Below are 72,089 nucleotides of genomic sequence, written 5' to 3' on the forward strand. Positions count from 1 at the left end.
ACTTTTGTCTAGCCATCAGTTTAAGGATGACTAGTGCTGCTGTAATTCAAGGAAGTGTCAAAATGCTTCCACAAGGTCTGCCAAAAATGACTGATGAACTTGGTATCAGGGTCAAAGGTGATGGACTCTGGCATTTCATGCAAATGCACAACTTCTTTAAAGAACAGATTGGCCACTCGAGTAGCATCTGAAGTCTTCTTGCATGCTATAAAATGGAACATCTTCGAGTACCTGTTAACCACAACAAAAACAGAATCCATACTTCGCTGGGTTCGAGGAAGACCTAATATAAAATCCATATACAAATCCTCCCAAGGTGCTTGTGAAACTGGCAAAGGCATGTATAAACCAGTATTCTGAGATTGACCCTTGGTAGTTTGGTAGATTGGACACTTCCTCACATGATTGCCAACATCCCTCTTGAATTGTGGCTAATAATACCTTTCCTCCACCAGTGCTATAGTCTTATCTCTGCCCATATGTCCGTCAAAACCTCCACCATGCAGCTCCTTAATAATCTGGTCCCTCAACAAACTTTTAGGGATGCATAATTGATTACCCCGAAAGCAGAAACCATCCTAGATGTACATACTATTGACAACAGCATGAGTTTGTTGACACTTACCCCAAATATCACCAAAATCCTCATCATTCTCGTACATCTCCTTGAGGAAATCAAACCCTACAACTTCAGTATGTAGGGTGGTCAACAAAGATGCTCGCCTGCTGAGTGCATCAGCCACCTTATTAGTGACGTCAGACTTATGCTTCAGTGTGAAATGGAAACGTTGTATATAAGCTACCCACCTAGCACGCATCCTGTTAATGCTAACTTAACTGTTGATGTGCTTCAATGCCTGATGATCTATATATAATACAAACTCCCTCTGAATCAAGTAGTGCTCCTAATGCTTAAGTGTCCATACTACAGCAAAGAACTCCAGTTCATAGGCCGACCATTTACTTCAAGCTTCACAAACTTTCTCACTAAATAATGCTACTAGTCTGTTGTCTGGTGAAAGAATAGCGCCTATCCCGATCACAAATGCATCACACTCCACCTAAAACACCTTATCAAAGTTGGGCAATGTCGAAACTGGAGCTGTGCTCAACTTCTCCTTGATTAGGGCAAAGCTATGTTCTGCCTCCTTTTCCCATGAGAACCTCCCCTTCTTCAGACACTCAATGATATGGGCTACTACGCTACTAATGTTAGGATTAGTGCCCTTAAATCCTATTATATGATGCTATGTATGACATTATATATAACTTAATGTTGTGTTTAATAAAGTTGTTTTATTATTATCTAAAAATAATAGTAACATGAATATTAGGACATTATCATATAGTCCATGAGATGCATAGTATGTGATTTATGTGATTTAGTCACAGAAGATATAAATCACAAGTTCTTTGTAAACTCAGAATTTTAGTTCGTAGTCGGTGATGAAATTGGGCATTTCATCTGCAAAGACTATAACATATCAACTAAGATGATTTGTCTTGATCATGGAAATGGAGATTTCTAGTTGCTATATTGATATCTCTTAAGAGTTAAGACATATTGAACTGAACCGCTGTGAGATTTCTTATTCTTCTAACGACTGTCAAATGAATAATAAATCTCACGATTTCTATTTACATGAACTCTTAATCTTGAGAGGATAATGGACCTGATCATGAAGTGTAGGCTGCTTTGATATATCAAGAATGAGATCTAAAGTAATAGTCAAAACCTCAGTATGTTGGGCAATCACACTTAGTGTTGATGGAACATATATTCTTAAGATGGAATTCATAGTCTCTTAACAGAGATACAAAATATTCCCTTGAGATAAGTTTAATGAGTTTGTTATTCAGAGAGTTAGGCCTAATCACTTTGGTAAGAAGTTACTAAAGTATATTTATGAAATTGGATTCATAAATACATGATGAATAACTTTAAAGGATTAAACTGGGTACTCAAGGATAAGATGTAGTAATTTACAAAGTGGTAGTCTACATTCATAATTTTGTGTTACTACGAATATTTTATGAAGGGGTTGCATGTACAATAAAGTCTTGGGATATAATTTATTAATAAGGCCTAGAGTGCAATTATATTTATATAGTGGTATAAAATATAATTAATGGTAACTTTGAACTTGTCAAGAGTTGATAGAAAAGCCTAAGGCCCATTGGAGCTAGTGTCTTATTGGTCTCTTTTGGTCCCACTCCAAACCACACACTTAAGCCCAATTGGAAAGGCCTAAAAGGCTAGCCCAATTAGATACAAAGGGAGAAATATACAAAATTTTTAGGATGAAGAGATAATAACACTATTGTGAAATCGTGTGTATGTGAGTGTTATACACTTTGACATTCTCCCTTTGAAAACTGATTAAGAAACCACACATCTTGGGTGTTAGTGGAAGTGGAGTGAAGATTGAAAGTGTTCCCAAGTGCTTCTAATCTTCAGTTTTGAAATTCACCGCTCTAAGGTACACTCTCTTGTTCTCAAATTCTGAAACTTACATAGTACATGTTAACTTTTATGAATGAAATAGATCCGTTATTTTTCTACTACGTAAGTTTTGTATGCGATACAAACAGGTTATTTATCCATCAAATCAATCTCGAACAAACCTTTGATAGAAGGTTGCTAGCCCATGGAAGCTTCGCACATCACTCACTGTCTTTGGAGTTGGCCATTCTTTGATTGCACGAACCTTCTCCTCATCAACATGAATCCCATCCACGGTAACCACATACTCTAACAACAGCAACTTATTGGTCAAGAAACTGCACTTCTTCAAGTTGATATACAACCCATTGGCCTACAACACCGCTAATACTTATCGCACATGATTATAGTGGATTTCCTCTGTCTTACTATAAATCAGGATATTGTCAAAATAAACCCCCCGAAATTCACGAGGGGTTTCCTTGAATCCACAAGGAGAAGAAAACTGAAATCCTCTAGAGAAATAATTTGACAAAAGTCTGTGTTTATTGATAATAGTTTCATTTTGCCTCCAATAGCTACAAAACATATAAATACTGAGAAGAAAATGTCTAAAACCCTAATTCGCACTACTAACCTTAAGGGTCATCCCAAAACAGACAGGATCTTGGAAAAACAAATATTACCATATATAGAAAAAACACTGTTTTCAGGGCCTTAATTAAGGAATTCGCCTAAATTTTGGCGACAATCATGGTATCATGAATCTGGATCAAAGTGTCATTTCCCTTCAATCTATCAAATTTCATGCAATTCGGACACTGTCACCCCAATAGCCTTTATTGACACCCCCCTTTGATCTTGCGTTATGACTTCCTGCGCCCCTGTTGCTCCAAGAAGGCATGTATTTTCTGTTCTACATCATATATTTATGGTTTGCAATCATAAGGTTGAAATGCAAATAGTCTCTGGATCATCTTCATTTTAGGACTAGATTTAATTTTTATCAATTTAACAGAAATTATGTTTCAAGAAATAATGAATCCTAATTGATTTTAAATAAAATCATTATTCAAGTTTTGGATTTATTAACTACCGAACCCTTGTAATATTGATCCATTTAAAAACAAATGAAGATCATCATGTTCTATTTGGAGAGTAGTATCTTGACATTATTGTATTATAATGTTAAAAACAAACAAACATGGATATCATATGCTAACAAGTAAGAATATCATATGGTCATAATAACAATGAACATATCTCATAGTATCATTTGATGATGCTTATTTTGGGGAAAACAAGTATCAGCAAAAGATTTCATGCTTCTATCTCTAATATTTGTCATAGTTGACAAAGATGATTTATTATTATTATTATTATTATTATTATTATTATTATTATTTATGGAAAAGCAACTAACTTTATTGAGAATGAAAGGCAATAAGTACATCATGGAGAAAATCTTGTTCTAAAAAATAAAGATTTTCTTCAATTCAAATAGAGAAATCAACAATGTTGAAGGTATGTTTTAGCTAACAAATGAGTAGAGCAATTGCCTTGTCTACATACATGGAAGATCTCTAACTGCTGGAATTCATACATAAAGGATAATATACCATAAACAATTGATGCAACTGAAGAAGGAGATGGAGATTATTCACGCAAATCCATGGAAATAATGAGAAAGCTACCTTCTAAGATAAAATAAAGAATACCCATATTCTTAGCAAATTGGAAGCCGGCTTTTGCTTCCATATCAAGAGCCCCAAGCGGTGACTTCATTTCTTTTGCTAAGAGCACCTATTACTCTTCCTTCCTCATCTCGAATAATAACACCCATCCCAGCTCCCTTGTCGTTTGGAAAGATGATTTAATTATTGGATAGAACACACATGGTAACTATAAGTATGGCATGGCATCTCCAAAGTACATCACACAATGTCCAATTTAATTTGCTACTAGACACGAGCCAATATTTCCTTGATAACTGCTGAAATCACTTGCCAATCCCCCAAGCGATCTAGACACCAAAAAAGAAAAAACCTATGAGTATGCTAATACTTTTACAAATATACTGAATCATTTTTTTTTTTTTTTTTTTGCCCAAAAGCTGCAAATATATTGCTTGGCAAGGAAAAAAAATATAAGGAAAAATCATTTTTCTTACATGCAAGATATGTGTGTGCTAGTAATATTAATTAAGCATGTTGTATTAGATATGAATTATTACAAGTAGAATTGTTGGGTTCCAAAAGTTTAGGTTTAAATATATTAGACCTTCAATTTGTAATGTTGGCAAACCATGATCAAAACATTTACTCTTGTTTTAGACTTGCTCAAAGTATGTTTAAGTTGTAAAGTTGGAATCGAGTGTTTTGTAAGATTTACTGTGTAAATCTGCCTAGCTTGATCGAACGAAAATTAGAATCGATCGATTGAAGCTCGTGCAAATTGTTTTTCTACAGAATTTTCCAACTCAGCCCAAGCCCATTTTACGTGTAGGGTTTTATGTTTTGCCCTAGGTATAAAATGGAAAACCCTAGCCATGTTTTAAGGTGGCGCTTTATGTTGTGTGTGTGAATCTTTTGTGAGATCTAAAGGTGTTTGCCTTCACATACACTCAAGGTTATCAAGATCTAGATTGATGTCAAGCGCTTGGTGATCAATTCAGTTGCAGATTTAAGAGCTTAAAGATATATAAGTGGGAGTGCTTGTGCTTGCTGAGAATCCAAGAATGAAGTAGTCTGTGAACTCGGAGCTGTCACGTGGTTGTGGTAGTAAGTTTCCTACTCGAGGTAGCAATAGGATGTTAGTGGTCTAAGTCGCTATTATGTAAACTTCAATTCTTTCATAGTGAATTCAGTTTACCTTGAGGATAGCTAGGTTAAATCCTCCCCAGGTTTTTTACCGACTTGGTTTTCCTAGGTTATCATATTATTGTGTTCTTTATTTTCCGCACTTTATAATGATATGATTTATATGTGTTAACCTAAATCTGCATAATTTACCTAAGTTAATCACTTGGCTAATTAACTAGGTTAATCTGGTTGTGTTTTAAGGGGTCTAAAAACCGTACAAGAATTTTGCAAGGTCAAAGGTAGAGATCGAGATACCGGTCAAAAGTTGAAGGATATAAGATGCTAGTGATCAACAGTGTGAGTCCTATTCAGCAAAAAAAAAATGAGTCCAACCTGGCGATCAAAGGCTTATTGGAGAATTTTTTGTCACCAATGTTCTGGCAATCAAGCGTCTGCTATAGCTAGCAGTCAGCCATGCCTATTGTAAAAAATTTCAAAGGTAATGGAACTTTTTTTTTCTTGATAAAAAAGATGTAACTTTATTAAGACAAAAATAAAAATAATACATCTTGAGCCAGAGCTGACTCAATTATACTAGGACATTTCTCTATCCAAATTACATAGCTAACAACATTCTTAGCATATAGAGCCAAGATGTGTGCTAACCAGCTGCTTTGTCTTTTGACATATGATATTAATTTCTACTCGTCTAAACTCCTGAAACTTCTGGCAAATCCCCTCAATAATATTACTTATTGCAATTGGTGGCTCACTTACACCATTCAAAGCATCAGCCACAATCTGGGAGTCACACTTTACAATTTCTTCCTGTATACTTACATCCTAGTAAAAAATAACACCTTCTCTCATTAATGTTGATGGAGCAATCTTTTCTAGCTCTTAGTTGGCTGGTGTGGAGGCTGTTATTTGAGATAATGAGAGAAGAGTAACGATAGCCAACTAAGAGCTAGAAAAGATTGCTTAATCAACATTAAGCTTATACCATGGAGATCGTGGAGCTTCCCATTGGGCACAGACCAAATCCACCGACGAAGTGACACTAAAGTTGGCTATCTGAAATTCATCGAGTAGAAATCTAGCCTTGTGAAGAATTGCCCCATTGACCTGACTCAATTTACCTTGACAAACTTCATTCTGATCATACCATATACTCCATGCCACCATGATAACAAGCTCCAAAATTTCTTCCCCCAGTTATTGCTCAAATTTTAAGTGCCACAAGAGATTGATAAATTAGGGGAATATCCTCCCATGAGTATCAAATGGAATTCCAGTGAGTTTCACACTTCTCAATCTTTTTTGCAATCCTAGAGGATATGGTCACTACTTTTCAGCTCACAACCAAACACTACACATTGGGGAACCTCATAATCATCCTACGATATAAGTTATCCATTGTCAGTAGTATGTTTTTACTAGCTCTCCAATCAAATGACATGACCTTGTTTGGAATATAAAGCTGCCACAAATTTTTCCAAAATTTTTTCTGATTTTGCACCGATGAACCCCCAGCAAATCCAAAACTCCCTAATGCCACCACCAATCTGTATGCACTCTTGATCGTGAAATTCCCCTATAATGAGTACACCCATACCATCCGGTCAGCAGACAATCTCGTACTTAAGGGAATACTCAATGTACATGCAAGTTAGATTTGTAAAACTCATGTGGGAAGTGTGTGAGCTATCTAACAGTACATTTTGATGAAAAAGCTTAAAACAATAAAAATGGAAGCTTTAATACCATGGTGTCGAGAGAAAAATAAAGTAACGTAAGGAAAGTAAAGATGACAATGGTATGTACATGGAAAACCCTTTGAAAGGGAGAAAAACCACGAGTGAGCAAGGATCAATACCCCTTGCTCTGTCAAGCTTTGTACTATGTAACAATGGAGGTTTTCCTTGTATATTGGTGTCGTTCTCACTAAAGGAAGGACCTTTTCCTTATCTTGCTTCCTTACAAACTTTCTACCATTTTCTCTATTATTCCCTCTTGGTTCTTTTCCTAATAGTCCAGCAACATGTTCCTCTTAGAGTCCAAGAAATGTTGTTGGGTACAGGACAGATGTCACATTATGATTCCCCCATTTGAACCCTAATATAGTTGATGTACTATGTAGTGACTCGAGGAGAGAGAATGAGCACGATGAGGTCAGTATAGCAATGTGAAAGGTGACCCTTCCACTACGTGGGGAGCAAACTTTGGACAAGGAAAGGGACATCAGGAGGATTGAGAGCAATGCACGTGTCCCCAACAGTGGTCCAGCACAAGCATAACCAATGGGAGGGAAGGATCCCATGCCTCTGACCAAAGGGAGTTACTATCTCCCTTTTGTGAGTGCTGGGTGTCCATGTCAAGTGCAAATCTCACTTTCTCCAAGATGATCACACCATTGGCATGGATCAGAGATCCCTTATCCCAACCAACCTTTCTTTTCCTTGCTTACAGCCATTCCATGTGTAGGGTCCAGATCCAGCCATGTCAACATTCTCCCATGCTTTGGATAGTGTACAATACACTCAATATGGCCGAAGCATCATCTGGTGAAAAAAAAATTTAATCATTGCTGAATTCTAGGCTCAAGTATAAGGGTTAATGAGAAGTGATACCATCACATCCAATGGAACATCCACAGGTCTAGAGGTAGCAGTAAAGGTAGATGGTTATGTAACCATTTATCCTTCAAGATATTAAGAGAAAGCTCGTTACCCACATGCCATCTATACCCCTTTTGAACAATGACTGTGCTGCCATGATACTTCTCCATGCATAGGAGGGGTGGCTTCCCATCTCTACAAATAAAAAATCACCAATGAGCTTTGAAGACTATAAACCAGTGAATTTGTAGCAGTTTGTAGGCACCAGCCTTGTTTAGCCAACAACGCTAAATTGAAGGCCTTTAAATCGCAAAAACCCAAACCACCTTCCTCCTTCAACATACACATCTTCTCCCAACTAAGCCACGCCATTTTATTCTTGTCAATAGCTCGTCCCCACCAAAATGTATGCACCATGCTAATCATCTCATCACAAAGATTGTTAGGAAGCTTAAACACACTCATGGTATATGTTGGCACTGCCTAAGCAACAGTCTTAATCAAAATTTCCTTCCCAACATTGGAAGGAAATTTTTCTAAGTGCCAACATTGTGTACAGAGAAAGAATTAAAGAAAAAGATCTTTCTACCTTCATTTTTCTAGTTTTTTTCTCCAACTTTTTCTTTTAATCCTCATTTAGGTTTGTTTATGCTTATTAAGCATAAATTGGTAGAATAATATTTTTCTATAATACTTTCTAAGGTGTAGTTGGTACTTGCAATGGTGGACCCAGGATTTTAGGTCAGGGACCAAGATTAAAAAACAATATTGAAAATCAAATTAATTAAGAAAATATGAATTGATATTAATAATAAAAAAAAACAAATAAATAAGCAACTATGTGCTAGTGTAATTGTCATACACAATTTATTATAAAATGTAAACTTTAATTTATTTTTTCACATCTAGTCCATTTTGCTCAACTACCCGCAACATTTTTTAATATTTCAAAACGAATGCATGATTTCTTCATCATTAAAATAAAGAAAAATAATAATCAATCCATAGTTGATAATAGTCAAGTCAATAGATTAACCTAATTACACAAAATTTAAACATTTAATTGAGAAATTAAATCACAAATGCCTTGAATGCTTTTTAAACATTATGCAAAATTCATCCTTTTTTTCATCTTCGAAGTAGTTAAAATCATATATATTGTATTAAAGTGAGAGAAAGTTCAATCAAGAATCAAATTAAATTCTAATCACACTACAATTTGGCACCAAGTGTCCTTCTAATTGCCCCACTAATTTGATACCAAAGTGTCTTTTGATTTTAAATGAAATTCAATTGTGCCAACTTTCATTCTATCTATTTTGTGGCAAGTGTATTTACCAGCAGTAGATTCATGAATTTAAACACCTTGTTTTAAAATATCATGAATCTAAACTTAAAAAATCTATAAAAACAATCAATTAAAAATATATTACACCTCTATGTAAAACTTTTGAATGTATATACTTTTTAAACTATTTTAAATTCGTCTTAATTTACTTCTAATCCATTATATTTAAATTAAATCTCATTTGAAGTCACCTCTAATCCATTTGAATCTAATTTAAAGTTTCTTACAAAATCTAATTATTAATTTAAGTGTATATTTCAATAAAAAAGTATACCATATTTTAAAAAAATTTTGTTTATATATTATTTGAGAAATGTATGCAAATAATAAATTTAGACGAAGACACTATTTTAGCTTCTATATTTTAGAGTCACGGTCAATTTAGTCCATATATTTTGTTAACAATCAATTTGATCCTTCTTATTTTCTACTTGCAATCAATTTAGTTCAAACTGTTAACTCGCTAACAGAAAATACTTACATAACTAATGGTGTGCACAGTTAGCACACATGTGACTAATAAAATGATTAAAAAAATTAATTGCTATCAAAACTGCCATGTTAGAAATTTAAAAAACAAAAAAAAAAATTTGAAAGTTTGAATTTAAGAAAAAATTTCCAGCTATTCTTGCACTTTCTTAGCCATCAAACACAGCCTAAAAACACAAAATCAAACTCTTTTCCTTAAATTCAAACTTTCATATTTTTTTGAGTTGACAGCAACCTTGGTTTTGGGGGAAAAAATGTTTTATAGGAGGCAAAGGCCCTAAAATAAGTACATAGAAGTGATAGAACTATAGAAGTAGAAATTTTTTTTTTTTTTTTTTTAAGTACTATAGAAGCAGTAGTTGAGAAGTATACTAGACTAGCTAGTACAAGTTTTTTTATTATGATTAGGTGATAGATGGGCCCCACGACCGGCGAATGCTTGTTAGTCTTGTCAGTTGTCATTTTTTTTATGAATGAACCAATTCCACATTCCTACAGCAACGCTTAAAATAAAAAATAATTGGTTTGGTGTGACGTTTTTTTTTTCAATTTTTTTTTTATATGTGTGACAACTGACAAGCTAACGTAGCGTCACAAGTAAGATTTTTTTTTCAATTTTTTTTTTTTTTTTTTATGTGTGACAACTGACCAGCTAACGTAGCGTCACAAGTCAGAGTTAGTTTGTCCTTTGTTTCAGGAGGAAAATAGCAGTTTAATGTAATATAATAATAATTATTAGATTTTGTTGAGGTGTGTCCTAAGGTCACACAATAATAAATTATTTTTAAAAATATTTTTTCAAAAATTAAAAACATATTTACAATTTTTTCAATTCTCGAAAAAATGTTTTTAAAAATAAAAAGCTTAATGTGTGTTTTTAAGACACACATTAACCGGACCAATAATTATTTTAAAAAGTTGACTTTTTTGTATTAGAACTAAAAAATGGTAAACAAGAACCAACATACTCTCCAAATTAGTTAGTAAAAAAAAATTTAATTTTTTTTTATTAGATATGAATTTTAAAAATTTAACCATTAATTTTAATATTCTTTATGTTTTTAATATCCTTATCAAATTTTATTCAAATTCAATATTATTTAGTACTATACTATTCAATCAATAATCTTTTTTTTTATGTCACAAAATTTGAATTTAAATATTTGATTAATGACATAAAAATTAAATTTTGATTTTTTTGAAATTTTGTAAATATAAAAAATAGAATAAAAACATATAATTTACCGATTAAATTTGTTAAATTTAAATACAATAAAAACATAAACAAAAATAGTTTTAAGTGATTTCTATCCAAACTTTTCTTAAGGTCTGTTTGGGATCACCTTATTTTGTTAAAATTGAAAACTTTTTTTTTTCAAAGTACTATAGATAAATGTAAAAGTTAGCTAAAATAGTACAATAAAACTTATGAATAGTACCAAAAAATACAATATAATTTATAAATAATAACAAAAATAAACTAAATAATAAAATAAGTTGGCAAAAATAATTTTGCCAAACAAACATTTATTAAAGTCATTTATTCAAGATATAAAAGACTTTACCCACCCGCATAACAAGGCTGACTTGTTCAGTGTTCACATGCGGTAGTCGGTTCTTTGCACACGGTGTGTGTGTGTGTGTGTGTGTGGCACTTTATAAATGATAACTTTCTCTCCGCGAAACATTAAACGTGCAACTATAATATTACGATATATTAAATGTGGTTTCCTTCCTTTCTCAACCGTGGGTATTCTAAGAATCTAAAGTCTAAACTACCAGTTTCTTCTAACAAGACTTCCCAACTCACATCTATCTACCTTCCAATCAAATATTAATACTACTCAACAAACCAGCAATACAAAAATTCAGTTGCACCTGACCAGTCACTTGGTGATCCGTATTACTCTTAATCACGTGTACAAGTACTCAGTGCATTAGACCCAAGACTCTTCAGTGTTCACATGTACGTACATATATATCGTATGTCTACAGCGTTGTGTCGGTAGGTAGAAAAGAATCACGTGACGCATGTGCTTGGAGTTAAAACACCACCCTTCACATATATAAGGCCCATTCCTAATAAGGACTACTGTTTTTGAATGAAGTCAGGCTTCGTATGTGTATAGCTAGCCCTCAAAGCACAGCGTGAATATCACACTGAAGAGAGTGAGATATGAGTTTCAAGAACAAAGAATCGTTGATACACCTTCTTGGCTTTGCGTTTCTTGTTGCGCAGTGTCTTTGCATGGTTGAAGGCAAGGTCCATTTCTATGAGTTTGTTGTAAGTACTTACTATATTATAGTCCGATCTTGACTTTTAGTATTTTTTAACTTCAAAATCACCGGTCTCTTCATTCAGCAAAAAAACAAAAAAACTTGAAAATCCCCACTGCAATAAAGTCCATATATAGTAGTAAATGTGTTTGATTCTAGGCAAAGGCGGAGCTGGGGAGCCAAGGGGGGCAATGGCCCCCCTAGCTTTTGAATTTTTCTCTTCCTTTATTTATTTTTTTATTTTTTTTATAATAAGATATGTTATTGCCCCCCTAGCTTTTGAATTTTTCTCTTCCTTTATTTATTTTTTTATTTTTTTTATAATAAGATATGTTAGTTTTGTTCTGTTGATATAATGCTCTTTACACAGTACATTACTAATAATAATAATAATAATAATAATAAATATATAATAGTGTGGTTTACATTAGAATACTAGATTATCTATTTATTATCTGATAATAGTAGGCGGACAAATAATTGTTTAATTGTCTGATTTGATCTAATTGCACTTAAATAGTAATTTTCACTTAACTGTTCACACTTTTTTTTTTAACAAAAATTATTATATAAATCTTCAAAATTCCGAACCTACTAATCAACCTTTTGTCCTAAATGCTGAAATATTAGATGCAACTCCTTAGAAAAGCTCTAAAATGTAAAAAGGTTAGTCCGAACCTTAGAACATATAATTTAGTACAGTTAAAAAAATGTAGGCACAAGTTTAATTACTTACATTTAGTTTATGAAATTAAGTATTTTATTTTTGGTCACAATTTGGGCCAAATTAACTTGAGTCTTCTGCATTTTAAACCAGTGTAGGCTGAACTAACGTAGGCTTAACCCATTGACACAATGTAGGCATAACTAACTTGGCCCCTTAGGAAAATTCCCTGCCTCCACCACTGATTCTAAGGATGTTACAAAATTTATTATAATATAAACTTTACAAATTGATGCAACACTACTATGAAAAATAAAAATTTAAGACTTATTTATTGTCTTTTTTTTTTTTTTTTTTGAAAAACACACACACACACACAAGGGAGAGGGAAAGAAGTTCTAACACAAAGACACACAACTACACTCAAAAGTCATGGTCATTCATTGTGTTGTTGAAACCCACAAATTATATTCATTGTCATATTAGTTTGTAATTTATTATAAAATATGGGAGAAATTTCAATTTAAACTCTATAGTTTAGGAACAGTTTAAGTTAAATCTTATAGTTTCAAAAAGAAGTATCAAATTAAACCTTGAATATTTGAAAGCTAACAAATTAAACTCTAAAGTCAAAATTTGGTAACACCATTAACACACACACAGGCCGGAAACTGAATTCCAGTAGCATATTGAATATATTGACATGTCACAAGTTTCAAGTTAGTTGGTTGCTCCAACATGCTCCTAAATCCCAGTAGCAAATTGAAGAGATTTACAGGTTGTTGAATTGCACAAAACTGATTGGGATGAAGGGGATGTAGAAGGTCTGAAGAGAGGTTCTTGTTGATTATAACATAACTTGCAAGGCTGACATTGAACGTTTTTCAGATAGCTTCCAGTGTCCATGAACACTCATATTTCGGCTTCCCAGCTCCACACTGCCAATGTAGTTTGGAAATCCAAGTTTTAGATTAGAAGTTAATAGGAATTGAGTTTTTGAAGCATGTCGATATTCATATGGGATGCCATGCTTTTCATCCAAGATTGCAACATATGAGTAGACATGAAAAAATCAAAGGTCTGTTTGGCAAGTATGTTATAACATATTTTTACACATTTTAAACAATATTACACACTTTTTCATACACTTTTTCACCCACACGTACTTTCAAAACACCCAAATAACATAACTCAAACTACTCTACCAAACATCCCCCAAGTGTTTTGTTGCTTCTATCGTAGTTACCTAATTTTAACTACAGGGTTTAATTTATTACCTTGCAAAAGTTTGAGAGTTTAATTTTGTACTTTTGAAACTATATGTCTTAATTTGGACTATCCCAAAACTATTGGGTTTAAATTGAAATTTTCCCAAAATCGTACTTTTAACATTTTCCTTTCTAATATCGTAGATTTGAATTTTTGAATAGATGAGTTTGTCACCTAGATTGGAGAATAGTAGCATCGTTTTTTTGTCCTTAGATTAATTTATCAATATATATGCTTCTTATTATGCAGCTTACAGAGAGAAATTTCACAAAGCTGTGTAACACATCGAGAATGTTAGTTGTAAATGGCAGTATTCCAGGGCCAGTAATACGGGTTCACAAAGGGGACACAATGTATGTCACTGTTCACAATCATGGTTATTATGGGGTGACTATACACTGGTAAGCTTATTCACTTTCTTCATAAATATATGCATGTGTGTATTCAAATTGCTTTTGATTGAGTTTTGTTGGTTGCTTTATATCAAGAATCAAGAGTGTTTGGACAGAAGGAAAAGTAGAACGAAAGAGAAAAGTGTAACTAATTGTAATTATGATTAGCTTAGTACAAAATACATAGCTCTGTTTTTTATAGACAGAATCAGAGATGTGGGAAAGAAAACTAACAGCTAACAACCTATACATGTGGATAACAAACTAACTTCCACCTTATAAGCTTAAGCCTATAGACATACAACACATGTCGTTTAGCCTATAAAAGAAAAACTACTTGTAGCTTAGACAAATGATGGCTTTAGCAAGTGTCACTTTTTCAAATTTTCTGTATTTGTACCATCTTAAAACTCCCCCTCAAGATGGAGCAAAGATGTTAAGAACGCCTTTCTTGTTAAAAAAGGAAGTAAACTGATATGAACTGAGAGGCATGGTAAATAAGTAAGCTAGCTGATGTTTGGCAGGTAGATGAAATGTTTTGATTAGCTTGGCTTGTATCTTTTCTCTCACAAGATGCCAATCTATTTCTATTTGTTTTGTTCTCTCATGAAACACAGGGTTCGCAGCTATATGCAAAGCTGCTTGACTAACATAGTAAAGTGAGACAACTCTAGGATGACTTATAGTTAAGTCTTTAAGTAATGTCAGCAGCCACATAATTTCACAAGTGGCAACAGTCATTGCTCTATTATCAGCTTTGGCTGAAGACCTGGAAATTGTTGACTAATTATTAGTTCTCCAAGAGATTAATAAGTCTCCCAAGAACACACAATAACCTAGGTCATATTTTCTAATATCTGGACAAGAAGCCCAATCTGAATTTGTGTATGCCTTTAAATGCAGCTGAGAATTAGCCCCAAAGAATAAACCTTTACCTAGTGTACCTTTGAGATATTGCAGTACTTTCAGTGCATCTTGAAAATGAGGCATTCTGGGTTTATCCATAAACTGACTCAACTGATGGTGATGTCTGGTCTAGTGAGGACCAAGAATGGAAGCTTCACAACCAACCTTCTATAATTTGTAACATCTTGTAATAGTTCACCACTGTATTTTGACAGCCTGCAATTCTGATCCATAGGAAATTGAGCTAGTTTAGAGGCCAAGATCCCAGCTTCTTCCAACAATTCCAAGTATACTTCCTCTGACATAGGTGCATGCATTTAGTAGACTTAGCTATCTCAAGGCCTAGAAAGAATTTCAAAGGTACCCAATCCTAGAAGCTTTAATTGATCATGCAAATATGTCTTAAAACTATTAGCATCTTCAAGCTTGTTGATAGTAACCAATATGTCATCTACATATACACAAATAATGAGAACTGTGCCTTCTATCACTCTTGTAAATAGTGAGTAATCTGATTTGGGTTGCTCAAAACTTGTTCAAGAATAGCATTGGTCAATTTATCAAACCATACAAAGATTTGTTTAATCTGCAAACTTTAACCTTCCCACTTGCTAGCAACATCAAGTACATCATCCAGAGGCAAATGCATATACGATTCTTCATGAAATCCCCATGAAGAAATGCATTGTTAATATCAAGTTTAATAATATGCCAATCTTGAATTGTAGCTACAGCTAAGAGAGTCCTCACAGTAACAAATTTGGATACAAGTGAGAATGTTGTTGGGTGACACATGTGAGTGAAGTCTCACATTGAAAAATAATGAGAAGAATGAGTGGTGAATATAACATAGTTAAGCTCATACCCATTGGCTTAGTCGTTTTGGATTAAGTGTGTCTCTATATATTATATTAACTACTCAATGAGTCTCTCCAAAATGTTTATCTCCCCATTAAGTAGTATCAGAGCCCATAGAGGTGTGCGGCGAAGGTGGCTAGATGTTCAGGGTTCCTACCCAACGGGGACAGAGCAAGCCTAAATGGCCCACACAATGATCTTGGAGAAAAGCCCAACAAAAGAGTGTTGCTAATAGTGCTAAATAATGATGTCGCACAAGGTTCTCACGGACATGGACATGTGGGGTTCCCATGGATGTGCATGCAGAGTTGACATGTAGTTCCCATGGATGGCATATGAGAGGCCCATCAATGACGCCTTGATGAAGGAAAAAGCCCATAAGGCAACGGGGAGCAAGTAGGACTTGTTCATAACCCACAAAGAGGTCTTGAAGCCCACAAAGAGGCAGAGACTCACACATGAGGGGAAGATTGTTAGGTTATACGTAAGTTACATTGAATAATGATGAGAAGAATGAGCATTACTATAACATAGTTGAGGTCATACCCATTGGACTTAGGCCTTTTGGGTTAAGTGTGTCTCTATATGTTATATTAATTACCCAAGGAGTCTTCCCAAGATGTGTAATCTCCCCAACAAATGTTTCAAAGTAATCAAGTCCCTCATGCTGTGTGAACCCATGGCAACCAACCTAGCCTTATATCTTTCTATACTCCCATTAGCCTTGAGTTTAATTTTGTAAACTCATTTGCAACCAATAGCTTGCTTGATTTGAGGCAAAGAAGTGACTTTCCATGTTTCATTGGCAACAAAAGCAGTTAATTCAGCTTGCACAGTCTCTTTACATTCAGGAAATAGCACAAGTTGGTGATAATAGGTGGGTTTAACATTGGTAAGTAGTGGAATACTAAAGGCTCTACTCAGAGATAGGATATGTTGGAGTAGAAAGGGACAAAGGCAAACCTGAAGCTAAATGACAGTGATACAACATGAAAATTTGATATTGTTTTATGAGGTCTGATAGATCTACGCAAGGGTAGAGTGTCAAGTTGAGGAGAAGTAGCTAAGATAGGATTTGAAGCTATATCTGCAAGTTTGAGTTGCAGAAACTCTACAGAATCAACAAGATATGTTCTAAGGTAGGATTACAGAGAGTACAAATAATTATCAGGAATTGTGGATTGAAAGTTTTGAAAAGGAAAAATCTGTTCATGGAACTGAACGTCTGGAGAACAAAAGATAGACCTAGTAGCTAGATCAAGAACTTTGTAACCTTTAATGCTAGTTAGATATCCAATGAACACACAAGGCTTGACTCTAGGATAAAAAAAAGACCTGTTCTGTGTGAGTGTAGAGACAAAACACAAAGAACCAAAGGTTCTAAGATGATCATAATAGAATGGAGGGTGATGAAACAACTGCTCATAAGGACTTTTGTTATGCAATAGAGGACAATGCAGCCTATTGATTAAGTACACAACAATTAACACACAATCACCAGAAATGACTAGGTATATTAGATTGAAATTTTAATGCACTAACCATTTCTAAAATATGTTGATGTTTTCTTTCAACAACTGAGTTTTGTTGAGGTGTAGCAACAAATGAAAATTTATGACCCTTATTTTTGAAAAACTCTAGAATTTGAGATCAGAAGCATTGTCTGATTTGATACACTTTATCTTATCATGAAATTGAGTGTCAATCATAGAAAAGAAAGTTGGAATATTTATAGAAGATTCAAACTTTAAACTCATGAGATAAAGCCATGTAGTTCTAATACAGTCATCCACCAAGGTTAGGAAATATCTAAAGCCTTCTAATGTAGGAATTGAAAAAGGGCCCATGTGTCACAATGAACAAGATCAAAAGGATGCTGAGACATGTGGTTAGCACTTGGAAAGGGTAGTCTTTTACGCTTTGCCAAAGGACAAATTGTCTTAAGTAAATTGCTCATTATTATTAGCAATAATTTGAGGATTACAATGAGAAAAGAGCAATTGCCTAGACATGGAAGGATGGCCCAATCTGGCATGCCATAGATGTACACTTTGGCTTTTATCTTTTATAAAAGTAAGGGAACTAAAACTTGCAAGCATAGCTGCTGAAAAATTATTCATACAAGAAACATTGGAAACAATGGATGGAAAAGAAAATGAAGGGTATGCAGTAAGAGTAGTGTCCAAAAGGTATGGATTCCCCTTTGCTCTACCTAATCCAATCGTCTGTCATGGTTGTAGGCCCTAAACAAAGAAAAGGGTATCCAAGAAAATTAAACAGCAAGAATGATTTTTGGTTAACTATATTACAAATAAAGTTGAAAGAGAAAGTAAGTACACAAAGAACATTATGCAAGGTGAGAGTGGATGTTAACTTCATTGTTCCTACATGTGTAACAACTGCCTTGTGACCATTTGGAAGATTAACAAGAAGGTTGACAACAGAAGTGATATAAGTAAACAAATAAATGAATTGAACCATGTGGTATGTGGCTCCTATATCTAGAATCCAGTCTTAGAAAGATACTAAGGAAGAAGCAGTGAAATTAGCTGAGAAGACTGAATGTTCAAGAAAGGATTTAAGAAATTTACCTGCCATGTCCTCAAAGGCTGCAAAGGTTGAAGGCTGTGAGTATGAACCTAAAGTCTGTATCATCACATGAGCAGCTTGTGGTTCTGGAAATTTAACCATTGATTGTGATTCTTGAGGGTTTGTGCTTGCAGTACCCATTTCAGTAAATTGAGAACTTAAAATAGCTACATGTTATTTAGCTCTTGACACTATGATTGTGCCTGTGAAAAGTGGGCTTAGGGGCTTCAGATGCAAGTGTTGGCCTAGGAACCATAAAAACTGCAGCTTGATGCATTTGACCTTCCCTTCCTCCATTCCTATATCAAGGAGGAAATCCATGAACCCTATAGCACTAGTCAATAGTGTGACCCTTCAAACCACAATGAGAACAGATTGGTCAATCTTTATTATTGGAATTAGAACAATGAACAAGAGAGCTTTCAGTTCTAGTAGCTAACACAGCAGATTCAACCACATAATTGTTCTTAAGCCTATAGATTTCTGCCTTTTCTCTTGCTAAACTAGTAAGAAAACCTTTATAATTGATGACATAGGTTAAAGCAAAAGAATTTGCCCTCAACATTGGAATAACTCTAATTCAGACCCATGAGGAATTCAAGAACATACTCTTCTTGAAATATATCATGCACCTTCAACATAGCACCACATGGACAAGCTGACAAAATTCTATAACTGACCAATTCTTCCCACAAACACTTCAGCTTGGTGAAATACTCTCCAACAGTAAGTGAACCTTGAGTGTGACAAGCTAAACGTTTCTTCAATTCAAGAAATCTTGGACCATTTCTTTGAATATACAGTACCTTCAAATCCATCCAATCATGAGCTCAATCTGAATAGATCTCACTACCAACTATGTCTTTGGAAAGAGAATTGATGATCCATGAGAAAACCATGTCATGATATATATATATATATATATATAGTGTTTGTCAAAAGCACATGTAATGACATTATCTTCCATTTTTTACAATGGTTACAACCTTTTGGGATTGAGGCACTGAGTGACCCAGGATGCATATTTTAACGTGGTATTTAGTTTGGGAAATTTAATGCACTCTTTGGTGTTCATATTTCTATAAATAATGCTAGAGAATACGTAAATTACACTATTTGGTGTTCATATTTCTATAAATATAATGCCAGAGAATACGTAAATTTAAGTTGAGCGTTCTATTGAGTGACAATCTATTGTATTATTGAATTAAAAACAAAAAACAAAAATGTAGACCTAGGAATGTAATGATGCTCATTTTTTTATAATATTAAAATATTTTACACATTTTAATTTTATTAAAAAAATACTAATAACTTTATCTAAAAGAAATTAAAAATAAGAGCTAAAAAATAAAAACCATGTACTGATTATATTTATAAATGTGTATTGATTAGTTTTGTATACCATAAAAAAAAAAAATTTTTTAAAAACAAACAAAAAAAAAAACAAAACAAAGGCATAGCATAAACTATTATTAATTACAAGTCTAATGCAGTAACACTTTGTACTGACATAACATAAAATCATTTACATTCTAGTGCTTTGTTGGTCTAAGTGTAGATTGATTAGGTATGTGGTTTGATTTACGAGATGACTCTAAACCAAACATCAATAAATCTAATATATATCTCAAAAAAATTTGTTAACACGAGTTCTATGAATTCATATTCTAAAAATAAAGACGAAATAAATCTAGCAAACACATTTTCATCACTCCATCTGTTACATAAGTATTCCTCAACAAGATTTACATCCTTGGATAATTTTATGGTTCTTATAGGCATGGTGTAAAGCAACCAAGAAATCCATGGTCAGACGGCCCAGAATACATCACACAATGTCCTATTGAACCAGGATCAAACTTCACTTATGAAGTAATATTTTCTACCGAGGAGGGAACTCTCTGGTGGCATGCACATAGCGAATGGACACGAGCCTATGTTCATGGTGCCATTGTCATCTTGCCTGCTATTGGAACAACTTATCCATTTCCCAAACCAGATGATGAAGATATCATTGTTCTTGGTATGCTAATATTTTTTAAATATCTCAATCCCACTAGATGTAAACCAAAAAAAAAATTCACATCTATTTTGCATTGAATAAACATTCGATATCGTTTAGTATCACCCACGACATCATTTAGTATCACCCACAACATCAACTCCATGCATGGGAGTTAATGAGTATTGAAAAAATAAATATGACTAATGCTACCTATTGTTGATGGTCATTTTCATGACAAATTTTCTACTGTTTCAGCCGAGCCTGACTTCCTTGTAGGCTCGATCCATATATTTTCTTTTTTTATTTCTTTTTGCATGGCCTAAGCCTACGTCACCCGTTGGCAAAATTGATAGAGTGATTTGGAAAGTATAGGTCAGTTTCTCTTGAACCATTTGCATTATTAGCCCAGCCTATGCATGCTACCAAATGGGCTAGGGAAGCTGGTAGCACCTTAAGTCTATGAAGAAAATTTTCACCCCAAATGAGGTCTCATGCTCTCGATGTCTGTGGCCAAATTTATTGAATGAACCCTTTTTAGCTTTTAAGACATGGCTAATTCCCATTGGCCAATCCCGGCTATTAGCAACCACTAAATGTAGCCTTCAAGAATCTGAAATAGTTGAAACAGGGGACACAATGGGTGCTTAGTCAAATTATTTCCTAAACCATGCTAAAAGGCCCTTGCTTTACCTAAACAAAAGCTGTAAAGTTTTAGATCCCTGGTAATCGCAGTGTTTAACCTAATTTATTAGTCAAGTTCTTACTTAGGTTAATTATTCAGATCTAGGTTAAACATTCGTCACGCATAACATGCATAGCAGAAAACTAAATAACACAAGATGAGATGTGATGACCTAGGAAAACCAATGAAACAACTCGTTTCAAGATAAAAACCTGAGGGGAACTATTCCAAGAGAACAATCCACTATATCAAATTGAGATTTACAGTCAAGAATACCAATTCATAGTAAATCTAACACAATTACCAAACTAGGCTCTGAACTCCTCAGACTTCTTTGAGGACATGTTCTCACATGAACCTCCAGTTCATGTCTCGATATTTAGTACACCTGATAGCTGAAGCTTGACTGCAACTTTAATCCACCAAAACTAGCAATATGAGTTTGATCTTCGGTAGGTGCTTAATGAAATTAGAAGGTACAATACCTCACAGATTTCACAAAAGTAACTCTCAAGACTTGAAAAACATATATTAGGATTTTCTTTTTATACCTAGCAGTGTTGGACTCAAACCCTAAACATTTAGGGAGCTATTAGGCCTTGTTTCAAATTCTGCAAAATTGCAGTTTGATCAATCGAAGCTCTCTCCTGATCGATCAAGCTTGAAGGATTTTTAATTCTTCTTTCTACAGCTACTATGTTCTTGAATCTTAACTTGTATCAACTTGAGCAATGTCTAAAACACTTTATAAACCCTATGATCTATTCCTAGACAAGTTTTTGTTCTTGGTTTGCCAACATACAAAGTATTTAGAACCTAAACATTTATGTCAAAATACTTAGAACCTAACAAAAGCCAACTTAAAATTACCTTTATTCAATATCTTGGTGGTTCAAAGCCTCAACCATTAGCAAAACGCCAATCCTTAAACACACCCAAGACTCAATATATAACCCCCTTCATTAGCTGAAAACGCTAACCATGCTTTACTTTTAGAGCTAAAACTTTAGAACAAAAGCTCATTCAGTCAACAAAGGGTCTCATTATTCTGATGTTTAGGGGTAGAAATATTGGTACAAAAAAGCCTTCCCACTCTTTCTTACAATCTCTTTCAATTTCCTCTTCTTGCTAATTGTAGGGGAAAGTTTCAAACCTGAAGTTCTATGTGTATTTTTTGCATTTTTGTCATTGTAATTTTGATTTCTCTCTTGTTAAATCACCATTTAACTTTGTTCCTCACACATTTAGAATTTTAGGCTCCACTCTCCACAAATATTCACTTTTAAAGAGCCCGAGAGGAGATTTGGGCCTATTCTTATATTTTGGCCTTTGTCCCAAAAAGGTTCTCAATATTTTGGCTACTCCATTGTGGAGTCAAGTGGCTAAAACAAGAGAAATCGTGCCTCCAAAGAAGCAAAAGCAATGAAGAGATGGTGTTTTTAACACCAACTTGTTCCAAAAGGAGTTGTATGAAACTTTGCCTCGAAAAATGAGAATCGTGAAGTTGAGCTAAAAAGGTCTGTCCTTAGCTGGTCGAGCTACTGAAGATGTTCCAAGGAAACTGTAAAGTTTTTAATAGTTACGTCCAACCAAATGTGAGGGCCTTCTATAGATAAGGAGTAGAGACGATTTATTTTATCCACATATTATGTTTCATAATCCTCACGATAATATAGTGGGGTCCTATAGATGGGAAAAAAGAAAAATTAACCACAAAAAAAAAAATTACACTTTATGTGCAGCCCAATATTTTTGTATGTAACCAAAGAAAGTTTGTTAACAATAAAAATTCCAAAATTTGGTGGAAAAAGTGTACTTACATTATTTCTAAATGTTAAGTTTCATGTTTGATGTACGGCATCTATAGTAATGAAGTGATAATTAAACATAGACAAGTTTTACTGAGTATTAACTGCATATTTACTAAATTGTAATTAATTTGATGGTGAAAATTCATTTTCGGCCTCATCCTGTGCATTTGCAATTTTGCACAGGTTAACAGCTAGTTTGTGTCAGTGAATAATATTATGCTATTGTATTTCTAATTCAGTTTTGTTTTGCTAAGGATGCAGGTTCATGGTATAGTGGAAACTTAAAAGCCTTAGTGGATGATAGCCTATATTATGGAAGTGACTTACCACACTCTGTTGCTTTCACCATAAACGGCGAACCAGGAGACTTGTGTCCATGCTCCAAAGGTTCGATAGCAGATTTTACATTTTACATTTTAGTAATACCCTGAATCAAGATCTTATAAAGTTTTTAATAGAGTAATGCTCAAAATATTACAAATTTTACTACATAAAGTTAACAGATCGATATGTGTCACTAATTACAAAAAATTAATTCAAACATTCATTTATTAGGCAGTTGAAACCCACTAATCATATTCATTATTACATTCGTGTGTAAGCTTTATGTAGTAAAATTTGTAATACTTTTAGCATTTTCCATAAATTTTACAACATAAGCCTTACAAATTGATTTGTCACTAAATGCAAAAAGTAATTCAAACTCTCATTTCTTAACATATGAGTGATACTAGGAATACTATAATTTTTTACTACATTACTTTTACAATTCATTTACTTTATTTCTACATTCATTATCACATTAATTTGTAATGTTATATAGTAAAATTTGTAATATCTATAGCATTTTTTAAAATTTATAGTATTCCTATCATTAGTCTTTGTACCATCCCTAACATCACTCTACTACATAATCATTACAAGTTAATATCTCACCAATCACAAAAAAGTGATTACACATTCATTTATTAGGTTTAAGAAATCCACTGATCATATTCATTGTTATATTAGTTTCTTGATCATTTAAAATTTGTAGTATATTTAGCACTATCCATAAATATATTGCATATTGGAATCATAAATTGAGTCATAATCTTAATCTTGTAGAAACAACATACCATCTAAAGGTTGATCAAGGCAAGACCTATCTTCTTCGTCTAGTCAACGCAATTGTCGCTGCAGATATGTTCTTTGCAGTTGCTCAACACAATCTCACAATTGTTGGAACGGATGCACATTATATCAAACCTATAACTACTAGTTACATAATGATAAGCCCAGGACAAACCATGGATATCCTACTCACTGCAAATCAAAGTCTTGGCCAATATTATATGGCTGCTCGACAATTTTGGAGCCAAAGTGTAGAGGTTACAGACTTCGACCATGTCAATACCACTGCAATCATCGAATACAAGGGAAACTATACCATCCCATCATCTCCTTCCTTTCCAAGTACACTTCCCATTTACAAAGACTTAAAGGCTGCCATAGAATTCTCAAAGAATTTTAGGAGCTTAGCAAGCAAAGAACATCCAGTAAATGTTCCCCTAAACGTAACCAACAAGATGTATATAACACTTTCTATAAGTGACATTGCTTGTCGAAATAGCACATGTACATCAAAAGGTAATGGTACCGATATACTGGCTACAAGCGCGAATAACATAAGTTGGAGTAGTCCAATTGCTACTAATATACTGCTTGCTTACTACAGGTTTGTCTCCCCCATAATTTATTTTTAATATTCATTGATTTGTTTTTGTGAAGAATAAATTATGTTTCAAACATTGCATGGAATAATAACTAAATATAAATATTTCATCAAAATGTAACATGAGTATCCTGCTACCATATATTATGACAATATATTTTGATATTTGATTAAATTAAAACCTTTCATATATGCAGAAATATTAGTGGGGTTTACACTACAGATTTCCCAGATGAACCCCTTTATTATTTTAACTTCACAGCTGACGATCTTCCAGATGATATTGCAATAACAGACCTTGGGACCAAGGTGAAGGTGTTGAATTATAATGATGTAGTTGAGGTTGTTTTTCAAGGTACCAATTTGCGGAACGGCGCCGGGACTCATCCAATGCATTTGCATGGGTATAGCTTTTATGTGGTTGGAACAGGTTTTGGAAATTATAACAATGAAACCGACCCAAAAAGTTTTAATTTGGTCGATCCTGTTGAAGTGAATACCGTCGGTGTCCCTAAGAATGGATGGCTTGCCATCAGATTTGTTGCAAACAATCCAGGCAAGTTATATATATCACTATTTTATATGTTTAGCTACTATTATTATAAAACAAATTGCATGCATTAGAGACAGCACATTCATTGGCACAAGATCTTGTAACTGCAAATAATAAAAATAAATATGGATAATTTTTTTATAAAAAAAATAATAAAATTAAGGAAGGTGGGATCAAACTTGTGGAAAAAGGTGCTGTGTTTTTGTAAGCTATAAGCATGTTGTTTTGGTTGGTCTATATTATGTATCATGGATGTTAACATCAATCACATATTTGGCAGGTGTATGGTTTTGGCATTGTCATATAGATAGACATATGACCTGGGGTATGTCAGTTGTTTTTATTATAAAGAATGGAGACACTGCTGAGACAAGTATCCGTGAACCCCCTCCTTACTTGCCTCCATGCAAAGTTCCATTACAATCGTGGCTCCAAAACAATGATGGATCAAATGAAAAAGAAAATTAATCCATTGCAACCCTTTATTTTTATCATTTTTATTTTTTAGCATTAAGGGCAAAATGGTCATTTTATGTGTGAAAACTCCAATAATGACCTTGATCATAAATTTCAGGTCTTGAGTGTCAAAGTACAATTTTATGAAAACTTTTCCTCTCATGTGTTCCAAAAAATGTTGGGATCTTTGTTTTATTAATACTTAAATTGGATTGGTTGATTCATAGTCTTAACTTATACATGAATGCATAAGATTATCGTAGATTGATTTTAATTGTTCTGTGAAAGATTAATTAAAATATTTAATCCAATTTGTTGTTAATTTTAACTATGTTAGAAATGCAAATACTAATAATTCCATACAATTAATGTTAACTTTTAATTTATTAAATTCAAAATAATTGTATTTTTCTAGTTGTACAATGCATTTTTTTATTTTACTAATTAGAATTTTGAACCATTATTTGTGGTGTGCATTTGTGTTCCCTCTCCCCTGTGTGTGTGTGTGTTTATTTCTCAAAAACAAAGAGTTTTAATCCTTAAAGAAAGCTACCAAAAATAGAGTCTAAGGTGCATTTGGCATAAATTATTTTTGTCAACTTATTTTACTATTCAGCTTATTTTCGTTACTATTCATGAGTCCCGCTGTACTTTTTGGTACTATTTATAAGTCTCACTGTACTATTTCAGCTAACTTTTACCTTTATCTACAATACTTTCAGCAAAAAGTTTACAATTTTAGTAAAATAAGCAGATCCCAAACGGACACTAAATGTGCTAAGAAAGCTGAAAATTGAAGTCAAATAGAAAAACACAAAAAGTGGGTCCTATTGGACTCATCAACACTTCAATTTAGTATAGGACACCGACAGGAGGCCCTGCCTGGAGTAGAATTCAGTCCCCCCCGCACAGCCATGGCAAGGCGAGTTGATTATGAAGGGTTTTCAATAGGTTCTAAGAAACCGAGCGGAGATGAGTCTCATGGGCTCCATAAAAGCCTGTAAATCTCCAAGCTTTGTCAGTTCCTTCAAAGATACCTGCATCTATGTGATTAAGGGAGGATGAAACAACCTGTAGCATAAATTTCAAAGTTATAACTATTTTATTTTATTTTATTAGTTATATACACATATTTCTTTATATATTTTTGGTCAAACCCATTGTAGGGCCTTGGGCACGGGTGACCAGGAATGGCCCATGTAACCAAGGTCCAAGGCTGGACCGGGTAACAAAGGCTATCCCAGGAAACAGAAATTGACCCAATACTGTAGGGATAGGCCCAGCCGAATGACAAGTGTGTCAGGGTCTAAAGATTGACATTCGAGGAAATCCTATTGTGTTCGGGCCAGGTTAGGCCCAATACTGACTAAGAAGCCAGGGGGAGGCTGATAAGAGAACGGTCAAATTCAGATCGGTCCTCAAGTATTGTTAATGTCTTTGGGAAGTTTGCTGCCGAACGCTATTTGGCATCTGGAATAAGTTTCAAGAAAATCCTCAGAATGAATGATTTTTCCTTGGGATTCTAGGCAGAATTGGGATTGCGTGGGAAATGATGAAAAAGTAATAATTTGAACCCCCACTAAGGGGAGGCTATAAAAGAGAAAGGAGGACGAATAGTTTGGGGGTTCAGAAATGAGAGAAAAGAAACACAAGGAAAGGGTGACGGCAAGTTGAAAGAAAGGGAGAAGAAAAACTAAAGGGTAGGTGAGAACTGGGCTTAAAACCACAAAGGTAAAGGGGGTTGGGTTGTCAAGCATTTGAGACAACAATCAGTAGGAGTGCAAGGAAACCCACCAAAAAGTAAATTGGGAGTCCAAGTCCTTTGTCCCTAAAGCATCACGCCTGGACTTGGGCACCACACCCATATAATTTATTAAGAATTTAAAATTTTTTTTTTTGATAAGTAAGAATGATATATATACGAAAGGTTACTCTATGTTTGAAAAAGAACACAGAGCAACGAAGGAGAAACAAAAAGAAGAAAACAAAGAGAAACAAAGACAACAAGTAAATTACTAAAGGAAAAGGGAGCAAAGAAAAGAAGGGAGGGAATCACTAGACGTGAGTCCCCACGCGCGAGACCAATCAAAGAGAGTTCCACTAAAAAAAACAAGCAACTGATCACAAGAGCTATCCAAATCCTCAAAAGTCCTCCGGTTTCGCTCCTTCCAAATACACCAAAGGATGCACAGCGGGACTAAATTCCAGATTTGAGATGAATGCTTCCCCAGCCAATTCCACCAACCAAAAAGCAATTCAGGAATCGATCTAGGCATAACCCAGGCCAAGCCAAAAGTTATAAAAACAAAGCTCCATAACCGGTAGGCCATTTCACAATGAAGAAGAAGGTGATCAACCGTCTCTCCACAATGACGGCACATAATGCACCAATCCACAAAATTCAATCTCCTCAATCTCTTGTCTCCGGTTAGGATCTTATTCCAAGCTACACACCAAACAAAAAAAAAAACTCGCCTAGGGGCCTTTACTCTCCAAATAGCTTTCCAAGGAAAGATAGTTGAAGGAGAATTTCTTAATTTGTTATAGTACGACCGGATGTCAAAAGCTCCATTAGGCTTCAATTTCCATCTCATCCGATCTCCAACATCCATAGGAGGGGTTATAGCACCCAACATACGAAGAAACCTCAGCCCTTCATCCATCTCCCAATCATTAAAAAATCTACTAAACCGAACATTCCAAAATCTTCTATCCTCCGCCCCCTGCCTATGCAAAGAAGCTTCAACAGAAGCCTCCTTCGCAAAGGCAATGCCATACAGCCTTGGAAAGGCCAATTGAAAAGGTTGATCCTCATGCCACCCATCCTGCCAAAACCTCACCCTATTCCCCAATCCAACCACAAACTGACAATTTTTGCTGAAATCCTCCCAACACATGCGGATGCTTCTCCACAAACCACACCCATGAGCTCCCCTACCCAGCTTTGAGGTCCATCCCCCCCATTCTTCCCCATATTTTGAAGCTACAACCCGCCTCCATAGCCGACCCTCTTCTTTTCCAAACCGCCACAACCATTTCCCCAACAAAGCCTTATTAAAGGTAGTGAGTTTCCTGATCCCTAAGCCACCATTGGCTATAGGCGCACAAACTTTGTCCCAACCAACCAAATGAATCTTGCTCTCTCCCCAAAGGAAATCCCTTTGCAACTTTTCAATTTTATTAGCCACATGAGTAGGAATAGTGAATAGCGATAGAAAGTAAGTCGGAAGACTAGAAAGCGTACTTTTGAGAAGCATCAAACGACCCCCCTTAGACAAGTACAACTTCTTCCACCCAGATAGTTTCCGCCTAATATTTTCCAAAATTGTATTCCAAATTAAAGGGGAATTGTGAGGAGCCCCCAGCGGCATGCCAAGATACAACATAGGTAAAGATCCAACTCTGCAGCCCAATATATTAGCCAGAGCATGCACATCACCAACCTCCCCTATAGGAACCATTTCGCTCTTATGCACATTGACCTTCAAACCCGTTACCGCCTGAAAACTAAGGAGCAACAACCGAATATGAAGAATTTGCTCCACATCTGCATCACAAAAGAGGATGGTATCATCTGCAAATAAGAGATGTGAAACACGTTCCCCACCATCCCTCCTACCCCCAAGATTAAATCCACGAATCAAGCCAGCTCCCTCCATTCTCCTTAACATCCTACTAAACACCTCCATCAAGATCAAAAACAGCATAGGAGATAGCGGATCTCCTTGTCTTAAACCCCTTGAGCTACCAAAGTAACTCGAGTGGGGACCCATTAACCAAAACAGAGAACTGAATTGTGGATATACAAGAACGTATCCACTTACACCACTTCACTCCAAAACCCATCCTATTCAACAGATACAACAAAGCCTCCCAATTCACATGATCGTAGGCTTTCTCCATATCGAGCTTACAAATGACTTCAGGAACCCTACTCTTCCCACGACTATCCACACACTCATTCGCAATGAGAACCGAGTCAAGGATTTGTCTCCCACCCACAAAGCTGTTCTGATTCTCAAAAATCAACTGATCTAAAACCACTCTCAAGCGGTTTGCCAAGACCTTAGCCAAGATTTTATACACACTCCCCACCAAGCTAATAGGTCGAAAATCTCTAATATTGGAAGCATCATTCTTTTTAGGAATTAAAGCAATGAAGGTCGCATTTAGGGATTATTTAAACTTGCAATGATGGAAAAACTCTTCAAAGACCGCTAGGACATCTTTCTCCACTATCCTCCAGCAATGATGATAGAATGCCATAGTAAACCCATCCGGACCTGGAGCTTTGTCCCCTTCCAAACCCCTAACAACTTGAAGAATCTCCTCTCTCTCAAACTTCCTTTCAAGCTAAACCCTCTCTCTATTCTCGATACGATCAAATTCCAAACCCTCCACTAAAGGCCTCCACTCCTCAGTCTCCTTGTACAAATTTTTATAAAATTGTACAACTTGATAAGTTACCTCGGAAGCCTCATCAAAAACCACCCCATCCACCTCCAAGGTCCTTAAGTGATTGGACCGTCTGTGGGAATTAGCCATTTTATGAAAAAACTTGGTGTTATTATCCCCTTCTTTGATATATAACATCCTAGATTTTTGTCTCCAGGAAATTTCTTCTAAGGAAAGAAGATGCTCCACCTGGGACCTCAAACCAGCCCTATGAACTTTCTCCCCATCAGAGAGACCAAAATCTCCCTCCTTAGCATCTAATGTTATCAACTCCTCCAGTAATTGCTTCTTTTGACGCGCTACATTACCAAACTCTCGGCGATTCCATTGCACAATGTCCTCTTTGAGAGCCTTTAATTTTTTCGCAAGCACAAAGCTAGGAGTCCCTACATATGAATATTGATTCCACCATGTGTGAACCCTATCCACAAAACCTTCTGACTTCAACCACATATTTTCAAATCTGAATGGACTTTTCCCCCTTGCCATTCCCCCTGCCTCCAAGAGAATTGGACTGTGGTCTGAAACAGTACGGGGTAAAATCCTTTGAGAAACATCTGGGAAATTGTCCTCCCAATCAGGAGTGACCAAAGCTCTGTCAATCCTAGACATCATTGGTTGATCAAAACCACTGGACCAAGTAAAGCTACCTCCTTCCAAAGGCAAATCAACCAAGTTAAGATCCTCAACAAATTCAGAAAATTTCTCCATAGCCGTGGAAAAACGGGTCTCACCCTACGCTCGCTAGGAAAACGGACTATATTAAAGTCCCCAAAACAGCACCACGGAATCCTCCAACACTGCTGAACTCCCACTAACTCATCCCACATGAGACCCCTCTCAACATTCTCATTCGGACCATAGACGCCTGAGCAAGCCCAAATAAACCCGTCCCCCACCCCTTTCCACTTTACCGACACTGAGAATGTACCAACCATAATCTCCACCTTATCCAAAACCCTTTTATCCCACATAAGCAAAATACCACCAGCAGTTCGGTCCGCCTCCAACACAGCCCAGTCCACATATGGGCAGCCCCACAGACTACAAACCAGCTGACAATTCATGCTCGCAATTTTTGTCTCTTGTAAACAAACAACATCACACTTCCACTCCCGCAGCAAGTTCTTCACCACAAGGCGTTTCCAAGGGTCATTTAAACCTCTAACATTCCACGAAACCATTTTTATCTTCATAAACACTAAGGAATCCCCAACTACAAACACCAACAACAGACCACCCTCTAACTTCTGTCATAATTCACCGAAGAAATCAAGTTATGCAGTTCCCTGCATCCCTTATTCTTGGACTTAGCCACCTTTTTACTGCCCATTACTTTCCTGTGTAACACATTGGCTGCCTCTATCTCTGATTCAAGCCTCTGTAAGAGAGCAATGCATAATGTCTCATGTCTAGTCATAGATAACCCAACCAACTTACTAAAACCAGGAATTTTGTGTTTCACCCACCTAGAAATATCTGTGTTGGTCTCAATGCTTAAAACCTCATCAACCTCCTCCAGCTCTGCCAAGGTTGTTGGCGCATTTGGATCAAGGATTTGCAGAGGAAAGGCAACCGACAAATTTGTTTCACCAACACCCGCATCAAAAACAACTGGTTCCTCCACAATCATAACCTCCCCAGGAAGGCAGAGATCCTTCCCATGAGGAAAATTGACCTCTTGACCCACTACCCCCAAGCCCCTTGGTCTAGCTCCCCTTGGTCTAGCTCGCACCAACTCCAGAATGAGGTCAGGGAGGAAAGGTCCTAACGACCGTGGCATTAAATTGAGAGTCAATATCCTCTTACCTTCAGAGACCAACCCACCCAGCAACAAAGAGAAGCCCAAACTACTGTTCCGGTCAACAATAAGCCTGCGAACCATCGTCGAAGAAGGCTCGGTACACCCCGACACTCCTACCATCGAGACCACCTGAGACCCGGTACCACCCACCTCTGGAGCGCAACCCAGAGCCCATCGGAGGCACCGAGGAAGCTCGAACCACCAAACCGGCCTCTGATTTCGAGCCCTCCGTGACCTCACCGCATCCTACCAGGAATAGCGTCTGAGCCCCTCGTGCTCTCCTGTTGCGACGCACCTCCAATAATTCTGGCAAAGTTTGAGCATATTTGAGACACCAGGGGCACCGAGGAGCATGAGCCACCTAACTCGGCCTGAAACCGTGCCGTCGGTGACCTCCTCAAACCTCCGGCCACCTGTGTTGGCCTCTCAGGACACTTCGTTCTCACCCCTGGGCTCACCCCATCCTTCTCTTGAGTATCAGCTGAGCCTAAAGGCCTTCCACACTGAGTAGAGCACTCCCCCAACTCTAAGTGTATTGGGCTTGTGAAGATAGGGCCTAGACTTAAGCTTCCAGCAGGCTTTTGGGCTTCTATCTTATTAGGGCCCAAAACCAACTTGCCTTTGCTCAAAGCCTTCCCAGCCCGTGGTACCCATTTAAGCTTCTGAACTCCCCTTTTTCTTCTAACCCAGGAAACCCGCCTTCTCCCTCTCACGTCAACCTCCACGATTAGACTGCTCCCTGTCCAGCATGGTCTCCTCACATCACTCAATTCCCCATGCTCATTTGCTTTTGAAAAAGATGGGTAACGTAGCCTAAAACCTGCCGAGTTTTGCTCACCCAACTTTGAATCCTCATTAATGCACTGCTCTCTCCTTTCCCCTTCTCCCAATGCCATTTTCTCAAGCTTTCCCACCGGAAAATCCCCCCTCTGCACCCTGTGAACTTGGATTCACCACCCTCTTCTCCTCTCCTAACTGTGTCCTCTTCCCTTATCTATGATACTTAACGGCAATATGCCGTCTATCCTTCGCTTTTCCATTGTATCCTTGCACCTTGGATCAGCATAAGTTCTAGAGTTTTGAGCCTCCAATGGATGCCTATACACCTGAGGAATAAAATGACTACTTCCAACCGCATATTGGGAAGGGAACAACATCCTTCTTAATTCAAGGCCAAACACCCTCCAACCACCTTTCTCTTTGCCTTCAGGGACAAAAATCGACCTCCTAGACCCGCCAACTTTGAGTTCAGTCAATAGGAAGAACTGACCAAAAGAATTGGTACTACGTTGGACAGTAAAGGCACTGTCACCATCTCTGAGAGTGAAAAACTGTTTAGAGTTAGCCCCAACCACAAAGTTTTCTATATTATTCATCAGCCATTGTGCTACATTCTTGCCCATGAAGACTGATCTCATGAAGTATTTGCCCCTCTCAAAAATCCGTAACGAGAAATAGCGTCCCCCTTCCTCTACAACTAGTTGAAAAACTTAGATTCAATGAAAAAACTGCGAGATCCCCCCATGACTGATCGGAAAAAATGAAAAAGTAGAATATCTGGCTAAACAGAGGTAGCCAGGCCTCCCCTAAAAGTAGAATATTCCTAGATAATAAAATAGATATCAATCTCAAACCCAAATATCTATTTATTAATAATAATAATAATAATAATAATAATAATAAAATTTGTAAATATAATAACTCTAATATATACCTAGATAATAAAATAGATAACAAAGTTTCACTTCAAATTAGTTTGGAAAGAAACCCTTCAAACTTCCCTCATATTTTTTTATTGGATGTGAATTTTGAAAAATATATCGTCAACTTGCATTTTCTGATTATATCTTCCATGCTTTTAATTTTTCAAGAAGATCAAAGATCGATAGCTATATCATTAATCAAATGTTTAAAATTCAAGTTTTTATAATTTTAAATTTATGCATAAAAATACGTTTATGGATCGAATAGTAATTAACATACAATTTGAAAAACATTTGACATGCATATTAAGAACATGAAAAGATGCTATCCAACAATTAAAATTTTGAAATATATAGCCATGTTTGGGAGATGTTCTTGTGGGTAAAAATCAAACCCTTCAAACTCTTTAATTGGGTGTGAATTTTGAAAATCAAATCCTAGTTTTGGCTTAGATTTGTGATTTTTTTATCGTTGCGTCTGATTAGGAAACCAACTGCATGATTTTAAGTTGGTTGGGAGATGTTCTTGTGGGTAAAAAAATCAGGGAAATTTGATGGTTCAATTGAGAGAGCATAGTGGCTAAAGTTTTGCTAAGGATGGGTACAAGGGTGTGGGTCCATGACTTGGCAATTTTAGGATGGTGTCAAGTTTGAAATCTTCTTGTTGTATTTGAAGAGTGGGGTGAAATAGTGGTATTAGTGAAGTTTAAGCTCAATGAACAGTTTGATTAAGAGAACGGAGCGATCAAAGTTTGTGAAACTCAATCAAACCTTGGTCAAACTTCAAAATTAGTTCCATGACCACTAGATTTGATCAAATTAGGTTAAATGGGTATGTTTTGAGTTGGTACCAGGTCTAGATCGGTGTTTAGAGTGGAATCAGGGTTTTCTCAGTTTTTCGTGCTTTCTCAGTTTCAAGTTTCAAAATGACAAAATGAGGTAGTTAGAACACCCAACACATTTATAACCAGCAACTTAGCCCCCGAATATAGACTTTGAGATCTCGATAGATTTTTCCAATAATTTAATTTTTAGATTGTAATAAGGAAGCATAATTGTTTTACTCGGATCTTTACATTGCGCTCAACATTCCCCCACCTTTTGAGGTTTTTACTTGGTGACGCATGTTATGTAATAATAAGTGTGTGATGTGTAGGGGTGAGGTGTGTGTGTGTGCGCGCGCGCATGTGAACTTCTTTACCTATGTTCATTTTTAGGAGTTGCTACCAATAATGGGAATTCTAAGGTATGATTACTCACCTAAGCCTAATTGATTTTATTTCCTAAATTAACTAAGAAAAACATAAGGGCTCCTAAGAAAAAATAGAAAATAATGGAATGTCACGAACCAAAAGACATGGATCCAAAAGCTCGGTTACGAGTGAGAAAGGTATTAAGCACCCCACAACACCTATCCTAAAGGATATTACCTCATCTTGAATTTAACCCTAAAATTCACTATTTAAATAATAACTAAAGAATTTGGCATTTGGTTTTGGAAAATTATTATTGCTTGTGTGAGCATGTATAATCTAAACAAGCGCATGAAAGTGAAGATTTGAATGTATGATATATAGTTTTATAGTAGAATGACATGTGAATTTATTACTTGTGAATCTATCTTAGGATGAGATGTGAATGTCTGACATGCATAGAACTATCATAGTATGACATTGAAGGCATGCCATGTGAATCTACCCTAAGGTGACATGTGAGTAATTTATTTTAGAAAACAAGATCAATAGAGTATGGCTAAGCATGTGATTGCATGGCATTGACTAGAAAAGTAAATTGCATGGTAAATTTAATGAGGCTTACGTCATTGCATAGCATAGCATACCAAGTGTTATCTTGCAATTCCTTCTCCCAAAGTATTTTATATCATGCAAAAGACATGAAGAAATAATGAGGAACGCAAATGATTTAATTTCTAGAAAATGTGAAAACAATGTTATATGACAATTTCATTATTTTTTAAGGAAATTTTTTTTTATTTTGGCAAAATTTGGGACCGGAGTGGCATTATTATGACCTAAAGGGCCTTTGTGCAATTTTTGTAATTTTAAAGTGTTGGCATCAAAATGCAATTTGGACAAGTTTTGCAGTTGAAAATGCAATTTGAAAAAGTTTTGGGTATGAAATGTAATCTAAAAAGGCTTTGGGGATGAAAATGTAATTTAGCAAAGTTTTGGATCAAAATTGTCATTTTGTGAAAGTTTGAGGTTGAAGTGTGATTTTGGGAAATTTACAGGTCAAATGTAATTTCAGGAAGCTATGGGGTCTATGTGTAATTTTTTGAAAGTGTGGGGACTAGATGTTGAGTTTGGGCTTGAGTGTTTAAAAATGGATGAGTCTGAGTTAGGAATGAATTTTTGGGCTTGAGGGAGTTTGTTTTATTTTATTTAAGCGTGGTCTTGGCTTGAAATTAAGTACGAAGGAGGATCTCATAAAAATAAAAATAAAAAAGTGTGAATGAGGAGTTTGGGCTTGGAGAATTTTATTATGGGCTTAGGGTTTGGCAAGGAATGTGAGCGTGGGCTGGTAGTGATAATTGTTTGAAATTACACTATTATCTTAGTTTTGGTAGGCAATATATCACATCTATTTAATTTTTAATTACATGTAAATATGTGAGTTTGAAAATTTTCCCTAAATATACTCATTACATTTTTTTTTTAGGAAATTAAAACTAATCAGGTAACCACAAGAATCCAAAGGTCAAGATAATCATGCTATAGAAATATGTTGCACTGTCTTGGTATTTTTGCCATAACCTTTTGCATAGATGTACCATTGACCCATGGAAAGAAGAGTAAAAGATCTACAACTATGTGATTCACAACAAATTTGAAAAAAAAAAAAAAAAAATGGGAGGTCAAACATGAGCGGGAAGCTGACAGCAAAAAACTCCAAAATAAAAGGATTCACATCCTAACTTTAAGGGATTTCCTCCTTTCCTAAGGAAGAGACAGAGGTTACAGAGGCACAAAAACCCTATAAAGTTTTTCATCTTGTTGTTTTATTTCTTTTAGACGTTTAGCATTGTTTTGATGGATTTATTTTACATAACTAGGTGTGGCTAAATCTTTAGCTAGGTTTAGAAGTAAAGCCTAATATTTTTATCATGTATTGTTGGGGATTATCTATGTCCTTTTTATAGATTGATGATTGATATTTAAGATTGAATTTACTATTTTGAATCATTGCATGTGTAGTACTTAAGATTTAATATGATTTTTATGCATATCAAATGCTTGAACTCATTGATTTGTTATGATTTGGGAATATATTAAATGCTTAATCTCACTTGTAGCAGGCCAATTGAATTACTTCCTCAATCACTCACATTCAATCTATGCTTTCACCTTGTTTGAGTGTTTTATTGTTTTATCTTCCAATTAGGTGAGTTACCCTAATTGAGTTAAAACTTAATCCAAGTTCATATGATAAAATATTAGGTGGATTTTTTAATCCAAAATGTTTTTCTTCACTATTTTTTCTCAAATTTATTCTGTTATTTTTAATTGCAGATTCAATATTATCTTGCTTCATCATTGAGTGGAAAAACAAAACAAACAACTATTTTATTTGGGCTTGTTTAGGCTTAATTGCGGATCAAATCTGGGCTCAAAACAGACCGAATGCAGTTCTCTCACATTCAGACCTCCATGGCCAGAACTCGAGCTTTCTCGCACTCTCTTTCTCTTCACACAGACCTAAACCCATATGGCCGAAACCCTTAAGCCCTGCCACTGGTCACCGCCTAAATCTCCACAGCCACACCTCCATGGCGCCACCATCAGCCACCACGAACCACAGCGAAATGGCTCTCACCCTCGGGTTTCTCCCTCTCAAAACCCACTCTCTCTCATCTCGCGAGGTCAGCCTAGGGCTGAACCAGATGAACACCACCACCATTCACGACAGCACAGCTCAAAGGCGCCACCACAACTGGTGGCCGCCTTTCTATCTCTCTCTCTCGCTCTCTCGCTTTGTCTTATCTATTTCTCTTTTATTTTCTGATCTCTTTGTTTCGGATTCTATGTGGGTTTGGGGTTTAGATTTGGTTTGAGGGGGATTATCTGATTAGGATTTTGGGGTTTTGATATGTGTGTTTTGATTTGGGTTTTGGGGTTAGTTCAAAACGGGTTTAGGTGTGAGTGTTAAGCTGTATGTGTTTGTTGAGCAGTGTTTTTGTGTGGAATTTGTGTTTAGTAGTACATGCTTGGATGAACAAAAATTATGTATACAGACTCTTTATGCCAGAGTCAAGCTGTGTGTTGGTGAATATATATAACAAATAGCACCATGTATGTAGCATAGGAATGTAGGCAGAACTTAGCAAACACTCTATCAATGATAAAGAACAGTTATTACCCTTTTTGATGTTATACTTTATGTTTCTTTGCGTATCTTCTGCTTTGCTTTGAATCTGTTTACTCTTTGTTTCTCCATCTTTCTTTGGGTTGCCCCATTTCTTAAATTCATCTGGTCGAGTTTGATTTTCTCCTTCACCTTCCTTGTTGATGCTACTTCATGTTTTTTCCTTTTCTGTCTCTGATTCGTTGTGAGCAATGTTCCTGGACTCAGTGTTGTTGCTGTTCCTTGGTGATAGTTGCTTGTTGGGGTTTTAGTTAAGTGGAAAAAGGAGTGACCTTCGCTGGTTTTCTTGGCTTAATGGGTAAAAGGAGGAATTTTTCTGGGTTCTGGGGCTCTATTTTTGGGTTTAATGGCTGTATAGCTGCTGGGATTTCTGGTTTCCCTTTTAGGGTTGGGCTTCGTTTTTGAAAGTTAGTTGGTGAGGTTTTGGGCTGTCTGTGCTGGTGTAAATCGAAAAGATGAAGGATTTTTCTAGGTGATTTTGGTTCTGTTTTGGGGGTAGAATGATTGCTGTTGTGGCGTTTCAGGCGGTAGTTGATGGCTGAAAGGAAAGGACTCACGAGTCTATAATCTTCTAAAATAGGAAAAGTACCAAAATCAGTATTTGTAAAAATATGGAAATATACGGATTTGGATCCTCTCCATTTCAAAGAGAAATTGAGAGTATCCATTTCATGGACAGGATGTATTTGAAATAAATCAATGGTGTAGGATGTGCCACATCAATTAAAATCTAAAACACCTAATTCTGAAAAACTTAACTATGGTTAATTCAGTTAACCCCCAAAACCCATCTGATCTGAATATTTCAAAATCTCAATTTCTCTCTCTTCTCCTTTACCTCTCTCTCTCTCTCTCTCTCTCTCTCACAACTTTGCCTTTGCCGTTGCCGCTGCCACAATAACCAACGTGCCAAGCCACCGTTATTTCTCTCTCTTCTCACACCAGCCCAACATTGCCGAACCCACTGCCCAGTTAGTTTTCTCTCTCTGTCTCTTATTTATTATTGATAAGCTCTGTTTGGTTGCTTGGAAAAAGAAGGAAAATAAGTTATTATACAGCTATTTTTTATTGATTTCTTCATGTTGATTTTGATCTCGTTTCTGTGGTTTTTTTTTTTTTTTTTGGTTGGTTTTGAGCTTGGGGATTGATTGAAATTTGTAAGAAATTGTCTAATTGAAAGGGAAGAGCTAGGAGAAATAAAGTGGCGTACAAATGAAAAGAAAGTGGCTGATTGAATCTTGGTGAGAAGCTGTATTTGCGAGTTACTTCGAAACATGCAAAGTTTCATGTATCAAATTTTGCTCGTTATCAAGAAAAGGTTTTGAAAGGTTTTGAAGTATTCCGTGCCTCGTTGAAGACAATGTATCTTGAACTGAGCAACTTTAAAATTCAATTTTAGTAAAGATTCACATTTGATATATTCTAGCTCGTAGGACAACTTGGAGTCTTGGACTATTATTTGCACATTTTGTATCAAGTTTTTGGATTGTTTTTGTAGTTGGCTTTTGAAGATACTCAAATATGTTGGTTTTCATATGTACATATTTTTAGCAGTACTTACTTGTGTATAACAGTGCTGATGCACTTTTACATTAACATTCAAAGCTATTAAATCACCCTTTTACATTAATATTCAAAGCTCTTAAATCATTGCAACTGGTGTGTACTTGTGTATAACATATTTTCCTATTTTTGTGTTGTTTTAAAGAAACCATAAACCAAAGGAATATGTAACGTTCACATCACTATGAATTCATAAGGCATCATCAACAATAAAATAAATTGCTTCAAGTTGAATAATTGATGGTCCGTTACAATCAAAATTTGATCCAAAAAAGAACATATTTTATTAAAATGTACATTTTTATTACAAAGGCCATAATAACAAGAGTGCTATTGAAATAAACACTTTGATAACGATGTTAGCCCCTTCCACACTTGGCGTGTCTCAATCTGCAATTTTCAGTCTTAGCTTGATCACTTTAACTTGTCTGGTGTTATACAGCTTGCCCTGGTATGAAGTCTCTTCATTATTAAGTTTTTTGTACCAAAGCTCTAGAATCCCAGGTTTCTCGACATATGAAATGCAATCGCCTAGAGTACCTTGCACTTTGAGTGTCTTTCCCCTCAAGTTACTGATGATTCAAAATAATGCAAGAAAGTATACCAAGCAGGGATTGATGAAACCTACAAGCAATATCCAAATAAACACTTTGATAACGATGTTAGCCCCTTCCACACTTGGCGTGTCTCAATCTGCAATTTTCAGTCTTAGCTTGATCACTTTAACTTGTCTGGTGTTATACAGCTTGCCCTGGTATGAAGTCTCTTCATTATTAAGTTTTTTGTACCAAAGCTCTAGAATCCCAGGTTTCTCGACATATGAAATGCAATCGCCTAGAGTACCTTGCACTTTGAGTGTCTTTCCCCTCAAGTTACTGATGATTCAAAATAATGCAAGAAAGTATACCAAGCAGGGATTGATGAAACCTACAAGCAATATCCAACAAATGCCAATCATTCATGTTGTAAACTTCTCTATTTTCCAACAGGTTTAACTATTATGATTTAAGTAAAATAATTAACAACTGATTAAAAGCCAAAATAGAACATTCACAGTAACATAAATTTAGTCTACGCATCCTCAAGCCAATGTGATTGACCTTACAAAAACAGACAAGGCTGTAAGCTTTTTATAAGGTGAATTAGTACACTAATGCATGCTTAATTAATAAAAATTGTCAAAATTTTTCCCCTAAGTCCTCCCCAAAAGAATATTAAAAAAATCAGATTGAAAGTTTGCAAACAACTAACCAAAAATTTAAGATAATTTAATAAATTAGAAGATGAGGCACAACAAAAGGAAGAGAGTTTTCCCAATGATTAATTCTATTTCTTCTCACGCCCTTCCAGTATTAGCTTTGCTTATTGTTTTTCTTTTTTAGATTTTTCATCTTAGTCTCAAGAAACTTGGGTGTGGTATCAAAACAACCCAAAAATCTCATACCTTTTGGAACAAATTCAGATCAAAACAACCTATAAACCCCATAAAGCTGAAACACCCACCAGCTGTTTTGTTTTATCCCGAAGCTCAACCCACACAGAGTAGAAACCAAACTCAGCATGACAAAATCAATAACAAAAAGATAGCAGTACACTAATTTATTTTCCTTTGTTTTCCAAGCAGCCAAACAGAGCTTATAAATAAGAAATCAGAGAGAGAAAACTTACTGGGTAGTGGGTTCGGCGATTTGGGGCTAGTGTGAGACATGGCTGACGAAACAACTGTGGCTTGGCACGTTGGTGATTGCGGCAGCGGCGACGGCAAGATTGAGATAGAGCAAAGCATGGTAATGGAGGAGAGAGATTGAGATTTTGAAATATTCAGATAAGATAGGTTTGCTTAGTTAACTCAATGTTTAACAACAGTTGAGTTTCTCCGTAGTCAACTGCTTTATATTTTAATTGACGTGGCACTTTTTATACCCTTGATTTATTTTAGATGCATCCTGTCCATGAAATGGACACTCTCCATTTCAAAGAGAAATGGAGAGGATCCGGATCCGAAATATACACCATTGACTAGGTAAGTGAACAGTAATTGTCCATATATACCGTTATTGTTCAGTCTCCTCTCTCTCTTTCTCTCTCTCTATCTCTCTCTCTCTCTCTCTCTCTCTCACCTTATCTCGTAAAGAAAATTATATAATATTTTATTTGAATATTTTACCATCATTATCATGTAAAGAAATAAATATTTTATTTGAATAAATGTATATAATAAACAAATTGATCAGAGTCGGCTCAATAACTTTTGAGGTTTTGGCGAAAATTTTAAATGGAACCATTTTATCCATAGATCTTTTTGAGATTCAATTTCTTTTTAAATTTTTCTTTTTTTTTTTAGTTTTTCACATTCGGATAAATATTTTTAGAGACATTTATAATGAGAAAATATTTATAGATAAATAAAACACAATTTATAATTAAAAATGATAATTTAGCTAAAAATAAAATTTATAAGTATAGAACAATAGAACTTAGTTATTGCAATTTTTTTAAGTTGTGACCATTTTAAAATCTAAATCTGCACAAATAAAAATTAATTTAATACATGATTTAATAAATTAGTGTCATTATAATACAAATGAGTTGGTATGATACACATCAAATTATTAATTGGTATAATGATTTATAATAATAGATAAAATTAGAAACATGTTTAGATAAATATAAAAAATAAAAATAAAAAAGTGAGCAGTGTTGTCTTATAAGCTATAACTATGGGCTGCACTGCACAGTTGCACACTGTGCAGCCTGTGCTGCTGTGCATTTGTGCAGTGCAGCCTCGCAGTCCAGCCTGTACTCCCATAAAGTATCATCCTATGGCTAAGGTTTTTTTTTTTTTTTTGGAGAAACCATTCTATGGCTAAGTTTTAAAGAAAAAACGTGTCCTATCAGACGTGTCCCATGATGGGACTCCCATCAAACAACTGTGCAGTAAAATAAACTAAAAATATATATAATTTAAGTTAAATAAATAAAAACCACCGCATACCTTTGATACGATGGTCACTTCACAGGGCTTGCGGAGTGTGGAGGGTAAGAGTTAGGATTCAAATCTCTATGAGAAAGTTTCATACACATATACACTTAGATTAGGCCAGAATAAAAATTCTATCTTATATCAAAAAAAAAAAAAAAAGTTAAATAAATAGAAGGCTCTAGCTCACTTTTGGAAAGACAGAAAGCCTCTGATAGACACTTCCCCTTTTATTTTGAATTTGTTGTCAATTGAAGGGAATCAATAAAGAAAAATTTCACTGACTGACTGAGTTTAAGGAAAAAGATCAAGAATCGAGATGAAGATGAAGAAAAGAAAGGTAAGAATATAGATGGAGAGGCAGAGAGATAGAGAGATGAGAGATTTTTCTTTTGTTTTTGAAATTTATACTCTTTATTTTAGTATATTTCAAGACAATTACGTTGTATTATTAATGAATTTGTCTACTATTAATTTTGATTTAGCATATTTCAAGAATGAGTTAATAAATTTGTCTCCTAAAATTTAATTTTGTTGTCTGAAGTTTGACTCTTTTTTTTTTCCTTTTTAATCTTTTGCATTTTAAGATATAATGGGGTCTTTTTAATGCATTTTATTGACCAATAAAATGTTTAATTTTTTTTAATTAAAATAGATAGATAAATATATTATATATATAATTTTTTTTACAAGTGGGGGCCTTAGGCGATTACATCAATTGCATCACTTATTGAGCCGGCCCTGAAACCGATGTGGGTGTTATATAAAAATAGGTGTGTAAAATAGAAAAAATAGATTTTAGATGTGCAAAATGGAAAAAATTTTCCACATATTGATATGGATGCTCTTAGTGTCTGGTAGCTATAGAGACAGTGAGTGTGGTGTTTTTATGTCATTGGACTCCTTTATTTTACACTTTTTTTTTGTAAAATATTATTTTGATATCTAATCTTTACGAAAAGTTTGTTTATTACCCCTAAATTTTAATAAGTTCATTTTTCATCTCTAAACTATTCAAAAGTTCATATTTTGTCTCTAAACTATTGAAAATGTTTTATTTATGTTCCTAAACTTTACTAAAAGTTTTTTTTTTAATCTCTAAACTATTGAAAAAGTTCTTTTTCATTCTTATTTTTGTCTCTATTCTATTCAAGAAACTCTTTACAAAGTTTAGGGATGAGAAAATAACATTTTAAAGTTTAGTGACGAAAAATAAATTTTTAATAAAGTTCAAAGGCCAAAATAGTATTTTACCCATGTTTTTTTTTTTTTCCAGTTGTTTCTTTACTGGTTGCCGGTAAAATGTGGTTAAATTCATAAAATATTTTCCATTGACCGGAAAGTTTTTTATAAAAAATTGTAAAACATTTTACTTATAAAATTTTGATAAACTATTTTACAAAAACATACAGTGGCTTTGCTTATCCCATTTGGTGACTAGGTCAACAGGTTGGTGGGTTGGGCAATTTGTAGCGGCAATCTGGTAGCTGGAGCAATAGTCTCGATAGTTGGAGCTACAGTTCGAGCAGTCTGGTGGTTGGACTTGGAGCTGTCACTTTGACAAATGGTGTTGGTGGTTTGATCACTGGAGACACCATTTTGACAACAAGTGTCGTAGGTTTGATAACCAAAGCCACCTTTCTGATGGCTAGAGACGCTGTTTTGGTCATCAGTACTAGCAGTCTGGTCATCAAAGACATTGTTGCAATGGCAGTTGTTGGTAGTTCGGTCACTGGAGCCATCTTTTTTACTATAAATTTCTATGGTCAAGTCACCGGACCTCCAATACCAACGGCTCTGATGGTGGAGTCACTGGTTTTATGGTTTGCTTGAAGAATTTTACATATCATACTAAACACTTAAAAATGTTTTATATATAAAATATTTTACTTCAAAACAAACGAAACAATAGTAAAATGAGGGAAGGCAAGGATGATTTTCTCTTTACAAGGTGGTGGAGATGGAGAGGATTCTTTGGGATTTTTGTGCCTCCAAAAGAGCTGTCGATCAATGCCATTGGAATAGGAGAAAAATGGGGTTTAAATAGTATGACCTTAACCCTTTAGGTAGGGTGGCAAATGTGATTTGGATAAGAATTAGTGACACCACATGAGTGATATCACTATATGATGTCTTGGGTTGGAATATTCTAGCAATTGGGACATATGTCATATTAGTGGATTCCCTTAATTTACCCATGCAATGGATTAAAACTTGGACTATACTTAAGGAACCAAAACATGGACTTTAAATCAACAATTAATAACTTACAATAAATATTGACATGCCTATTAATTAAAATAAATTAACTTTATTTTCAAATAAATTACATGTATGTGTCTTGAAAACAACTCAAAATGACTATTTAAGGATTAATGCATTTTCCATAGAGAATTATTAATTTTCTCACAACTAAGATGTTATGAGCCCATTTGGCATGGGCTTATAAGCTTCAACTTACTTGAATTTTTAAAATTTTTTTGGTACTACTTATAGGTATTATTGCACATTTTGCTACTATTCATGAATTGATTATATAATTCAGCTAACTTTTAGCCTTTTTTTTCTACACTTTCATCAAAAAATTTTAAGCAAAAACCCATTTTAGTCCCTATATTTTCACGCGATTCCTACTTTGGTCCCTAACTTTTTTTTCCACTGATTTTAGTTCCTATCTTGGAAAATGCATCTCGTTTTTGTCCCTGACGTTACATCAAAGACAGAAATTGCACAGCTGGCAAACGACATGCACTGTTGGCACTCTCAAAGTTGATGTGGCCATTAATATAATAATAATAATAATAAATATTATTTGGCATTAAAAAAATGCCACGTCAGCATTTTAATTATAAAAAAATTAATTTATTAATTTTAATTAAATAAAAAAATTAAAAACTAAAAATTATATGAATTGAGATCTAAGTGTGTCTTGAACAAGAACAACAAGAACACAAACCCACATTAAGAACACAAACCCATAAATTTTAAATAAAGAAAAAAAAAACCAACAAACAACCATTCAACACCGAATTCTCCAGATCTAAGAGCAAAGAAAGAAAAAAACACCCACATACACACCAACAACACCCAAATCTCAAATGTAACAACACCAACAACACCTCTCTCTCTCTCTCTCTCTCTCTCTCAAAAATGTCATCCCAACAACAGCAATAGCAAGAAGCTAAGAACCCAAATCCAATCCAAAAGCCACAAAGCAAAACACAAGATCTCCCTCCATATCAACCCACCTAGCAATGGTGGAGCTGAAGCAAAAAATCCTGACTTCTCTTAAAACTCTCCGACTGCCTATCGCGATGCCAATGGCTCGCTCTCCAACCTCTATCTCAAGGCTTTGAGGCTGCTCCTCCCGCCGCCGCCACTGCGGCCACATCGGAAAGAGCTGGCCAAGAATCAGGCAAGGCACTAATCATTATCGAAGAAGGAGGAGGAGCATCGTCGCCATTCATCGCCGCCACCGCCGGAGTCTTCCACGCAGACTTCGACTTCAACTTGGTACCACTCGCTTCTTGATCATTCTCCGCCATCACCATCCCTCCTCCGATCAAACCCAGAACAAAATAAAAAATCCCACCAAAACTTCTCTCACTCGCAGCTGCTAAAGAGAGAGTGAGTGAAAACAAACCCAGATTTTGGGTGTGGCATGTAACGGGTCTTTGATTATTTTGTTGGGTTTGAGAAAATGGGGGCTTTGGGATTTATGAATTTGTATTTGAGCTAAATTTTTTGGGTTTATTTTGTGTTTGTTTCCTAAGAAAATATAGGTTTATGGGTTTGTTGGAGATTAGATTGTTTACTGGGTTTATGAGTTTGATTTGCTGGAAAATTCGATGTTCTATGGTTGATTAGTTATTCAATTATGGACTTTGTGAAAATCATGTAAATATTGATTTGCTGGAGAATTTGGTGTTGAATGGTTGTTTGTTGGTTTTTTTTTTTTTTTTTAAATTTATGGGTTTGTGTTCTTGGACGTGGGTTTGTGTTCTTGTTATTCTTATTCAAGACACACTTAGATCTCAATTTATATGATTTTTAGTTTTTAATTCTGTTTTTAATTTTTTTTATTTAGTTAAAATTAATAATTTTTTTAATTTAAATGCTAACGTGGCATTTTAAATGCCAAATAATATTTATTATTATTATTTTAATGGCCACGTCAGCTTTGAGAGTGCCAATAATGCATGCCGTTTGCCAGCTATGTTCGTCTCTGATGGTTGTCAAGGACAAAAACGAGACGTGTTTTCTAGGATAGATACTAAAATCAGTTAAAAAAAAAAGTTAGGGACCAAAGTGAGAATTTCGTAAAATTGTAGAAACTAAAATGGGCTTTTCGCCAAAATTTTAAGTTTCAACTAAATAAATTGTTCCCAAACAAACCAGTAGAATAAACTAATGAGTGATTCGTAAGCCTTAATCTTTTAAGGTTTTTCTTTTCTCAATTTAATTATAAGGTTAGTATTTTATTGTTAAAGCAAATATTATGGTTTTTTTTTTTTGGTTGAAACAAATAAGTTTAAGATTTTATTGTTAAAATGTTTCAAAAAGAAGAAGAAGATTTTATTGTTAAAAAGATTTGCGGTCGAATTAATGAGTGACGTGCTTTTAGTCAATTCGTGTTCTCACTTTTAGTTTTGAAAGTAGAAATCTAACTCAATAGTCAATATTGTTCTTGTCTTTTGTGAGACAATGTGAAATCTTTAATTTGTAATTGGAGTTGGTTCCATATATATAATCCGAATATAAAATGGTCATAAATATATATATATATATATATATATATATATAGCAAATTACATGTTTAGTCCTTAACTTTTACGTTATATGTTAATTTGGCCTTTGACCTTTTAAATATGTCAAATTAATCTCTTACATTTTGGTAATGTATCAAAATAGTCTAATTTGTAATTGGAGTTGGTTCCATATATATAATCCGAATATAAAATGGTCATAAATATATATATATATATATATATATATATATATATATATATATCTATATATAGCAAACTACATGTTTAGTCCTTAACTTTTACGTTATATGTTAATTTGGCCTTTGACCTTTTAAATATGTCAAATTAGTCTCTAACATTTTGGTAATGTATCAAAATAGTCTCGGCCGTTAAGTAATTGATGAAAAATATTAACATGACTAACAATCAAAATAAAATATAATTTTCTTCCCACATAGACGGTTATCAAATTACCACGTCAACATAAAATATAATTTTTTTTAGTTCACCTAAAAAAAAAAAAAATTAAACTAGCTTATCGTAACACTTGTAATTCTCTATATCAGCAGTACAAACATTTAATTGTACTAATGCTAACCGGGAATATATATATATATAGAGGGTGTGGCTTACCTTCAATACTTTTTTAATTTGAGTTCTCTTTTTATTTTAAATACACAATGACAAATGGTAGTAAGTTTTAATCTTCATCTTTTATTTAATTAGTAAGTAATGTGACAGTTTTTCATTAAAATAAAAAAAGATTTCAGTTAAAAAAGTACTGGAAGTAAGTACTGCCATTTCCTAATTACTTTCTTGCTACAATTATAAGGCTAGTAATCATTATTAGTATTTAATTGTTTTTAACTACAAAATAATTGTAACAAGAAAGTAATTAGGAAATGGCAGGATAGTATTAGAAGATTAACTCTGACAGTTAATAACATGTTACCTCTCATGATAAAAAACAGTTTAGAAAAAAAAATTTCTAACTTTCCAAACACTGATACGCAAAGATAACATACCAAAAACAAATAAAAGCAAATCACGCAAATAAAAAGAGTGGAAAAACTGACCTGAGAGTGGTAAGAGGCGGTTCGTGAGAGTTAAGAGTTGGAAGTCCGGATTCGATAGACGACACGCTTGCCCAAGCTTAAAGCGACCCCTCGGCTATTCAAATTGGCTGCCATACAATGATGCACTGACAAAGGCAAAAGCAATACTAAGGGTCCGTTTGGATAGAACTTATTGCTGAAAACTGAAAACTGAAAACTGAAAATACTGTAGCAAAATAATTTTAAAATGTGTGAATATTACTGCGGGACCCATTTTTAATGAAAAAGTTGCTGAAAAATGAAATTTATGGGTCCGTGAACAGTGCACGAATGCACTGTTCACAGAAAAATGGGTCAATAACTGCGGCTGGAAGAAAAAAAAAAAAAAAAAAACTGAACGCAAACGCAAACGCAAGAAGCTGTATCCAAACTCAGCCTAAAACTCTTTGTGTGTGCATGACTAAAATGTGGGTGCAAGGTTTTTTTTTTTTTTTTTGGTGCAATAACGGCATTTTTTTTAATTAGCAGATGTATTTTTACATATAAATGTGTGTTTGTTTTAATTTTTTTAATGAATGGATAAAGTAATTTGAAAACTATCAAGAGAGTGAATGTGTTTTGTATACAATATTTTAGTGGGAGTTAAATATATATTTTTACCGAGTTGCCCCTGCTTAAACATAGGTTGTAGGGGTATTTTGGAACAAAAAAAAATTTTTGGTCCAAACAGGGAAGCCCCTTTTATTTTTTTTTTGAGAAATCCATCCCGTTGGGGAAAATATATTCAATAGGGAAAATCTCTGGTTAAAATAGACAAAACATTTGGAAGAATATCTTCCATCCAAATACGTAAAGGAAAAGACATTTTAGCCTCCCTAGCTAAAGCATGGGCTATAGTATTACCCTGCCACCTTACATGAGAGATAGAATAGGTTTGAAACAAACCAACTATAGACCTAAAGTCTTTCACCAAGTGCCCAACAAAAGCATTTGAGCTGGCCCCATCCCTTAAGCTTCTCACTACCCCCTCGGCATCCCTTTCAAACCAAACATTCTTGAAGCTCAGTTCTCTAGCAAAGATGGCAACTCTCCTTGCAGCCAACATCTCAAGCACTTCCATTGAAGATGGCATCGCTATTTTTTCTGACAACAAAGCCATCACTTTCTTGTTGTGAAATTTTAAAATACTCGCAAGTGTACGAACCGTACCGAAGTATAGTTTGACAAGAACGAGGTCGAACCCACAGGGACTTGAATGAACATAAGAAAATTAATTAAATCTTAACCAAATTAATCCTAATCTAGTTTAATAAAAATTGGTTGTTTTGAAATTAAATAAACTAAGAAAATAATAAAATTAAGCAAATAGTTAAACTAAGCAAAAGATATAAAGTAATAAAAAGATGTAAATAATTAAGGGAAAGGAATTAAGGTTTTGGAATCCGCCTTGTAAGTCATATCAGCATATATTTATGATCATTAATTTTTCCCAACTCACTACATAATAATCTAGAAATCAATCTTGCTATCATGAAAAATATTCTCATTAAAATCCTTATTTTAAAAATCAAAAGCATGTTCTTCTTCACTTCTTAAGTATAAAATCAAATCATCAATTGTATCTATAGCCAAACAAATCACAAGATATATCTAATTCTAAAAATCAAATCATAAATTGTATCCATTGACAGATAAATCACAAGCGATATCCAATTTTATAATCAAGAATTAATAAACCAAGTATTCAATTAATTAAGACAAATCCTAAATCATGAGAAAAATATGATTGAACTCATATCTAGAATCTCATCTTAGTCAATTGATATGAAGTAAGAACAATTTAAATCATTAAAGAACAACTATTGTGGGAAAAATCAAATCACATAAATATTACTAATAATCTTTAACAAGGTTTCATCCTCAACTCTAATTATAAATTTAGCTACTCATAATAATTAAAATAAAACACAAGAATAATATACTAAACATTAAACTAGACAAATAAAATAAAACTAATTGTTATGGAAGAAAACCAAAGAAGTAGCCGCACTCTCTATGTTCAGCCATCAGCCCTAGCACTGGCCTCCTTGAATTTTGCCCTAAAGAGCCTTTAAATAGGTCAAAGAATTCTATTACAAGTTGAATTCTCGTTTGGGAAAAATCCCAGATTTTTAGGTTTCACTTAACCGACGATTTTGGCCCATTTAAATTCAGAATTCGGACTTTTGGTAAAACTTCAAAGTTGTAGCCCTTTAAGTTAAATTTCCAGCCCAACTTGAATCATCTCAATTGGACATCTAAGCCGAAAGTTATGCCAAAAATAATAACTGATGTGCAGGTTGGAATCCTAATCCTAATCCGAATTGAACTTGGATTTGATGCAAATTTCGTTTGATTTCTTGCTCCAATTGGACTTAAATTTAATTGAGTTGGTCTTCTTTAACTTCATCATTGCCCTTGCAAAAGTAAAATCCATTAGTTTTCTTCTTTGCACAAATCCACTTATTTAATTCCATTCTCCTACAAAAGACAAATTCACGCAATAAGATTCAATTAAGCACAAAATTGATTATTCACCATTATTCCAAAACCAAATACAAAATGCATGAATTACGTCAAAATAAGTATGATAATGCTTTCTAACAATGATATAAATATGCAAAATTAAGTTATTATCAATGCACATCAAATACCCCCAAACTTACATTTTGCTAGTCCTCAAGCAAAACAGATAAAGAGTAAAACAAAACAAAGAAAAAAAAATCCTAACTAATCCACTTTCGCTGGAATTTTTGTTTGCATTTAGCATATGCAACAAGCCTTTAAACCCCTAGCTTACACTAGTGGATGAGTTGTAGTCTCGTGAGGGTTTGCAGGGAATATACCCACAAAATTCTGAGGAAAAAAAATCAAAACAAAAAAAATCAAACAAATTTTTTTTTTCAATTGCCTTTTTCAAAGAGGATTAGTTCAAGTTCAAAAACACTACAAATGCTAAAGAAATTTCTCTTGCCATCAAAACTCAATGTGAGTGAAAAGAGGTAGCCAACCCAAACATACTCTTAGTTTTAGAACAAACTTGACTCTAATCTCTATTTGAAAGTATGCTTCAACTCAAATCTTTCCGGTGTTATCACTCAACAATTAAAATCACTCTGAAATGGGGTGTAACACTCTCAACAATATATGTGAGCGGAATAATATAAGCAAATTCAAATACCTCACATATAAATCACATGAAAAATGCTTAATCAAGAAAGAATAAGTAGTCTCATGAAAGGATGCCAAAAATATTTATACTAGACATTTTTCTTCTCAGTTATATCAATATCTGAACTACACAATCTTCAAGATCAAATAAGGATTTTATTAGGACATAATGTAGGGAAAAAGCAAAGGGAATGAAATAAAAATGGGTGAAGGTAAATAATAAGAAGTGTTTTCAAGATTTGTCGGAATGTCAACTCTTTTTGGAATTTCCATTCAACAATTTTTTTTTTCACCTCTTCTTCTTCAAAGCAGTACTCCTTCCTTCCATTTCACTTCTCAAAATTTGATGAGAGCCTTTTTTATTTTCTTCTTTTTGACACTTTTCCTCTTCTTCTTTTTTTTTTCAATTTTTTTTCTTGAATTCTTTTTTTTTCTTTAACTTTTTTTTTTCTTCTTCTTTGAATTCTCACACAAACCACCACATTGAAATATACTGATCAAATTCCATCTTGAAACACTATGAATAAGGGCTTTAAGAAAGAAAGGCTAATTAAAAGGCTCAACGGGGTGACTAGCGATAATGTATCAAGAAAGAAAAAGAAAAACACATATATGGCTCAAAGTAAACAAAAATGGCCTAATCCCATCTCTCAAAGACTAGTATAGTCCATTCAACATCAATGACTTCAAAAGATTCAAGTGTGGCATAAAATTAGATTTTTTTTTCTTGGCCAAAAGAAAGAACTATGAGACTACAACAAGGGAAACATGTTATGCACTTCCAAATGAACTTTAAGATTAGAAACAATAAATAGCCCTCAAAAAATAATGATTGGCTCAAAACTCACAAGGGTTACAGTCTCCACATTGTTATCATCAAGATTTTCTAATCATTTTTATCCTTCAACAACAAGTTGTGTTTGAGTGGCTATGTGCATGTGCAATGAATTGAGCATGAAAGCACTGAAATTATTTAAGCAGGAGTAGTATAACAAACTCAAAACATAGACCTCAAGCTAGGCAAAAGATTTTTTTTTTAACACAACTAAAAAAAAAAAAAAAAAACAAAAGATAGAAATCTATATACATCCCCCCCAAACCTAAACCAAACATTGTCCTCAATGTTAAAAATGATACTTTCAAATATTTGTCTTGAATGAAAAGAGAGCAAAAAAATTAATATGCAACATGAGAACCAAGTAGAAACAAGTAAGGTAAGGAGAAGGAGGAGACGTACCTTGATCGAGCTGATTGTTATAAATTATAATTTTTGTCAAATATCAGCTAGAACAAAAGAGAATAAAATTAAACAAAAAAATAAACACAAATATTAATCTAAAAATAGAAAATAAACAAGAAAAAGATTTTTTTTTTTTTTTTTGCAAAAAGATTTAACACAACTAGAGATCAATCCTGATAAACAGGACCATCCAAACCTTAACAACACCATGGAGATAAATAATGCATATTATGAATGGATTAGTCCAATGAGACTGTAACTTACCTGGATCAAAAACATGTTGGGAAGCTTTTGCAGTGTCTTCCAAGTGAATTCTTTGCATAACCATAGAAGAACTAATACTCTTAATATCAGCAATTTTCCAACTTATAGCTTCCTTGTGTTCTTGAGGTATACTTATCAAGTGGTGTTCCCAAAAGTTATCCAACTTTGGTGGTTCTACAATAGATGGGAGTGGGGATGAAGAAAGTGGAAAAGGGACCACTTTTGGCTGCCAGTTATTAGTACTTAAGAGAGGAACAGAATCCAACAATGCATTGACTTCCTCAATTGATTTTTCAATATCCGAATTGCAATAAAAAAGGGTTAAGCAATCCTTTAGGGGATCCTCACAGCTTGATTGTATAAGATTATCATGGACTAGGTTCCCAATCATGTTAACCTCACATATATTCTCATTATCTAGTACTTGCTTACTTGTGTCAAAGATATTAAGCTCAACAGTCATATTTCCAAAAGAAATTTTCATCACACCACTTCGACAATTGATCATAGCATTGGATGTGGCTAAGAAAGGGTGACCCAAAATGACATGGATTTGTGTATTGGCATTTAGAGCAGGCTCAGTGTCTAACACAATAAAATCAACAGGAAAATAGAATGCATCCACCTTAATCAGCACATCCTTAACAATATCTCTAGGGATTTTCACAGACCTATCAGCTAATTGAAGTATCATGGTTGTTGGTTTTAACTCCCTAAACCTAGCTATAAATAAACTGAATATGGCATTAAGTTCACACTTGCCCCCAAATTGAGCAAAGCTCGCTCAATGAGGCGATCCCCAATCTTGCAGGAAATTGTAGGAGATCCTGGGTCCTTACATTTCACTGGATATTTATTCTGAATAATTGAACTGACTTGCTTTGTCAAAAATGCCTTTTTAGGGACATTTGTCTTTCTCTTCATTGTCACAAGATCTTTTAGAAACTTGGCATTAGCAGGAACTTGCTGAATTGCATCAAGAAATGAAATGTTTATTTGCACTTGCTTAAAAACCTCTAAAATGTCTCCAAATTGTGAACTTTTTTTAGGACTGATTAACCTTTGAGGAAATGGAGCTTTAGGAACAAACCTCTTATCAAGGGGGGAACTAAGATCCTAAATTGGAATGGAGGGTGGGTTGTCCTTCTTTTCTCCATGATCATCATGTGAACTATGAGTACCTTTTTCCTTTAACACAATATTTTCATCATCCTCCACTTTTAGCATTTTCACTTGATTATCAACTTGCTTACCAGACCTAAGGGTAGTAATAGACTGAACATGTTCTTGTCCATGAGTAAAACTAGAAGAACCATTGATGGCATACTGTCCTTTTTGGTTAGGTATAGGTTGACTAGGAAACTTTCATTTTTCCCTCTCTCCAACTTGGGTTGCTAACTGGCCAACTTGATTTTCCAACTTTGAAATAGCTTGAGTATTCAAATGGGTGGAACTTTTCATCTCTTGAATGGCTTGACTAGTTGATTGCATGAAAGTTTTGAGAGACTCCTCCAATGATGATTGTTCTCTTGGTGGTGCTACAAACTGAGGAGGTGATTGAGGAATGGGAGGATATGCTTGAGTAGGTGGACGAAATTGACTTTGTTGATGCACTTGTTGTTTTGTGACAAGGCTAATTTGAATATTTTGTGAACAGGGGTGCTTGTCTCCTTACATTGGAGTTTGTTTCTACATTGCCATATTGCCTAGGCAACCGTGGCGAAATTTGCCAACTCTCCAGTCTCGACATGAACGAAGCTGACTAGGTCCCACATGGTGTCTATCCTAGGAAAATTTACCCTTGATGCTGCAAAAGGAGCTTCCCAAACCGAGTGGATACATTCACAGCCCCACACAACGTGAAACTCATCCTCTTCTCCCTTCAAACACTGTTCACAGTTGTATTATTCACAATCTTTCTTTTATGAAGCCCCACTTTTGTTGGTAAAGCATTTGAGCAAGCCTGCCAAAGGAAGACCTTAATCTTATTTGGCACTTTTGTATGCCAAATGTGCTTCCAAAAGAGTTTTACGCCCTCATCTGTAGACCTCGATGGCCCACCATTTGTCTCGACTTCACACAGTAGTTGATACCCAGATTTCACAGAGTAGAGCCCAATTCTACATTTTGGCCAAGACACACAATCCTCTTGATTTGTGACACAAATGGGAATCCCTTTAATCCGTTGGGCTTCAAAAGGAAGGAAGATGGAATCCACCAATTGAGTGTTCCAGCCAGCACCATTCGGGTTCAACAACCTACTCACTGTCCACTCAACTAAGATGGAATTTGGAGGCGAAATAACCTTGGTTGGTACCTCCTCATGCAGCCATCTATCCTTAAATATCTTTATTTATTTTCCATCTCCTACCCTCCACAACAATCCCGATTTGACAAGATTCTTTGCTTTTACAATGCTTTGCCAAGCATAGGACCCCACAGAAGGTTTGGCATCCAAAATCGAGCCATTTGGAAAGTACTTGGCTTGAAAAACCTTATAAAACAAAGATGTGCGGTCAGTTAGTAATCTCCACAAGTGTTTTGCTAACATAGCCTCATTGAACTTCACCAAGTCCTTGAAACCCATTCCCCCCAAAACCTTTGGTTTACACAAGGTCTCCCAATTCTTCCAATGGATTTTACGTTGATCTCCTTGTTGCCCCACCAAAACTTCCTAATCAAGCTCTCAATATCTTGTATGAGCCCCGTTGGGAGTTTGAAGCAACTCATTGCAAAAGTGGGAATTGCTTGGATCACAGCCTTAAGCAAAACTTCCTTACCCGCCTGAGATAGGAGCTTCTCTTTCCACCCTTGGAGTTTACCCACACTTTTTCTTTAATGTAATTGAGGCTCTCTTTCTTTCTTTGCCCCACCACGGCTGGCAAGCCAAGGTATTTCTCATACTCCCTAACCTCACTCACTCCCAAAAAGTCCACCAACTCCACCCTTCGTTCCTCCATAATAGCCTTGCTAAAAAATACCGTGATTTTTTCTCTATTCAGCTTTTGCCCCGATGCTAGCTCATATAATTATAGAATATGGAGGATTACTTCCAAATCTCCCTTTGTTGCTCGGCGAAAGAGTAGGGTGTCATCGGCAAAGAATAAGTGGCTGATTTTTGGGCCATCTCGGCACAAGGAAAAGCCTCTAATTGCCCCGGAGTTAGCTGCATACTGTAGTTGTTGATTCAGAGCTTCGGAACATACCAAGAAGAGATATGGATATAAATGATCGCCCTGTCTAATCCCCTTTGTCGGCCATATTTACCCTTTCAGCACCCCATTGACCAATACTTGATAAGAGGCTAAACCTATGCAAGACATAATCAAGTCCACCCACCGACTACAAAAACCCATTTTTCACATAATTTGCTCCAAGAATCACCACTCAACTCTATCATACACCTTACTCATATCTAGCTTAAGAGCCAAGAACCCTCTATTTTTTGACTTCTGATTTTTCATATGGTGAAGTGTCTCAAAGGCTACAAGGATGTTATCCGAAATAGCCTTGTCAGATTGGAAGGCACTCTGAGAATCTGAAATAATAAGGGGTAATAGACCCTTCATTCTGTTTATAACAACCTTAGACACAAGCTTATAAATAATGTTACATAGAGAAATAGGGTGAAATTCAGAGACTTTTAAAGGGCTTTTTACCTTTAGGATAAGGTTGATGAACGTACAGTTGATGGACGGGGGAATAACGCCTGTAGATAAACAACTCAGCACTGCCTTAGTCACATCATCCCCAACCGTCTGCCAATAATGCTGAAAGAACAAAGGTGGAAGACCATCCGGCCCCGCTACTTTCAAAGGTTCCATTTGATTCAAAGCCACAACCACTTCTTCTCTTGTGAAATCAGCCAAAAGCTCTCCATTCATCTCATCACTGATTGAGCAGGGAATTTTATCAACAATATCAACCATGATCGGGTTTGAAGAGGTGAAGAGTTGTTGGTAGTAGTCTACCAAGATACTAGATATGTCCTCTTCATCATTATACAACTACCCATTTGCATCTTCCAAACTATTAATCTGATTCCTCCTAAACCTATGAGAGGCTCGGCTATGGAAATATCTTGTGTTGTTATCCCCTTCTTGCAACCACAAAGAGTGAGATCGTTGCTTCCACATTTGTTCCTCCCTCACTAGTAGTGTGGAGATTTCCTTTTTCAGCCTCAACACCCGTGCAATGTTTCCTCCTCTAATTGCTTCAGCTTCGGCTAGCCTAAGTAAGTTCTTCTTCTCCCTTAATTTTCAAGTCACATTCCCAAAAGCTACCTTGCTCCACCATTTCAAATTCCTACGGCACCTATTTACTTTTCCCTCTAATCTACTTATGGCACTACCCTGAAATCGTATGCCCACGCATTTTCCACCACTTCCCTACAACCCCTATCCTCCATCCACATTTGTTCAAACCTTCACAGTTTGTTACTCTTTTTTGGTATGCCTGCTAGGTAGATCATGATAGGCTTATGATTCGAGGTGCCATACTCTAGGTGGACCACCTTAGATGCAGGGAACATATCCATCCACTCCACCGAACCCATTGCTCTATCCAACCTTTCCCACACCGTATGGCCTTCCCTGTGCCCATCACACCATGTAAACTTGTTACCATTGAACTCGAGATCTTGAAACTTACATTCATCTAGGACATCTTTAAAATCTTCCATCTACTTACTTGGCCTCAACCTTCCTTCGGATTTCTCATGTACCCTAGCTATCTCATTAAAGTCACCAGCACAAAGCCAAGGCAACGCATATTTTGCATTCAATCTCCTTAATGTGGCCCAAGAGATATAGTGATTTCTTGTATCGGGTTCGCCATAAAAACCAGTGAACCGCCATTCATCCTTCTTTCCTTTATTTATAATAGCATCAATACGGTTTGGGGAGTAAGTATCAACTGAACAATCTACCTCTTTTTTCCACATAACAGCCACCCCCCCACCTCTGCCCTCCCTTGAGAATTCCAACAAACCTTCAAACTTGAGCTTATCCCGAATGAAAATTAGCCTAGCCTTATCAAGCCATGTTTCGGCTAAGAACACGACTGAGGAAACTTGAGCCCGAATAACATCTCTAAGCTCTTGCTCTGCATGGGGGTTCCCAAGCCCCCAATAGTTCCAACATAAGATATTCATTATTGTTGGCAGGGCTGTTTAGCAGCCTCCACCATTGTTGGAAGAGAATCATGATCATAGAAGGAAACCGCTCTCTTTTTGCTTGGTAACCCACTATCACCCTCCTCACTAGTTCTCTTCGCCCTTAACAGGCACATAAGTTCATCAGTGCTAGCCCTAATAATTTTCTTTCTTCTTGTTTTACCTTCCACCGTGGCTGTTTTGTCAAGTCTACCCAATATGTTTGTAATGTCTCCTAAAATAGTTTAAGTGACTGGGACACTTACCAGGTCATCGGCATTTACACGTGGCTGTCCACTTAGCTCCCTGCTCGAAAAGCTCCCAAGGTGCTGCCCAAAACTGCACTCGTTTCCATCCTCCCTCTTCTGGTCCAATCCTAACTTGTTTGGATACTCACAACTACGTGTTTCCCCTAATATTGTAACCATATCATTGTCTAGTTTTTGCATTTCATCCATATCAAACTTTTTCAATTCCCTGTCAATCTCCTCGATCCGCTCTTCAAAGTCTTTCTTGGATTCCAGGCTTTCTTACACTTTGCCCATCATGGCCACAGTCTCGGTAACTAAACACGCCACCTTGCCCTATCCTTCATCCCGAGTAGCCTCACCTACCTCAGATTGTGACTGCATCACCACTACTAGAGACTTCTTAGGGTCCAACACTATCACCGGGATCAGAATTGGCCCTATTCTGACCACCGGTTGCCTCTCTTTTTTCTGTGCCTCGTAGTACCTCGGTACTTTGATCACCAGGCTTCTTCCTTTGGCAAATGGTGGAGCACAAATCTAGGGTCCATAAGTTTGCTCTTCCTTCTTTAACTGACCTTCACTTTCTATCCACATTTCGCAATCTCTGTCTCCATGGCTTAAGCACCCACACCAATAGCACAGGTTAAGTAATCTTTCATATTTGAAAGAAACCCAGCCTTGTTCCCCTTGGGAAGAAAAACGTCTCCCCCTGCACAGTGGTGTGTTTATATCTATGAGAACCCTGACCCTCATAAAGCTCCCTCCATCCATCTCATTTGCGTCATTCCCGCTGCAAACTGAGCCCACTACCTCACACAAACCTTCCGCAACCTTACGATTCATATATCTCACTGGTACCTTACTAAATTTTAAAGCATTGACAGACACCTCTTTGTCGTACCATTGAAGTACCACTAGGTGTTTATCAAAGCTCCATGGCGCGTTGCTAAGGATTTTCTTTGCTTCTTCCTTATCGTCGAACACAAACAAAAGAACATGGTCTCCTACTCTTCTCACCTTAAAGCCCTTCACTGACCGCCACAAAGGGCTAAAAGTTCTAATAACTGCCTCAATACTCAAAGCCCTCTTTGTGATGAATTTTGCAGCCAGGATAAACTCAGTTGATGAGTTCTGTTTAGGGAGTTCAAGTTTTGCATCTTCCCTATCATTCAATGAGAGTTTCTACCAGTTCCCTGTCAAGTTGTCCATTTCTAAGAAAGCGTAACAGCCTCCAAGTAACTATGGTTACCTGAGATACAAGGAAATCCTCACCCAAGTAACAGTAGTTCTACTGACTAAGGAAGCTTCTCTTGAAGGAAAAATTCTGGTTTTGCATCTCATGCAAAACCCACAGCGGAATCAACGAACAAGGATCTATTTCATTCATGATTGATAACGTGCACAATGTAAATTTCAGAATTTAAGAACAAGATAGCGTACCTTGGTGTGGAGAAATTCAAAATAAAGATTAGAAGCACTTGGGAACACTTTTAATCTTTACTCCAATTCCACTTTACGCCCAAGATGTGTGGTCTCTCAATCAGTTCTTCAAAGGGAGAATGAAAGTGTGTCTCACACTCTCTCACACCGTTTCTTTTTCTTTTCTAAACTCTCTTTATAAAAAATCTGTATGTTTCTCCCTTTATAACTAACTGATTATCTAATTGGGCTGGCCTATTGGGCCTTTCCAATTGGGCTTTAGTGTGTGGCTTGGAGTGGGACCAAAAGGGACCAATAAGACACTAGCTCCAATGGGCCTTGGGCTTTTCCGTCAACTCTTGACAAGTCCAAAGTTACCATTAATAATATTTAATACCACTATATAAATATAATTGCACTCTAGGCCTTATTAATAAATTATATCCCAAGACTTTATTATACACGTAACCCCTTCATAAAATATTCGTAGTAACACAAAGTCATAAATGTAAACTGCCACTTTGTAAATTACTACATCTTATCCTTGAGTACCCGGTTTAATTCTTTAAAGTTATTCATTATATATTTATGAAATCCAATTTCATAAATATATATAGTTTAGTAATTTCTTACTAAAGTGGTTAGGCCTAACTCTCTGAATAACTGAAACCATTAAACTTATCTCAAGGGAATATTTTATATCTCCATCAAGAGACTATGAATTCAATATTGAGAATACATGTTCCATCAACATTAAATGTGGCTGCCCAACATACTGAGGTTTTGACCGTCACTTCAGGTCTCACTCCTGATATATCAAAGCAACCTACACTTCATGATCAGGTCCATTATTCTCTCAGGATTAAGAGTTCATGCAAATAGAAGTCGTGAGATTTATTATTCATTTGACAGTCGTTAGGAGAATAATAAATCTCACAGATGTCCAGTTCAATATGTTTTAACTCTTAAAACATATCAACATATCAACTAGAAGTTTCCACTTCCATGATCAAGACAAATCATCTTAGTTGACACGTTATAGTCTTCGTAGATGAAATGCCCAATTTCATCACCGACTACGAACTGCAAATTCTGAGTTTACAAAGAACTTGTGACTTACATCTTCTGTGACTTTTCACATAAATCACATACAATGCATCTCATGGACTATATGATAATGTCCCATATTCATGTTACCATTATTTTAGATAATAATAAAATAACTTTATCAATCACAATATTAAGTCATACATCATGTCATACATAATGTCATACATAACATCATACAATAGGATTTAATGGCACTAATCCTAACAATCTCCCACTTGCCCTAAAGACTATTGTGCATTAATCTAACTCCCATTCCCTCCAAATGTGACTCGAAAGTCCTTTGAGGCAAGGTTTTGGTAAAAGGATCTGCTAGATTATTTGCACTTTCAATCTTTGCTACCACAACATCTCCACGAGCAACAATGTCTCGAATGATGTGGTACTTCCTCTCAATGTGCTTTCCTTTCTTGTGATTCCTTAGATCTTTGGATTGTGCAACCGCTCCACTATTGTCACAAAACAATGTGATGGGAACTTGCTCCATTCTCACAACACCAAGATCAGAAAGGAATTTCTTGAGCCAAACAGCCTCCTTTGCTGCTTCACAAGCAGCAACGTACTCGGCTTCCATGGTGGAGTCCGCAATACAAGATTGCTCAACACTCCTCCAACTTATGGCTCCACCTCCCAAGGTGAAAACACATCCTGAAGTGGATTTTTAAATCTAGATCCGACTCAGTCTGAATCTGTATAGCCAATGGGAATCAAATCCTCACTATGGTAAACAAGCATATAATCTCTCGTTCTCCTAAGATACTTGAGAATATGCTTTACAGCTTGCCAATGTTTTGGTCCTGGATTTGATTGATATCGGCTGACCATGCCAACTGAATAACAAATATCTGGTCTAGTACAAAGCATGTCATACATGAGACTTCCCACTGCAGAAGCATAAGGAACTTGTCTCATCATATTTTCTTTCTCTTGAGTCTTAGGCCTTTGGTCATCAGACAGAGGAACTCCATGTCTAAAAGGAAGCAATCCTTTCTTGGAGTTTTGCATGCTAAACCGTTCTAGAACCTTATCTATATATCCAGCTTGTGACAAGCCTAACATCTTATTCTTGCGATCTCGCCAAAGCTTGATCCCTAGAATAAAGTTAGCCGATGACATTACCCCTACATTGTTTCCAATGAGTAGAATATCATCAACATAAAGCACTAGGAACATTACTACTTTGTCTCGATGCCTTTTGTACACACATGGTTCATCAAGATTTTGTTCAAAACCAAATGACTTGATTGCTTGATCAAATCTGATGTTCCATGACCTAGATGCTTGTTTAAGTCCATAAATGGACCTATTCAACTTGCATACCATATGCTCTTGGTTCTTTGCTATGAAACCTTCTGGTTGCAACATGTATATTTCTTCTTCAAGATTGCCATTAAGAAATGCAGTCTTGACATCCATTTGCCAAATCTCATAATCATAATGAGCAGCAATGGATAAGATAATTCTGATAGATTTAAGCATGGCTACTGGCGAAAAAGTTTCATCATAATCAATACCTTCTTTTTGTGTATACCCTTTCACCACTAGTCCTACTTTAAAGGTTTCAACCTTTCCATCTATTCCTCTCTTCCTCTTGTAAACCCATTTACAACCAATAGGTTTAATGCCGTTAGGCGCCTTTACAAGATCCCATACATGATTAGAATCCATAGAATCCAATTCAGATTTCATAGCTTGGACCCAATGATGTGCATCTATATCATTCATTACTTCATCATAAGTGTAAGGATCCGATTCAGCCTCTTCTGAGATAGCCTCATAAGTTTCTCCCAAACCTATGAATCTTATAGGAGGCCGAACAATTCTCCCACTACGACGAGGCACCTGTGTACTAGACATCTCATGAGTAGTATCTTGTGATGTATTTAATAAAGTCACATCATCCCTAGTTTCATCCATTGGTTGTTCAACTACAGGTTCATTCATTTCAGCTAAGACAACTCTACTTCTAGGAGTAAAATTATTCATATAGTCATTTTTCAAGAATTTGGCATTTGTACTAACAAACACTTTATTATCCTTATGACTATAGAATAAACCTCCAACTGTTCCTTTTGGATACCCTACAAAAAACACCACTTCTGTTTTACACTGTAACTTGTCAGACTTTCCTTTCAACACATGTGCTGGACAACCCCAAATGTGGAGATGTCTCATACTAGGCTTACGCCTATTCCACAACTCTACAGGTGTTTTAGGAATAGACTTCGAAGGTACTAAATTCAGAAGATACATTGCAGTATTTAAGGCATATTCCCAAAAAGAAATTGGTAGAGTCGAATAACTCAACATGGACCTAACCATATCTAAAAGAGTCCTATTCCTTCTTTCTGCTACACCATTTTGTTGTGGAGTTCCAGGTGCAGTCAATTGGGATATAATCCCATTTTCAGTCAAGTAATCCTTAAAATCACCAAGAAGGTATTCGCCATCTCGATCAGATCGAATGGCCTTTATGCGTTTACCCAATTGATTCTCAACTTCAGCCCTAAACTCTTTGAACTTTTCAAAGGTTTCGGACTTTCGTTTCATTAGGTACACATAACCAAACCTAGAGTAATCATCAGTAAAAGTAATGAAATACTCATAGCCACCTCTTGCTTGGATTGACATAGGACCACATACATATGAATGTACTAGTTCTAGCAAATCTTGCGCTCTTCTACCTTTTGCATTAAAAGGTCGTTTGGTCATCTTATCTTCCAAACAAGATTCGCAAACTGGAAAACCATCAAAGTCCATGGGCTGTAAAAGTCCATCTTTGATTAGTCTTTGAATCTTACTTGAATTAATATGACCTAAACGCAAGTGCCATAGATATGCATCACTAGTAGAACGAAACTTTCTCTTTAATGATTTCACATGAGAGTTACTATCTAATTCAGAATTGTATAATTCATGCTTATCAGGAGTTAAAATATAAAGACCATCTACAATATTGCCAGAACAGATAAACACTTTATCCTTCTTTATTACAACATTGTCTTTCAGGATAACACAATATCCATGTTTACCTAAATAAGTTGCGAAATTAAATTCCTACGAACATTAGGTACATACAAAACAGTCTTCTAATATTAAAACTCTAGACTTAAAACACAAATTAAACACACCAACAGCTACAACTGGAATAATGATCCAATCAGCCAAAGTAAGAAATAGTTCTCCTTCATTCAACTTTCTGGTCTCCTGGAACCCCTGCAAAGAATTGCAGATATGATTAGTACAACCTGAATCCACACACCAAGAATCTGTTGGATTCTATACCAAACATATTTCAAGAAGAAATGAACTTTTCATACCTTTATTCTTGGCAGCCTTGAATGTTGGAAAATTCCTCTTCCAATGTCCTTTCTCACCACAATGGAAACACTTTCCTTTGGTTTTCTTTCCTTTGTTGGCAACCTCTAAGGCAATTTGTTTACCATCTTTCTTAGTGAAGTCCTTCTTCTTCTTCTTCTTACCCTTGCCTTTCGACTTAGGTTGAGAAGTAGAAGCTTCACCCACATTGGCTTCAACACTAGAAGTACCAAGGATGCCTTCCGCCGCCACTAATTCATTCATTAATTCAGACAAAGAATAAATCTTTTTGTTCATGTTATAATTGAGTCTGAATTCCTTGAATGATTCTGGTAGTGATTGGAGTATCATATCCACTTGGGATTCTCCATCAATGTCGGCACCTAAAACTTCTAATGTGTTCAGATTAGCAATCATCCTAAGACAATGCTCCCTCATTGAACTTCCTGCAGCCATTTTGGTATTATAAATTTGCCTCATGGTTTCTTGCCTTGCAGAACGGCCTTGCTCACCAAATATCTCCTTCAGACTATGCATTATGTCCGAAGCAAGTTCTACATCCTGCATTTGATGCTGTAGAACATTTGAGATAGATGCTAGGATGTAGCACTTGGCCATCTCATTAGATTTCTGCCAATGATCATATCGCTGTTTTTCCTCAAGAGGAGCATCTAATGAAGGAAAGGTGGGACATGGTTGAGTAAGCACATATTTGTGCTCTTCAGCAGTAAGAACAATGTCCAAATTTCTTTTCCAATCAACATAGTTGGATCCAGTCAGTTTGTTTTGGTTAAGAATAGAAACAAGTGGGCTAAATGATGCCATGACAAAATCTGAAAATAATAAACATGAATATAATAAGTAAATTGGACATTATCAATTTAGCATAAAAGCATATAATATGGAACCTTAATAAAACCATAAAATAATATATGCAACGACAACCCAATCTCATATTCAATATCCCTCAGCATAGAGTGAACATAAAATACTATGATTGATTGAGAACTATTCTCATTATTAGTGCTATCAAGATAACTCTTATCAAACACTAATAATATGTCGTTTTACATTTAGCCTCTAAGTAATAATAGTAAGAACTCAGCATAAAGGATACTAAAAATACTTAGTCTAGTGTATACCATTGTCTAGAATCATGTGTAACCACATCTCATCCCTTTAACAGGCTTATTTTGTAGTACCATGATAAAACACCCTCCGCATGGAATGCAAAGCTCGAAGCTAAGACAAGGTGTTTATCAAACCACTATAAACCAAGAAATTCAATCTTGTAGGACCATGAAATAAATACTCTCCGCATGGAATGCTAAGCTCGAGGCAAAGACAAAGTATATATTTCACACTACTATGAACCAACAATGGAGGCCGTGAGATCTAACCCTTGAATCTCTCTCCCACTAGATATTTTAAAATAAAGGTTTTTAGGATCAAAAACCATAATAATGTTAGACACGTTGAAAAAATAATCCTAATCTAATTAGGAATAAATTTCATTAAACTAGCATTAACGTATATAAATATATAACGTAATAAAAAACTTTATTACATATATTAATTTTTATTCATATTATATTATATATAATATAATATACAAATTAATATATGTAATATATATTTATTACACTATATATATATATATATAATATAATATAATATATATGTACTTTACATATATATATATATTATATATGTTATGGCCCCACGGTTGCAAGGTGTGCTGATTCAAGATGGAATTCATGTTTGATTCATGAATTCTAAGATTCCACCTTTACAATAATATCTATGGGTCCCACTTGCAATATATATATATATATATATATATATATATATATATATATATATATATATGGATTGATCTTTTCATTTGCCATAAAAGATGCAAGACAAAAGAAAAAACTTTGAATAGTCAACCCATGCAAGTCTAAATCTAAGAACCCAACTGTATAAACACAATTCAATTGTACGTGTCCTTCCATCCGTATGAATTTTATTCACATGCATATATCATATAAGCCAAAACTTGAAAGTTTAAACCATGCAAGGAAGCCAAGTCAAACGGTATAAGAAAAGTTCCGAACAGTGTATGCAGTTAACAATTACAAAAACAGTTATTTCATAAATTAATAACTGTATGTAAGAACGATAAAAGCACGATACTATTCACTTCATCTTGTGGGCATCATTCACGCACAGTACATATCTATACAATCCCATATTCTTCCATTAATGGTAATTAAATCAATGATCAATCCGTGCACATGTAGAACAATATATCACATATATTTATTAATGCACACAAAAATAATGGAACAATATCTTTATGCAGAAATTTGAAAACACAAAGATAACGGTTTTCTTAAATTCTAAAATTCAATCACACGCTATACAATCATGATATGAAAACCTGGCTCTGATACCAATTGAAGGAAAAATTCTGGTTTTGCATCTCATGCAAAACTCACAGCGGAAGCAACGAATAAGGATCTATTTCATTCATGATTGATAACGTGCACAATGTAAATTTCAGAATTTAAGAACAAGATAGCGTACCTTGGTGTGGAGAAATTCAAAATAAAGATTAGAAAGCTTTAACACTTTTAATCTTTACTCCAATTCCACTTTACGCCCAAGATGTGTGGTCTCTCAATCAGTTCTTCAAAGGGAGAATGAAAGTGTGTCTCACACTCTCTCACACCGTTTCTTTTTCTTTTCTAAACTCTCTTTATAAAAAATCTGTATGTTTCTCCCTTTATAACTAACTGATTATCTAATCACGGGCCTATTGGGCCTTTCCAATTGGGCTTTAGTGTGTGGCTGAGTGGGACCAAAAGGACCAATAAGACACTAGCTCCAATGGGCTCTTGCTTTTCCGTCAACTCTTGACAAGTCCAAAGTTACCATTAATAATAATATTTAATACCACTATATAAATATAATTGCACTCTAGGCCTTATTAATAAATTATATCCCAAGACTTTATTATACACGTAACCCCTTCATAAAATATTCGTAGTAACACAAAGTCATAAATGTAAACCTTGGCCACTTTGTAAATTACTACATCTTATCCTTGGTACCCGGTTTAATTCTTTAAAGTTATTCATTATATATTTATGAAATCCAATTTCATAAATATATATAGTTTAGTAATTTCTTACTAAAGTGGTTAGGCCTAACTCTCGAATAAGCGAAACCATTAAACTTATCTCAAGGGAATATTTTATATCTCCATCAAGAGACTATGAATTCCATATTGAGAATATATGTTCCATCAACATTAAATGTGGCTGCCCAACATCTCTAGGTTTTGACCGACACATCAGGTCTCACTCCTGATATATCAAAGTAACCTACACTTCATGATCAGGTCCATTATTCTCTCAGGATTAAGAGTTCATGCAAATAGAAGTCGTGAGATTTATTATTAATTTGAAAGTCGTTAGGAAAATAATTAATCTCACAAGCGGTCTGCCCAATATGTTTTAACTCTTAAAACATATCAACATATCAACTAGAAATTTCCACTTCCATGATCAAGACAAATCATCTTAGTTGACACGTTATAGTCTTCGCAGATGAAATGCCCAATTTCATCACCGACTACGAACTACAAATTCTGAGTTTACAAAGAACTTGTGATTTACATCTTCTGTGACTTTTCACATAAATCACATACAATGCATCTCATGGACTATATGATAATGTCCCATATTCATGTTACCATTATTTTAGATAATAATAAAATAATTTTATCAATCACAATATTAAGTCATACATTATGTCATACATAATGTCATACATAACATCATACAATAGGATTTAAGGGCACTAATCCTAACATCTTTGTTGTTGTAGAGAGAAACTTACTTTAGCTACAGAGAAACTTAAATTAATAAATAGGGAAGTCCTTTAAATAGTAGTATCTATACTATTATTTAAGGAGCTTCCCCTATTTGGATCGAATTTTTTTATATTCCAAAATACCCCTACACCCCTAGATTTAAGTAGAGACAAAACTAAAGGATAGTTTGGTAAAAATACATGTCTAACTTGCACTAAAACATTGCCTACAAAATAGAAACACTCTTCCATTACCCCACTTCTTCAAAATAACTATTCTTTTATTATTATTTTTTAAAAAATATATAAAAATAAGTTAAACAACCCACGTTGCTGTTGTTTTTTTCCTTAAAAAAAAAAACTCTCCATGTTTATCCAAAAACAAAACTAAATATCAAAAAAAAAAAAACTAAACTAAATATATATATATATTTTATAAATAGATACATCTTTAACTCCAACTAAAATGTTACCTACAAAACATGACCACTCTTTTGATAGTTTTCAAATTGCTCTTTTATTTTTGTTTTTTTGTAAAGGTTAATAATTTGCATCCATTATAATTTGCATCACACCCTTAGATTTTTTTGTGATTGAAAAATGTAGTAATTTTAGATTATAATGAATTCAAATTATTAACTTTTACAAAAAAAAAAAAAAAATAGAAAAGCCTCTGAGCACGCGTGTGAACATGTGGTCAAAAGCTAGTAGATATATAGTAAATATTCAAAAACTTTTATCTCTATGTGCATTCCACATTCAACGAAACGAAAGAAGAAAGTACTAAAACTCAGGCATCAATGGCATTGAAAAAAACAGTAGTAATCTGACAAGTTTATACCATTGTCCACTTGGGTCTCTACACCACAAACGTATCAATAATAAGAAAAAGTAGAGGTACTCCCATGCCCCTCCTCCATTGTCCACTTGGGTCTCTAGATTGTTCAACTGGGTCTCCTTTGTCTTGCTAACCATCTTAAAAAATCTACTACAAATGATTTTCCAAAAAAAAAAAAAAAACCAAAGCTCTGCTCTGTGTCTCTTTCTCTACGTGGTTTGGTTTTAAGAAATAGTATTTGCTATGGCTTTTCTGATCTATTAAGATTCCCTTATGTTATATACTTATATATGTTGAAGTTGACTTTGGTTTTGCTTCCAAAAAAAGTATTGGTATTGGCCAAAATCCATTCAACTTGATAGATATGATAAATTTTAACTTATTGTATTCGATGATTGTTTTTTATCATTAGGTTAAGTTGCCAATCAATTTTCATTTTTTTTTTTTTACTTATTTTCATTGTATACTAAAGTTATATGAAAATTTTGTACAAATAGATAAAACTATTGACAAAATTACTTGATAACTTGAGGTGCAATTCTAAAGCATAAATATTTTCACGGCTCAATCTACAACTAATTAACATTGAGTAGCATGAAGGCTTTTTTGGATATACACCACTGTGTGTGTGTTAAGTTTCTTTAAGATTTTCTCTTCTCTCCCCGTGTGTGTGTGTTAAAAATACTTAGTGTTCTAAAAAAAAAATTTTGAGTAGCATGAGATGCATTATATAAACTATTTACTTTTTTTTTTTAATCTAACATGTTATACTTTATTTTTTAACCTTTACGTTATCTTTGTAGGTAAACTAACTTTATTTATACTTTACACGCATTGGATGTACCTTTAAAGGTTGGTAACATGATATGTTTCACATCTAGTTTTTGTTTTGCAGTTCTTTTGGGGTGACGATAAGCTTAATGAACAACTTTGGGCTATATAACCTTTAAGTATTTATGTATTATTAATGTGGACTATATAAATTTAAGATTTTATGTATTATTTATTATTAATTTTTGAGTGTTTTGGTTTATTTGTTCTCTTATTTATATTGGAAAAAAGAGAAAGATATTGGGTTATATAGATTAACCCTAGTTAATTAATTTAATTACTCAAGTTGATTAATTGGGTCAAATTACATGCAAATAGTATGCAGGCACAAACAAATCTTCAAATAATTTGGAATGCAATGGAAATTAAATTTGATACGGTGATTTGTTGACTAATGAGAAAAACCTTTAAAGCAAAAATCCCATTGAGTGATTCTCAAGTCACCCCTCCTAAAAATCCACTATTCAAGAATCAAGTAGTTACAAGTATAAGAAATCTTATTACTATTAAGTATATCCCAAAATACCAACTTACAGTTGAATATTTGCTTCAATTCCTAATTGAAATTGATTTTGTAGAAGACTTCTTCAATGCACAAGTCTTCAATCTATGACTAACAGCTTTGCTCAAATCTCAATACGTGACTAACTTCACAGCAACCCTTTTGATTACTCTAGTTAATTTGCAGTAACTTCACATAAAAACACCAATAAGATCTTCAATTGTTGGTTCTAGAGACTTTGCTTGGTACAAAATTCAAAGGCGCACAAGAGTCGCAACAAGATCTCTTACTTTTGTATTATGAAATCACAGGTTTTGAAGATGGAGGCTAGTGTTTCAATAAGAAAACCTTATGAATAATTCAAGGGTTAGGTTCCTTTCTCTACCATCTTATTTAAATAGGAGCTTAATGAGCCTTTTAAATGGGATCTCCTATTCCTATTAGATTTACACAAACTCATAAACAAATAGCCAATTAAAACAAAAACATTGCAAGCTATATTCTAAAATTTGTCAACTCGATAGATTGAGACAGGTATCAAAAGTTCATTAAATCTCAATAGATTGAAAGTGTCGAGTTAGGTATCTGGACCTGCAAATTCAGCTTTTACCACTTGTTTCCTTGTGGAGTCTTCATGTCTTCAATGCTACCACTTGTTTCCTTGTGAAGTCTTCATGTCTTCAATGCTACCACTTGTAAAATCTTCTTAAAATATTTCATAATATTCTAAAATCCACTTAGAAATACCCAAATACAAGTACGTTTTGTCATAGGATATTCCAACTACATAAAATATGACCCTAACCAAAGATTTTTTTTTTTTTTTTTTTCATTTGAGAAAACTATAAGTTATACCGAGTTTGCCCAACCTTGAAAGATTAAGTTAGGGTTATAGGTTTTGTAAACCCCTTTAGAACAATCCAATTTTTACTTGAACTCAATCGGTTCGAACTCAAACCCAAGTGATCCAATCCTTTTGCTATATCTACTTGTGACAATCAATGCTTGAAAGTTCTAACATTAATTGAGAAATCCCAATTTAGTAAATACTAAATAGTGATTTTTTTAGTAATAATAGTATTTATTAAGGGTGCAAATTGAAAGGATTTAAAAAATTATTGGCTTCACCACCGCACACCCTTGGTGCGATGGTCACTCCACAAGTATAAGTGTTTGTGGGGTGTGGGAGGTAAAGGCCGGGGTTCAAGTTTCCAAGAGGGAGCTTCACACACATATATACTTAGATTAGGCTAGAGTAGAATTCTATCTTGTATATATATAAAAAAATTATTGGCTTCAATTGAAAATTTTAAAATATTAATTGAAAATAGCCTTAAATAATTGACGAATTATGTAATTTACCCAAATTTTAAACAAGCATACCAATTTCTTAAGAAGAGTATAGCTACTTGTCACAACTACAATTTCAAAATTTTAAAATATATATTACTAAAAATTTTATATATATATATATATAGATTACTAAAAAAATATGTAAAAGTGGTTAATGGTTACAATTTTCTTACA

General features: G+C 35.0%; 1 protein-coding gene and 1 long non-coding RNA gene across 4 annotated transcripts; one reads left to right on the plus strand and one right to left on the minus strand.

Annotated features, from left to right (window-relative positions):
• Nucleotides 1–11,786: 11,786 nt before the first annotated feature.
• On the plus strand, nt 11,787–26,098 carry LOC142610742 (putative laccase-9). Of its 2 annotated transcripts, none has more exons than XM_075782669.1 (7): nt 11,787–11,983; nt 14,159–14,310; nt 20,436–20,680; nt 23,417–23,542; nt 24,263–24,872; nt 25,067–25,425; nt 25,703–26,098. In XM_075782669.1, the coding sequence occupies exons 1-7, from the start codon at nt 11,876–11,878 to the stop codon at nt 25,888–25,890; spliced, it is 1,788 nt and encodes a 595-aa protein (XP_075638784.1). In that variant the 5' UTR covers nt 11,787–11,875; the 3' UTR covers nt 25,891–26,098. The 2 variants fall into 2 exon arrangements, with proteins under 2 accessions (XP_075638784.1, XP_075638792.1); XM_075782677.1 differs by lacking the exon at nt 11,787–11,983 and adding an exon at nt 13,561–13,731.
• LOC142610758 (uncharacterized) lies at nt 18,001–38,840 on the minus strand. 2 transcript variants are annotated; one of them, XR_012839883.1, is made up of 3 exons: nt 38,218–38,840; nt 18,657–19,460; nt 18,001–18,308 (listed from the first exon to the last, which is right to left on the minus strand). It is a non-coding gene; the product is annotated as an uncharacterized LOC142610758 (long non-coding RNA). The 2 variants fall into 2 exon arrangements; XR_012839882.1 differs by lacking the exon at nt 38,218–38,840 and adding an exon at nt 24,274–24,397.
• Nucleotides 38,841–72,089: the final 33,249 nt, after the last annotated feature.

This window comes from Castanea sativa, chromosome 1 (assembly GCF_040712315.1).
Source record: "Castanea sativa cultivar Marrone di Chiusa Pesio chromosome 1, ASM4071231v1".
Taxonomy (NCBI): domain Eukaryota; kingdom Viridiplantae; phylum Streptophyta; class Magnoliopsida; order Fagales; family Fagaceae; genus Castanea; species Castanea sativa.

Coding starts and splice junctions, on each gene's coding strand:
- LOC142610742 (XM_075782669.1), top strand. CDS start 11,876: ATGAGTTTCAAGAACAAAGAATCGTTGATACACCTTCTTGGCTTTGCG. Junction 20,681..23,416: donor TGAAGATATCATTGTTCTTG/GTATGCTAATAT, acceptor CTAAGGATGCAG/GTTCATGGTATAGTGGAAAC. Junction 25,426..25,702: donor ATTTGTTGCAAACAATCCAG/GCAAGTTATATA, acceptor CATATTTGGCAG/GTGTATGGTTTTGGCATTGT.